At 34.4% G+C, this 68,792-nt stretch overlaps 5 protein-coding genes and 1 long non-coding RNA gene across 9 annotated transcripts; 2 read left to right on the top strand and 4 right to left on the bottom strand.

Annotated features, from left to right (window-relative positions):
- Window positions 1-20,259: 20,259 nt before the first annotated feature.
- On the bottom strand, window positions 20,260-21,273 carry LOC146918161 (uncharacterized). Its single transcript, XM_085717369.1, has 3 exons — window positions 21,131-21,273; window positions 20,917-20,970; window positions 20,260-20,832 (listed from the first exon to the last, which is right to left on the bottom strand). The coding sequence occupies exons 1-3, from the start codon at window positions 21,153-21,155 to the stop codon at window positions 20,453-20,455; spliced, it is 459 nt and encodes a 152-aa protein (XP_085573495.1). The 5' UTR covers window positions 21,156-21,273; the 3' UTR covers window positions 20,260-20,452.
- A 7,329-nt stretch (window positions 21,274-28,602) lies between these two features.
- Window positions 28,603-32,692, bottom strand: LOC146918160 (uncharacterized). Of its 4 annotated transcripts, none has more exons than XR_015016027.1 (4): window positions 29,436-32,684; window positions 29,275-29,347; window positions 29,121-29,209; window positions 28,603-28,994 (listed from the first exon to the last, which is right to left on the bottom strand). XR_015016027.1 is itself a non-coding variant. In XM_085719816.1 (4 exons), exons 1-3 carry the CDS (start codon window positions 29,574-29,576, stop codon window positions 29,141-29,143), a joined length of 273 nt encoding a protein of 90 aa, XP_085575942.1. In that variant the 5' UTR covers window positions 29,577-32,684; the 3' UTR covers window positions 28,603-28,994; window positions 29,121-29,140. The 4 variants fall into 4 exon arrangements, 2 of the variants coding, with proteins under 2 accessions (XP_085575942.1, XP_085575941.1); XM_085719816.1 differs by having other exon boundaries at window positions 29,121-29,199; XR_015016026.1 differs by having other exon boundaries at window positions 29,121-29,316.
- Window positions 32,693-37,260: 4,568 nt separating this feature from the next.
- On the top strand, window positions 37,261-38,385 carry LOC146918159 (putative protein FAR1-RELATED SEQUENCE 10). The gene has a single exon (XM_085722006.1). The coding sequence runs from the start codon at window positions 37,261-37,263 to the stop codon at window positions 38,383-38,385; it is 1,125 nt and encodes a 374-aa protein (XP_085578132.1).
- Window positions 38,386-43,376: 4,991 nt separating this feature from the next.
- On the top strand, window positions 43,377-44,810 carry LOC146918158 (uncharacterized). The gene has a single exon (XM_085722005.1). It carries the CDS (start codon window positions 43,377-43,379, stop codon window positions 44,808-44,810), a length of 1,434 nt encoding a protein of 477 aa, XP_085578131.1.
- Window positions 44,811-57,072: 12,262 nt separating this feature from the next.
- Window positions 57,073-57,720, bottom strand: LOC146918157 (uncharacterized). Its single transcript, XR_015014261.1, has 3 exons — window positions 57,540-57,720; window positions 57,302-57,403; window positions 57,073-57,200 (listed from the first exon to the last, which is right to left on the bottom strand). It is a non-coding gene; the product is annotated as an uncharacterized LOC146918157 (long non-coding RNA).
- A 5,584-nt stretch (window positions 57,721-63,304) lies between these two features.
- Window positions 63,305-63,940, bottom strand: LOC146918156 (uncharacterized). The gene has a single exon (XM_085722004.1). It carries the CDS (start codon window positions 63,938-63,940, stop codon window positions 63,305-63,307), a length of 636 nt encoding a protein of 211 aa, XP_085578130.1.
- Window positions 63,941-68,792: the final 4,852 nt, after the last annotated feature.

Here is a 68,792-nt window from a genome sequence, read left to right as displayed (position 1 = left end):
AATCCATGCAAATTCGAAGCTTTATAAGCCTCCGCTAACATGCCAAGTATAAGCATCACAAAAATCACGTATAACACTTTTGAAAGCGCGGAAAACTATAACCGTTGAAAAATTGTTTAAAGTCTCGCAAAATAGATCTATAATTGAATTATTTAAATTTTTCGAGTGGACCACTACACCACTTTGAGGAAATTTAGATTAACCAAAACCTAAAACAAACACAAAATTGTATAAAATCTCGCAAAATAGACCTAAGTTGCTTAATTTTTTTATTTTACCACCCTGGCCCATGAAGGGCTCCGCCACTGGAGACAGAGGATGTTGCGTTGGATAAGTGGTAAAACTAGATGAGATAGGATTAGAAATAACACCATTATAGAGAGAGAGAGAGAGAGAGAGAGAGAGAGAGAGAGAGAGAGAGAGAGAGAGAGAGAGAGAGAGAGAGAGAGAGAGAGAGAGAGAGAGAGAGAGAGAGTGGAGGTAGCACTTTTAGTAAAAAAGTTGGTAGAAAATAGACTTAAATGGTTTGTGCATGTAGAGAGAGATGACCCGTAGGTGTCATCATAAGAGTAGAGGCGATGGAGGAGAGTCATGTCAAAAGAGGTAAAGGAAAACATAGGAAAATTATAAGAGTAATCATTAGAAAGGATTTAGAGGTCAATGAGTTGGATCTAAATATAATTTATAATAGAACACTATAACGTAATTTGATCCACGTAGTCGACCCCAATTGTTGCGATAATGCTTCCTTGTTGTCCAATTGTAGCGATAATGCTTCCTTGTTGTTGTTGTTGATCGTTTCTAACCAATAAAAGCGAATGTATGAACCTACTTAATGAGATTGTAAATAATTAAAGTTATTAGAAAATAAGAGAAACAACAATATCAAAATAACAATTTTTTTAGAGGAAAAGTAACCAAATTTATTAAACAAATCAAAAAGAGAAGGAAATAATTTTTTAAAGGAAGGGAACGGAAATATTGTACCTAAAGCAATATTGTGTCCGTAAAGATAAATCCAACACATCAATATCCATAGACTGAGAAATACTTGCATAGGAACAAACCTAAATTTAAAAAGTTTAGGCACATTTACACATATTTGTTTTTCTAAAGATAAAATGATTTAATGATGTTGACTCTATGAAGCCCCGATACTTCAAAATAGTTGACGTATCGTATCCCCTGTGTATCCTGCACCGATAACTGCCCGATAAGTATCAGGAAAGTATCCAAAGATTAAATTTAATTTTTTTAAAAAATAATTATCCGATACTTCCTGATACGTATCAGGCAAGTATCCGATAATGGGTGTGGTTATGGTGCATAAGGAGATCCTTATGCACCGTGCATAATTGCTTTCTACATCCAACATAATTGTTTTCTACACCCCAAGTGAAAAGAATTATTTGGGGTCAAGCCCACTATAAAATCTATTTATTTGTGGGCATATTATAATTTTTTTCTTAACAATTTATTTATGCAAAATAGCTTATTCGAAATAGTTTATTTATGCAAAACAACTTATTAGAATATTTTTTTAAAAACCGCTTATTCAAAACAACTTATTTATGCAAAACAACTTATTCCAATTGATTTTAAAAAACAACTTATTCAAAATAGCTTATTTATGCAAAACAGCTTATTCGAAACAACTTATTAGGATCACTTTTATTTAAAACCGCTTATTCAAAACAACTTATTTATGCAAAACAGCTTATTTGTTCAAAACAGCTTATTCAAAACAGCTTATTTATACAAAACAGCTTATTCCGATTTCATTTTAAAAAACAACTTATTCAAAACAACTTATTTATGCAAAACAACATATTTATGCAAAACAACTTATTCAAAACAGCTTATTTATTGAAAACAGCTTATTCGAAACAACTTATTTATACAAAATAGCTTATTTGTTCAAAACAGCTTATTCAAAACAACTTATTTATACAAAACAGCTTATTTGTGCAAAACAGCTTATTCAAAACAGATTATTTATACAAAACAGCTTATTCAGATTTCATTTTAAAAAACAACTTATTCAAACCAACTTATTTATGCAAAACAACATATTTATGCAAAACAACTTATTCAAAACAGCTTATTTATTGAAAACAACTTATTCGAAACAACTTATTTATACAAAATAGCTTATTTGTGCAAAACAGCTAATTCAAAACAACTTATTTATACAAAACAGCTTATTTGTGCAAAACAGCTTATTCAAAACAGATTATTTATACAAAACAGCGTATTTCGATTTCATTTTAAAAAACAACTTATTCAAACCAACTTATTTATGCAAAACAACTTATTCAAAACATTTTATTTATGCAAAACAGCTTATTAGAAACAACTTATTTATACAAAATAGCTTATTTGTGCAAAATAGCTTATTCAAAACAACTTATTTATACAAAACAGCTTATTTGTGCAAAACAACTTATTCAAAACAGCTTATTTATACAAAACACCTTATTTGAAACAACTTATTTATACAAAATAGCTTATTTGTGCAAAACAGCTATTTTGCACAAAATAAGCTGTTTTTAATAAGCTTTTTATGAGTTAGAGAGAGAAATGAGTATGGATTATGAGTTTCTTTACTGGAACGTTGTTTAACATGTTATACACTGAAATTATTACTCAAACCATAATTATGGTTTAATGGTTTTGATAATCATGTATGTGAAACCAAGATAATTGTGTAATGGTTTTTAATGAAACTATTATTGTTAGATGGTTTTGAATAATGATTAAGATGTTATACACTGAAATTCTTACTGAAACCATAGTTATGGTTTAATGGTTTTGATAGTCTTCTATGAGAAACCAAAATAATTGTCTAATGGTTTTGCTATGGCTATGGTTTCTGTGAGTTGGTTTCAAAACCATTTTGCTGTGGAAATGGTTTCTGTGAGTTGTACTCCAAAACCATTTTGCAGTGAAAATGGTTTCCGTGAGTTGTACTCCAAAACCATTTTGTAGTGAAAATGGTTTCCGTGAGTAATGCTAACACCAGATCCGGACCGGATTGATCATAAACAACACAATTCATCACAACATTCTCAATAATTCATCAAATCCGGATTCAAAAAAGAATTAATTAAAAAAAGCAAACAGAGAGAGAGAACGTTGGTCAAGTTAGACGCAAATTGCTGGTTTCCAGTACTTGTTCCAACTTCCATAAAACATTATTAGTTTAACTTCTTTTTCAGTCAATTAAACAAGTTGCATGAATTAGACATGCATCTCTCCCAATTACACTCAGATTGTAGATCCAAATCGACACTGATTCATACTCAGATTGTGAAGTTTAAAGCCTTATGAAAATTACTAAAAGTTTCACTTGAAATGACATTGGGAAATTAACTGGTTCTGTGTAGCAAACTTACATAATATTTAGCTTGCTTAAGTCACCCAATTGTGGAGAGATAGAACCCATTAAACCTTTATTAAAGGACAAATCCCTGCAGTTACATGAATTGACACAAGTTAAATCACAAATACATACTGTGGAAGATTTTTTGTTCATCAGTGTCGATTTGGAGGGAGCCGATTCAAATCCATCTTCACAGAATTGAATTTATACCATTCAAATCATACACACATCAACATAACTTTCATTCACCACAATTTCGAAATCTAACAACAAATAACTCGACCTTCCAACCACAACTTGCGTTTGTGAAATTAACAAGCTCACAACACTGTGATTCGTCCAGGATCAAACAACAACGAATTGGATATTGCCATAACCACAGATCAAAATCACGTGAAGAAACAACAAGAGGAAACTGAATCCAGTGCTTCTTCTAGGAGCAAAACCGAAGTGAAGTTTACTGAGTTTATGTGTTTCTGTGATGGAGAAGGTGTTGAAACTACTAGAAACGGCGTCGTTGACAAAGGAAGGGAGGTCGGAGAAATGCGAAGTGCCGTCGTGTGTGGCAGCGATAGTGAACAAGAAGCTGTTACGACGGAGCACGCGATTACAATACTGTGGAGTGTGTGTTATAAGGATGCACAAGATTATAACACGTGTCCCTGATCTGACGGTTGTGATATGTTTATGCATGGTGCATAAGGAATGACTTATGCACCATAACTTTTGCCTCCGATAATTATCCTGCACCGATATCTGCCCCAATACATCCAATTAATGTTAACTAAAATAACTAAACTCTTGAGTATATTGCTTCTTTTTTGGATCGATATAGTATAACACTAACAATGTTCCTTTTGGATATAATATAGCACTTATGGTGGTCTTTTTGGGATATATTGTGTATGTAACTGACTAATCATTACTCTCTTAATCGTCAATATTATTTATATTTATATTTATGTTGATGTGCTACGAGCCTATGACTGGTTTATGTTTTTGTGTTGATATATTTGTATATTAAAAAAATGGTTATAATTATATTGTACATTTAATTATATAATTTTTTTATTAACGTATCCCAGCCGTATCGTATCTTGATTTTTGAAATTTTCCCGTATCGGCGTATCAGTGCAATATCGTATCTCGTATCCGAGCTTCACAGATGTTGAGTGATGTGATCAATTTCTTTGTCATTTAATTTTTGTCATTGTTGTGTGCATGCCCAAAGAATTATATTTGCATTTGTGACTATGTAAGTCTTTCTCCCATAGACTATAAGTACACTTTGGGTCTATAAAAGATTTATTATCCCTTAAAAAATATACTTATTATAATAATTTTTAGCAAGTTTTAGTATCATGTTATTATTATTCGGGCAAGATTCCGACATACTACAAGTGACTATAAAATGAAAATCATCAAATTAAATCAACTTATAATTTGCAAGAATCACACCTACAAAAACTCCATTACAGAATTTGAGTGCTCAGATGAAATCAAAAGATACTAGACTTTTGGCCAATGTTTTATAGGCATATCTTCCTGTCTGTGGTGTACAAACATTTGATGTGGGGCTTTTGTCTTAGCAATTTTAGTATTAGTTTTTTTTTTTTTTTTTTTTTTTTTTGAGAAATTAGTATTAGTTTTGTTCCATTTCCCAATTTGTTTCTTTAGTTCAGCCAATGAAAGTGTTAGCAATTATTCTCTCAATTGTCATTTTCTATCAGCGTCGTATGTGTCCAATAATGAAGTCTGATTAATGAACCAAAAAATGAAGCCTGATTACGCCCAAAGTTAAGTCCTGACTATTGCACATTAATGATTTTGGTGTATTATTTGTCCTCTTCTCTTTCTTGAACCTTTTACCATGCTTTCATTTTTAGCTACTAATTAACCTACATTGAAACAATTCTGATGCAGACATCAATACCTCTTAAGGCTCTTATATCTTTAAGATGGTGTGTGTGATATAATCATGAGCTACAATATTGCATTTGTTCCATTAAGATATGAATAAGCGAACTAGTAGAAAATTTGGGAGAGAAATAAAATCTTCTTATCATTCGTCATAAGCATAAAGGGTTTCAAGTACATAATATATAATGCTACGTGTAGCATAACAAACTTGCTTAATTTGTGGAACTGAAAAATAATAGAAAGATCAAAGCATTAATTGGTTTGTCTCTTCTCAAGTGTTGGGCAACACCTCATTACTATTTGGCTCGTCCATGACTTGGTTGGGCTTTCACTTAACGGGAATGCATCATTCCCTACCCCTTCAAACTCACTTTGTCCTCAACCAGCGGCGAAGCTAGATAATTTTTTACGAGGGGGCCAAATACATACATATAATTTGTTTAGGCAAAGAAAACTTATATATTTTAAAATATTATATATTAAATTTAAATGTTAAATATGTTTAATCTCTATAAAACTATGCTTCGAGAAGTCAAATATATTCATAATTAAATATTTGCTAAATAGATTAACAATTTCATGTTCAACGTATTGTTCAAAAAAATATATTCTTTTTCAATGTAGACAAATAAGTTATTTGCATTAAACCATCATCTATTATGTTTGACTATTGATAATTTTTATTGCTAAAAATATTTTCTCTATAGTTGTTGTAGAAACCAAAATGTCAAAATAAGACAAATAAGTTTATTAATCAAGTAATAATTTTTTAACCTTTTAATTTATGCTAATTTTTTACAAATGAATCTGTTTGAGGTAGCAAAAAAAAATATATTATTGGGGTAGCTCACCATATTAATATACCTAATGATTCAATAAAAATAAAAATTTTGGGGTAGCCAAAGCTACCCCATCCTTTCAAAGGGATTCGCCCCTGTCCTCAACGTTAAATGATGAAGAAAAAAAAAAGTTTGTAATTGTGTTATGATCCAAATGGAAGGAAAGTCATGTCATCAAAGTGTGGTCACTAAAATTGTTAGAGAGATAGGACATGTGTCACTTGATCCAATAATTAAGGGACCAATGATTGGAAGCAAAGACATGAAGAAAAATGATGTAAGTCTCTCCTCTCTCCCTTTGGTACTCTCTAGTAAAGTAATTTCTTCTATCTTTTCCTTTCTGCTTTATGTACTAAGAACATCAATTTTAATTGAGTTCTAATCTATCAATTTTACATTTGAATTAATAATCAATTGCAATTATCCATTTTATTTCACTCTCAATTTTGAGAATCATTACAAATTGCTCTCAATCCTCCAATGTAAACCTCGTCAAGAGAAACACCTTATCTATTGTACGAGAAAACTAATCTTCTCATAAAAGATGAAACTAGTTGTGAGACGATCCTTTTCTCAAGAATACAACCCCCAAGATCTCATTGTTTGAAATGTAAGGATGCAACATCGGGCAGCAAACAAGTAGCAAAAATTTTCTCTACACACCTTATATATATATGTAACAACCTCAAAAACTAATTGGTGAAGATACTTTGCTCCAAGAGGTGTGTTCCTCGCAGTCCCATAAATGCACAATGTATTTGGAATCAAACTTGCAAAAATTGAAGATACTAAAGCCAACATGTTTGACTTCAATAATGATGACCATACCCAAAGAGGACTTGTAGAACTCTGCATAGTGGAACTTAAATTGTCCATCACTATAGCTCTAAATAATTGTGAATCCAACCCGTAATTACCTTGCACATTAACATCTAGAATGAGATTGTCACTTGTGATAACTATTGATAAGAATTGTATGTTGATTTGAAATCAAGAAACTCTAGAGAAAAAACATTGAATGAGATATTTGTTGAGCCCCTAGTAATGCTATGATACTAGTTTCTTATGGAAAATGGAAGTGTAATGTGCAGGACAAGCAATAATAGCCTTATGATACTCCACTAAAGTGTGGGTTATCACAAAACTTCCACTTATACGAGGTTGAACAGTCATCACATAAATTGTGAAGACAATATGTGTTGCAAATCGAGTGGTACCTAAGATCGATAGTATTAATTTCATCCCACCAAATTGTTCCCCAATATGCAGTTCAAGCTCACCTAACACTGTCTCATCAATAAGATGTTGGAACAAAATGTGTTTAACAATGAACCTTAAAACTTAGGGGTCTATTTTGTAGTTTTTTTTTAGGGGGCCAAAATCGCAACTTTGAGAAAGTTAGGGGGCTAAAACTGCAATTAAGCCTAAAATATAATAAAATTAACTTAATTTTTAAAATAAAACCTTTTATTCCATAAAAAAAATAAAAAAGATCCTTTTATTGTTTTTTTTTTTTGGAAATAAAAACCGTTTATTGTTGCTATTTGTTGTTTTGGTTTTTTAGAGAAAAAACATGGTTAATCTTCCAAAAATATATTGTTATTTTTTGTTTTGATGATTGACGACATGTTGTCATTACATGTTTTTTAGCATTTATTTTGTTGCTTTTGTTATGTCTGGAGTATTTTTAGATAGCCTGGAACCGAAGAAATCAAGAAAATCAATGGTTCTGTCTTGAGAAAATCATTGCACGATGTCATAATAGAATCGTGTCAAAATTTGGAAAAACATGACGCAGTTTTGGGAGTGTCATAAAGGACAGGGGAGTGTCTATAACAAATGATCATGCAATAATAATCATACACATTTGAGGCAAATTTATTACTATGTTCATCCCTAGTGGTAACACCATTTAAAAAAAAAAATATTTATCTCTAAATTTAAGATCACCTTTAAATTTTTATACTTTTTCTAAGTATGACCTTTGTTCCTTCAAAAAAAAAAAGTATGACCTTTATAAAATAAAAGGTTAAGAAGACATTTTAATAATTGTCACATAAATTTATTACTCCAACAACTTTTCTTAAAATTTATGATTTTTGTAAAATGATATTGCAAAATGAGAGTGTAGAGTATTTTAAGTAAAGGTTTTGTTTGTAAATTTTTTTAGTAATATTTTAAAATATTGTCATTATGTAGCAATGTTCCCACCAGAGATTATAAATGAAAAGCATTAAAAATGCATCAACTTAACTTATAACCTCCGATGAAAAACATGCCAAACAATGGCTACTAAAATCAATGGGACAACTCCACCACAATACATGAGTGGGTACTTCGATGTGTGTTTAAGTTATATCTACACTCCTATTTTATAGGAAAATATTCTTCTATATTATTTCAAAATTCCGATGTGGGACTTGTGAACTAGAGTTATTGTATACACGCCTCTTCCTTTTCGGTTTCTCTCCATCAGCTATTACACATGCAAAGCATAAGTTGTTTATCCTTTGGTACTGGATTTAATACTACAAAAAATTGCTCAATTATAATACATGTGCAAATGGCATTCATCATATTTCTTATAACAATATATTAGAACTTTGCAGAAATTGCAAAACCAATCAATGGATAAGAACCAACAACTGCTCAAATTTGAGTGACAAAAGTTTTACATTCACAAAATCTAACTTGTCAAATAATAGCCTCCCTAACACTCTTCAATTGTTCATTTACAACTATAGACTCGTTCAAATTTGTTGAGTCTAATCATGTTAAGTACCATATCATTATGTTGGTTTTTATATTTGTAACTATTTGGAACAGACTGATCTCGGAGTAGCTGTTTCAACACTAGAATGTGACCTGAAAAGAGCTATTGTCAAGTATTGTTATCTTTAAGAAGGAAGAAAAAAGATCTGAGAGAGAATGTTCAAAAATGAATAGTATTGTTTCCTATTTCTTATCTTAGTCTATGTCAGAATGTACATACACTATTTTTGTCTCTACTACCAAATGATGTATGCTCAAAAGAAACTTGATTCAATTTCAATACTAGTGCTCGAAATACGTCCGTTCTCTGATGTTTTGTGAATTTCAGCAGGTGTTCCAACTAAGGTACCAATAAAGCTTTAAGAAGCTTGATTAAACCTTAATGTCACATAATCCAACTTTGTTTTAGCTTCTCTATATACTTTTACACGATACAACCTACTCTGTATATGATCCTTTACATTCCTCGGCCCCCCATTAGACCATACACCAACACCTTGCCATCCAGCGCATTTGATGAGTCCTGGTCCCAACTTATTTGAGATTCTACTATTGCTCCAACATGAGGATACAAAATATCTGACTATTATCTTGTAGTTTTATAATGAACGGTTATGCCAAGTATAAAGCTGGTATATTGTATGTTAAATGAATGCCGTCTTTTTGCAAATTGCTGCTAAGTTCAGATTGATCAATTAATTTTTGCAAAAGCTATCACATGACAGTTGGATATTTAAAAAGTACTTGAAATGAGAAATATTAAGGAGTAAGAGCACCCACATCCATACCACACATATTGGTGGTATAAATGAGTCTCACATAATACATTATATTATTTCACATTTCCCAATTATTTAAACCATTCAACTACATTTTCTAAATATTCATACCATTTCTCCAAAACTCTAAAATGTGTCCCACTTATCTTACAATATACTTTAAATGGGTCCCATAAATTAATTAGTGTTAAATATGTTTTTGGTCCCTATAAATATACCAACTTTTCGTTTTAGTCCCTCTAAAATTTTCCTTCAACTTTTAGTCCTCCAAAAAATTTTCATCTTCAACTTTTCGTTTTAGTCCCTCTAAAATTTTCCTTCACCAACACTCAACAAACGACCCATATAACAGCCCCTAATAGAGACACCAAACAAAAGGGTCCACTGTTGACATGTTATAATACAGTTAAATCTTGGGGACAACAACAATATAAGATTGGGTCCCCAACTATGAGTTAATAAGTGATATAAACTCTTATTTTATAGGTAGATCTTTGCGCCTCTTTTAACACATACTCAATGTGGGACCTTTTTTTTTTTTTGAATAAATGTGGGACTTGTTGTGGTATACTATATCCCATAGTCACATAATTCTTGTAATCAAGGGAGAATTGCGAATTGGTACGTGAGTACCGAATTCGGGTACTTCGGCGTATTGGTACGCACAAACCAGCGAACCAAGTGTACCAAAGCATGGTTACCGCTGATTGGTTGAAAAAAGGTTTAGACTACAAAGTAAATATAAAATGAATCACCATGAGTTGAGGACTGAGTGAGAAGAACATGAACAAAGAGTGGAGAGTGAGAAACTTGGTAGAAGAAATTAGGTAAAAAAAATACTTTTTTTTTATAGCTCACTATATTTATTTAGGTATTATTACTACTACGAACCGGAGCGTACCGAAGCTGTATACCTCTATACGTACCGAATTCTTCTCCTGTTGCGTACCGCGAACCCGTACCCGTACCGCGTACCGGAACAAACCGCGAATTATGTGACTATGCTATATCCCTGAAGAGAAAACCAAGTTTCAAGTCTAAACTCATGAAGAAGAAGAAACTCCAATATCTGAAGGAAATATTAATTCAATTCCAAATCCAACAAGCTGCAGAAAGGTCCATATCTCTCTCACACACATTTATTTCATACACGTTTTCAAATCTGAAGTGGTAGTCACCTGTAATAATTTAGTTGGCTATACCATTTTTTTGTATGACTGTTAGCAGGTATTTTGGCCATTTGGGTGATGGAGTGAGCTGTGTGGGCATTACGTAAAGTGATTAACAATGCCATCACACTAAAAATTAGATACGCATATATATATATATTCTACTATCAACTATGTGTCACCGATGTCAAATTTAAAGCAATTCCTGTGAATTGTCAACATATTCACATATAAATCAGTAATATTAGAAAGCAAAACGAGTAGGTTTCGTACTCTAACCAAAGGGTTTCTAATATCATGACTATTTTCTCAATTCATTCTGCATTCACAGTGATCTTGCTGAGATTTCATCTGCTTCTCCATTGTTGGTAATGTTCTTGAGCTTTTGATTTTTCTGAGGTTTCGTTTCACTGAGGTATATCTCAGCAATGTGATTCACCATTATGTTGCTTTTTCTCAGTAAGGATCTAAATTTAAGCCATATAATAGAATAAAAATGTTGCTTAAATTGCAATGGAAAATTAAAGACATGTTAGTGCTGCATAAAACTTAAAAAACAAACAAAATGATCAGTCAAGCTTAAAGGTTTGTCCATGATATCAAGCATTTTACGACATTTTAGCCTATTTCCATATAGATAATGAATGGTTAAATATTTTTCATTCTTTTTGGTTTTATTGACATTTTTGTTTCAATTTTTAAAGACAATGGATAGTTAAACAATTTCAATTAGACCTTCTTTATGAATTTTTGCATATTATGAATCGGAGGGTCAAAAGGATTAACTGGATAACATCACTGAAATATAAATTTTTACTTCTGTTATTGTCTTGCTGTGGCCGTATTGAATTTTGGAATCTGATTCAGAAGCTTGTCAGACAAATAGGTGAAGTATCATTTGAATTGGAGCTACCTTCGGGCAGTAGCATCCATCATGTATTTCACGTGTCTCAGCTGAAACCATATCACGATGACTCAAATACAAGAGCCCTGCACCTGCCAACACGTGCGGAAGATAATTTACTTATGATTCAGCTTTTAGCAGTTCTGGATTGGAAGGCTAGCTCTAATGGATCACCCAAGTATTCTTAAAAAATTGGAGGATCTTTTATTAAGTGTTACTCCCTCCGTTTCAAAATATTGTAACCATTATTTAAATAGATTCTCTTAAATTAGAATCACTAGTTAGTTGCATTCTAATAACAATTTTCAGGTTGACAAATAGTTATTGATACTCATGATATAAAATTGATGATAATGCAACTATTCTGATTTTACAACTCAAGTTTGTTGATTAAATCTTGATTAACAATGTGTAATGCTAGTAATGAGTGGCTATTACTCGAATATACTTCTTATCTTTATTTCATATTTTCTCTATTAAAAAAATTATTATTTTTCTAGTCTTGTAGAGATCTATATAGGTCCAATCATGATGGAGAATTGTGATCAGGTTAATACTTCGATAAACTACTATAAAATTTCACACATGAATATCTGAAGACATAATGCATTGATCTATTCGCCACCGGAGCCAAAAAGAACTATCGAAATTTATTCTTTTCCATTGATGGTTTTGTTTGTATTTTTCTTGGCGAGCTATACAAAATCATATTTATTTTTGAGTCTACTGTTTTTATAAGGTGTGGTTGGATTTGGGGATTACGGGAATATAGCATAACAATTGTAGTTCTCATCTTGTTCTTTCTCTTGAATAATCCAAGGTAAGAAAGAGACAAAATTGGGTATAAGAATGATTTGACTTGCTTGTCTATGGTCTATTTGGAAGGCTGGGAATGCGAAAAAATTTCACGCTATTAGAGTTTTGAGTACTGATACTATTTCATAACAGATTAAAATGCTTTCCCGGAACTGGATGAGATCAAAATCATAGGGATCTGGATATGCAATATGACATTAGTGGACCAACCCTCTAGCTTGTTTAGGAGCTGGTGTTGAGTCGGAAGTACAGGAGAGGTGATGGAGATATCTCATATCTGGTTCAGGCTGGCATTCTAGTCAGGGATGGTTAAAATCATTACTTCTAAAGTGGGAGTCAGGTAATGCAATGTTTTGAAGGTTTTGGAGTGGTGGTGGTATGAACTACTAACGTTAGGCTAAACTTGCTTAACAATGGCTTGAGAAAGAAAATGAAAGGTTCATCATAGTCATAACATAACACTAATTTTTCGTCGGAGCAGTTGGTGAAGCTCTTCACTTTTCATGATCTTAATACAACTAAAAGGCTCAACATAGTGAAATCCAAGCCATCACCACTTATCTCAATGCTCCCTAACTACTAAAGGCGCTAATTAAAAAAAATACATTATACCAAATTTGGCTAAATAACTAGAAAATCAATCATCCATGTTATTATTGTGTCTATGATATTGGGAATTTTAAATGACTATAAAATCAAAGGCATTAAAAAAATGCATCAATTTAAATCAACTTAAAATTCCCAAGATCATAAACATAACAATAGCTAATGATTTACTACAAGAAAGTTGGGTGCCCAAATTCATATTGGAAGAAGTGGTCTACCTGCAGTTTTATAGGTAGATATTGTTTTGTGTTGTTTCCACACTTACGATGTGGGACTTCTAAACTACACACACGCCTCCTTCTTCTCCCTCTTTCTGTTTATATTTTCTATCTCATGGTATCTTTGCATCAATTGTATGGTTGCCGAAGATCTCATACATGCAAATAACAGCTGGAATCAAGTGGATATTGGTTTAGCTTTAGCTGCATTGAACATTTGCATGGAATCAACGAAGTTGGGGTTGTTGCCTCTTTTCATGGATCGGCCAAGAAACTAAATTTAAATACAAATCATATATGTAGCATATCCTTGAACAATCATACATGTTTTTTGATAGAATTGTTGAAATCAAAATGTAGAGAATATTAAAATCAAACAGAATTCTACTGAAAACATACTAATTTCATACTGAACCTAAACCAAAGGTTACATACGTTATGAATGTTTCAAAGATTCTTTGCATCAATTGATTAGTTGTAGTTGTAAATAGTAAATACTACTTGATTAGGTTGAGTTGAGCACGTAACTATGTTATATAAGAAAGGTTCCCTTTGAAATTGTTGATATATAGTTGTTAAGGTTAGTTTTTTCATGTGAATCATAACAGTTGCAATCATCGGATATTAACATTAAAGTTTTTATTAGATGAGAATAAATAGTTTTATTGGAAGATCATAAGTTTCATTTCAAAAAATTTAAACTAATTTTTAAAAATCAAAAAGTTAGATTTTAAACTTGTACCTCTTTCGACAATGGCCATTTTCCAGCTTTAGTCTACCATTTTCACTTATTTCGTAGATTGTACCATTTTCATTAAGTGTATGTGTATTATTGATTATGACATGTTTGATTGTTTTTAATTATATTTATAATTTATTTTGTCTCAAGAATTTATTTTACTTAAAATTAGAATTTATAACTTTTAATTCTATAATTGATTTTTACACACAAATTCATAGATCAACCTACTTTTATTACATCACTGGACTTTGACTCACTGCTAATCTAAACAAATTTTCAAAATAAATTCATTAAAAATAATTTGTTATCTCCACAAAACTAAACATGCACTAGTTATTGAATTTTAGATCAGACTTAATAAATTCCATTATTTATTTTGCATAGATGGCCGGGAATTTAGTTACTATTGTCTCTAAGAAACTTCATGAAAGCTTCTTCGAAGTTGAAGCCCAACACTGCACTACAGTCACTCCAAATTAAGGAAGGAAACACTCACTCACTCTCTTAACACGATATTGAAGGAACCATTTAGCATCTACTCAAAATCAACAAAACATATTACAATCTCTAACTACTAGAAATAATTTTCGCAACTACTGAACTTTGAAGCTGATTTTGCTGAACTAATAGTCTCCCTCACCATCTTCAATTTTTCATCGCCAGCAGCAACTAAAGAATCATTTGATTTTCATCAGAGGAAAAACAATCTACACCTATGGAGTAGTTCAAATATTCTAAGTCTAAATCCACCGAGTCTAAGCATATTAAGTACCAATCCGATATGTTAGTTTTCTCATTTTATAACTATGTGCCTTTGAAGCACTACACCTTAGACACTAGCATGTCTTAATGTCTTACACGCGTCAGTGTTCGACGTCCAGGAAACATTTGTACAAACTTCTATGAGGGTTAAAGATGTGTCAAAGTAGTGATGATCAACAAAAGGGTTAAAGATATTGAATACAAAAACATCAATACCCATGGGAGTTTCAAGTGACACGAAAACTAAGTGCATTAAGCTTCATTCTATGAAATTTAAAACTTTAGTATGATTCATAATTAACTTAACGTTCTTCTAACGAGTGGCCCAAGGCGTTCCGTAAGGATTCTAAATCAAGAAATTATCACTTAAGAAAATCAAATATGTGTAATATTTGTAAATTTTATACAAAAACTAGACACATTAACAATAATACGCATTTTTTCTTAATGTGTAAAATTAGTCAAAGAAGCTTATAATAAAGAACGAGGGATATAACAAATGATCATTTAATAATCATACACATTTGAGATAAATTTATTACTCAAACAACAGAGAAAGTAATACTTTGTTCGTACCATTTACAAAAACAGTTTTTATATCTAAATATAAAAGAGTAGTGTTATTTGAATATCCTTTTATTTGACAAACCAAATGGACAGCCATGTTTTTACAAAGAAAAGTATATATTGGCACAAAAATTAAAGTAAGAGAAAGTAAAAATATAATGTGAGTATGAGAGAAAAAGTTGTCACAAAAGTTGTAATAAAATGGTTGTACAAATATCATTTCTCAATATAAAATCACCTACAAATTTTTTTGGCTTAATTGCACTTTTGCTCCCTATATTTTGCTAATTGTGCGATTTTGCACCCCATCTTTTTAATTGAGCGATTTTGCACCCTCTCTTTTGCCCCCTTTCTGATTTGATGGCCCCTCTTGTGTTTTAGAGCTGATGTATCCAATTTTGATGACGTGTCTGCAATAAATGATGTCCACGTGTGTAAATTGAATTTTAAAAGAAATTAAAAAATGAAATAAAAAAATGGAATAATGAAAAAGTAAATATCAACTGTTCTGATTGACTTCATGATTTATTTTAATTTAATTAAAAAACAGATCTGAATTTTTTTTTGAGAACCCATCGCAAGTGTCGTCGCCTACCACGCCTCATCGCTCCGTCGTATCGCAGCCATAGTTTTCTTGCCAAACATGGTGTTGTCGTAGCTGTACCGAATCGTCTCCGTCTTGCCGTCGTAGGGTGCAGTAATCTTCTTGTTGTCAATTCATAAGTTAACCCAAAACCAGTGTCATGAATTACGAGACTGTAGACAAAAATCAAAAAAATTGGCAATTGAACTTTGAAACCCTTAACAGCAAACACAACAATCAAAGAAAGATGAAAAAAGTTCGGATAGAGTCGGCAAGCGGTGGCAAGTTAACGGTCGACAAAAACTGCACATGATGGTTTTTGATTCATTATATTAATCAAAACCAATGTCAATGAAGAGAAAAATCAAAATATTGAAGGAATCTGGCGAAGGTCACAGTGACGACGGCGAAGGGCGCGATGTTGAAGATGGAGGACGTGGTTGCTGAACCTCAGGCAAGAAAGGGACGCCAGATGAAGAAGAAATCTTCCTTTCTTTTTTTATGAAATAGAATCTTTTTTAATTGTTGTATAATAAATTCCTTCACACAAAAAAAAAATTTGTGTGATTATTCCAGTTATTTCATTTTTTAATTTTTTTTATTAAATTCAATTTACACAGCTGGGCATTATTTATTGGGTTAAATATATTTTTGGTCCCTATAAATATGTTAATTTTTCGTTTTAGTCCCTCTAAAAATTTTCTTCAACTTTTAGTCCCTATAAAATTTTCAATCACTACTTTTGGTCCCTATTTATAATTTAATTTTTGTATTTTTTAATGAAATTGTGCAGAAATGTATAAAATATTCTAAAAAAATTTCCTAAAAAAAATTAGAATTTTTTAACAAAACAAAAATTAAATATGAATTTTTAACCTTAAAAAATATAAAAATTCATATTAAATTCATGTTTTGTTAAAAAATTCTGAATTTTTTTTGGAGTGATTCTTATAATATTTTGAATTTTTCTGGAAAATTTTATTAAATAATATGAATTCTACATATGAGTTTACTTTAAAAGAGGGACCAAAAGTGAAGATTGAAAATTTTATAGGGACTAAAAGTTGAAGGAAAATTTTAGAGGGATTAAAACGAAAAGTTGACATATTTATAGGGACCAAAAATATATTTAACCCTTATTTATTTGTAGACACCTCAATTAAATTGAACACATCAGCCCTAAAATACAAGAGGGGCCATCAAATCAGAAAGGGGACAAAAGAGAGGGTGCAAAATCACTCAATTGAAAAGATAGGGTGCAAAATCACACAATTGACAAAAGATAGGGGGCAAAAATGCAATTAATTCAATTTTTTTTCTTCTTTTCCTAAGTATACAAATTTTATGATTTTTGTAAAATGATACTACAAAAAGAGAGTCCACAAGATTACTTTTAAGTAAAGGTTTTGTTTGTAATCATTTTAAGTAATGTTTAAATATACTGCCATTATGCGATGCTAACTATTTTTGCAGATTACAAGAAATGAAAAGCATTAAAAATGCATCAAATTTACTTATAATCTCCAAAAACAAGAACACCGAACAATGGCTAGTGATATATCACTAAAATTATAGAAATGGTAAAGTAACTTATTGATGAACTCTTGTTTTATATGTATATCTTCCTATCTTCCGTGTACAAACACTCAATGTGGGACTTTAGTTTTGGCAATGTTAGTATTAGTTTGCTTTCTTTCATAATTCCTTTCTTCAGTTCAGCCAATGTAAGTGTTACAGAAGCTTATGTGAAATACTGTTAAATTTATCTCTCAATAAGTTAATATTAATTAAAGGATTATTTCTCCATATGCAAATACCTAGCACGACATGATATTGAATCCCCACTATGATTGTGTTATCTACTATTTCTTTTCTTTTTGTTTGTGATTATGATAATAATTAGAATTAGTGATTACAATAATGTCGATGTCCCTTTTGTTTGTGAATGTCATTTTTAAACTTTTCTGTGAATTTCTTTTGGAAAGTGACCATGTAAGAAGTTTAATTGAGTAGGTTTGACAAGTTTTGTCTATTCCCTTTAATTTTTTCGATATTATTTTGAACCCTTCATTTTGTTCTGACAATTTATCAAAATGGCACGGCCCTTTGATACAACCAAAGACATAAATCACACAAAGGAGTTGTGGATATTTGGACTAGTTCCGGAGTCATGCTAATTATATATTTAGCATCATGCACGTTTTGTGATATATCATGTTATTTTTCAGTTAATATAGCGATGGATTTGTTGAAAGCTTGGCAGAGTGTGCGATCTGTGGTTTGTCCCTTCGGATCAAACCAGATCGGGAGCAGTATTATACAATGTCGATGCAACAGTTTTTAGCCTATAATAATGTTATGGTTTGGGGACGTGTATTCAAAACGACAACTTTGTGAAAGCTACTTTGGAGAGAGGCATCTGTTTCACCTCAAGAGGCCAAAGCATTGGCACTGTATGACGCTTTATTGTGGATGGGTGAGTTAGGCATCGAAAAAGTTACCGTCGAACTTGATTACAAACTTGTGGTGGACCGCGTCATCGGAAACCTTACCAATTTAGATGAATTTCACACTATTTTAGGCAAATGTAAATCCAGGTTACATTTATTTCAAACCATGTTACTCAAACCTTGCAGTGACGTCAAGGTTTTATGCTAATTCTCAAATTTTGAGTTTAGTCCAACGTGTATTATGGATATTCTTATCTTTTTTTTTTAAAGACCAAATAATATATTAGTAACTCTAAATCAAGTACAAGATATACAATGATTAAAGCAAGAAAAAATACGAACAATCTGCATTTGAAGCACATTGCAGAAAAATCCCCACATATATACATGCACACATGAAAAATCTAACAAATAGGCCTTATAGTACACTGCTCAATTGAAATATGTTGATTTCCCTTTGATTTAATCATACCACAACTAAATATCCAAAAGGCACACCTGATATAGTCATACCTTTGCCAAGCCTTTAATATGAACCAAAGACTGCTAATCTACTCTCACACCTCAACCTTCTTTTGCTAATAATACAAGATTGAAGAAACTTGGAATACCCACCATTCTCGTGCATCATGTTTCGTCAAAGAATAACGATATCAAGGCTTCAAACAAGTATGTAAAAGGTAAAAATCTGGATTCTCAAATGATTGCAGAACAAGGCTTTGTAACTGAAATACCCTTGTATTGATTGAAAATGAGAAACCACATAGAAATTGTTCTTAACTATATTTAATAGAGATGTCACCCACAAACTGATTAGAATTGACCAACCTAACCACTAACTAACAGAAAAACAGAAAAGATAAGTAGAAGAGATGCGAAGAAAAACTAATAAAGGATGAGAAAATATCAATTGATAAAATGCACTACACATCGGCCCTAACTCCTTGTAGTATGCAGAATCTGATAATCTGCGGCTGTTTTGAATCAGAGGACTTTATCAGGAGTTATTGGCTGCTACTTACAACTTGATTCCTTTCCTTTATCTTCTATCATAAATTTCATATGATGTTGTCCCTTTTGATATGCAAATATTAGCACGACATGATATTGAATGCCCACTATGATTGTGTTATCTACTATTTCTTTTCTTTTTGTTTATGATTATAATAAACATTAGAAGTTGTGATTACAATAATGTTGATGTCCCTTTTGTTTGTGAATGTCATTTTTGAACTTTTTTGTGAAATTTTTTTGGAATAGGTTTCACATGTTTTGTCTATTCCCTTTTAAATATTTCAGTGCTTCTCTGAAATCCAATTTGGGACAATCCTTCCCAGTTTTGTAGAAATTTTCTAATGGACACATACAAATAACTTCAGCCACCGCTAGTGTATGTGTCATGTCTAGTGTACATGCAAGTACCTGTGTTTCATAGTCAACTACAAATTCAACCCTCACGATCAACAATATACCACTTTGACACAGACATGTGTCCGATACGGAGACACACCAAATCTGAGGAGTGTTGAATACAAATATAGTAAACTATGAATCAATGTGAAACAGATATTAGGCTACAGATTTTCAGATTTCAATTTGTGGAAAAAGTTAAAGCAAAAACAATATCTAAAGGTCCACCACTTGTTAGGGAATTATCTATGATGCTATAGATTTTTCTGCTTTTGGAGACTCAGGAAGCATATTTGAAGTGGATAAGTAACTTGAAAATTGTATTTAGTTTATCCTGAAGTAAACAACCAAATAACATCTTTAAAATTGATATAGATGCTTACAATGAAGACAAATAAGTCAGATAAATAGCTGTGACTCTGCCTTAGTCGTTCTCTCTTATATTACTAGCTTGTCTTTCAACTGTTGCATTTCTGCTTACATATGAAATGTTTATGAGAGATGAATTCAATAATAAAATAGGTGGTGCTAAATCACTCAAAATAGTCTTCGTGATCATCATCCAAGTGCTCAAAACGAGCACTAAGCATATTTCTTTTGCACAGGCAATGTTCGCGGCCGTCTAACGCTTCAGTGCGATAACAGTTGCGATAACAGTGACATAGGTCTGGCTGCTTCTCAGGTGTCTTCTCAGGTATTTTGACCATGCGTTCAGATGGTGGCGGTTCCAGAGTGAATGAAATTGAAATTTCTTTATTTAAAATACTTCTGTAATCAGATTCAAGAAAATCCGCAATAGTTGTTGTTGCTGTTGTTTTGTGATCATCACTTTGAACATCACTTTGAACAGAGGGCCGAATTCTTTTTCTTTCTATAACATTAACTGCGTTGCCTGATGATGCAATAGTTTCTTCTGCATTCATTCATTCTCCAACAATCAATCAATAAGGAATTTATTTGTAAAACAGGAAGAAAACAACAACAACACATTGATTACCTCGTACACTCGAGGGTTCTCTCTGAAAAACCATAGCTTTCACTTGTGGTGTTCCTGAATCGTCATCAATCAATCAAGAATTAGCAAATGATCGAATTGATGATTTTAAACTACTAAACACAAAGTTAATTCAGAATCACGAACAATTAGGTTAGGTTAGGGTATCAAAAGGGTGTGAATCAATCTATTGGAGAAGATAGCAGGAGTTACTTACCTTGGTTTTCTGAAAGAGGTGCCATCGAACAACAACAGAGGATGGAGAAATTAGGTTAGGAATTGGTAAATTCGCGGCGTTGAACTGAGAATGTGCTATCGATGGAAATTAGGTTAGGACTATATATAGATGGAGAAGCTGAGCGTTCTCCTTTCAATATATATATTTTGATATCCAAAATATATATTTTGTATTAATTTCAAAAATAATTTATTTTATTTTATTTTATTTTAATCCAAAATATATATTTTGAAACAATTTCAAAATCGTACTTTTGATTTTATTTGAATTCATAATATATCAACTAAAACTATTTCAAAATCATATCTTTCATTTTATTTGAGTCCAAAATATATCTTTTGAAACAATTTCAAAACCATATCTTTGAATTTATTTAAATCCAATTTACATAAAATATATATTTTTAAACAATTTCAGTATCATATCTTCAGCAAGAATATTCCAAGGTTTAGATTTCAAAACTAAAATTTCATTTTTTGTTTTGCTAAGAAAATAGTTTATAAACCATTTAACAAAAGGAACATAATCCTGAGTAATAGCAAGATTATTATAATAATCATCTTTAAACTGGGTTAATTCCCAAGAGGCAAACTTTTTAAAGTACCATTTACGAAATTCAGAATATTTCTCGATCATAAATTCATCATTGATGAATTTTCTCCAATCACTTCCTGGAGACAGGTCCATAAAAATTTATTGTTCAGGGAGATGAAAACTCATCTCTGATTCAGTAGGTGATTTCCTATGTTCATTCTGACTATCATTAGTCTGATATATACCATGAGGAATTTTATTCTCACTTATTATTATATGCTCAACCGTTTCTAAATCATCTTTGATTTTAGATGTTGACTCTGAAATAGAAGCTCTAGACAAATTACTAGGCGCAGTATAAAAATCATTTGAAGAATAACTAGAAGATATGTTTCTAGGTATTTTAAAACTTCTCTGAGGAGTGGATTTGATTTCAATGTCTCCTTCAGTAGTTGAATAATCTGATCTATATCTTTATTAAGAATAGGTTCAGGTTCAACTTCATGTGGTAGAGACCATGTTTCAGCAAAATGTATTTCATTCCATTTTATCAACCTATTTGTTGCAATATTAGAGGTTAACAGTACCAGGAAAACTTATTTGTTTTGCATTAGGATTAAGAGTATTAAGGACTTTATAATAAATCCTATAACAAATAGCCATTATTTCACTTCCAGGTTTAAAATTATAACCATGAGTGTGAACATTCAATTGCATAGCATCATATAAATGCTTATCTGTTAAAGATAAATTTAGATTTGGGTCCATGATATATTTTATTTTATTTTAATCCAAAATATATATTTTGAAACAATTTCAAAATCGTACTTTTGATTTTATTTGAAACTTCAGGATAAAACAGAACATAGTTCAGTTTCCCTTTCTTACTCTACACTCAACTTCATAATTTTAATTACAGCATTTGAGCCCCTTTTTCTTATAACTATTCTTTCATCTTGGATGTCTTTCATCTCAAGCTTCGTTTGGAACTTCAGCTGTCTTAGCTGTAGCTTTATCTATCCTCTCTTGACCTTAATTGCGAGTTCAACAACAGTGTTCAACAAAAGCGCATAAGACCTTAATCTTCATGGGTCTCACGTACATTGATTAATAATCTATATAAATAAGTAACAAAGCAAACTATTGGTTAATGGAGCATCAGTGGGTCCTATTGTGCCAGGACGCGGCCTTCGTCAGGGGGATCCCCTCTCACCTTATTTATTCATCATTTGTGCCGAAGGACTCTCCTCCCTTATTCGTGAAGCTGAACGTTGCAATAATATTAGAGGTACTTCGATATGCACAAATGCACCAGTTATTTCTCATCTTCTCTTTGCAGACGATTGTTTTCTTTTCTTTAGAGCTTGTGAAAGAGAGGCTGTTTGTATGAAAAATATTTTGACTACTTATGAAGAAGCTTCGGGGCAAGCCATTAATCTCTAGAAGTCCGAATTATTTTGTAGTCACAATACTCCAGATGATTTAAAGAATCTCATTGCTACTACTCTCGGTGTTCGTCAAGTGCTGGGTACAGGTAAATATCTTGGACTACCTTCTATGATTGGCCGCAGCAAACATGCAACTTTTAAATTTATTAAGGATCGCATTTGGAATAAAATAAACTCCTGGAGTAGTAGATGTCTCTCGCAGGTTGGAAGGGAGGTTCTCATTAAGTCTGTTTTGCAATCTATTCCTTCCTATGTGATGAGTATCTTCCTTCTTCCGGGATCCCTCATAAATGAGATAGAAAAAATGTTAAATTCCTTCTGGTGGGGTCATAATTCAGCAAACTCTCGAGGATTGCACTGGCTATCTTGGGAGCGACTTTCAGTTCCAAAGGTGTTTGGAGGGATGGGAGTTAAGGACCTTAAGGCTTTCAATATGGCTATGATTGGTAAGCAGGCGTGGAAGTTGGTTTCTTCTCCACAGTCTCTAATCACTCGTTTACTCAAAGCTAAACATTTTCCTCGATGTGACTATTTTGGAGCTAGCATAGGCCATAATCCTAGTTATGTTTGGCGTAGTATTTGGAGTGCTAAAGATGTGATTCGGCGTGGTTTTCAGTGGAGTATAGGTACAGGTGAACACATACCAGTTTGGGATCACCCTTGGATCAGTAATGTTGCACGAATTTTACCATCAACTCATCATCACTTGGAGTGGCCTTCCATCACTGTCTCTGACTTGTTGATTACACCCATGAAACAGTGGAATATGGAGCTCATTAATACTTTTTTTGACACTGTTATTGCTAGAAATATTTTTAACACTCCGTTGCTTCCTTCGGTTACTCATGATGTGCCTGTTTGGAAGTTTGGAAAGGGATGGTACTTATTCAGTTAGAAGTGCTTATAAGGACATTCTGAATCATGATGTGGCAGTTGTTCAACACCGTGTGTCGGGTAGCTGGAATTGTATCTGGAGTTTAAAATTGCCCCCGAAAGTTAAGAATTTCCTTTGGCGAACTTGCCGTAATTGCTTGCCCACGAGAATCCGTTTGCAATCTAAAGGTGTTCAGTGTACTGATAGGTGTGCAGTGTGTGATGATTTTGGAGAGGATAGCACTCATTTGTTCTTTATGTGCAGTAAAAGTATGCTTTGTTGGCAACGTATTGGCTTATGGAGCCCTCTGATGGTTGTTTTTGATATTAATGTCAGCTTTCCAACCAATGTGTTTGCTATCCTACAACATTTGGATCAGCAGCAAAAGCAAATTTTCAGTGTGACCCTTTGGAGTATTTGGAAGCATCGAAACAATAAGGTGTGGAACAACATTATTGAAACAGCTCAAGCTATTTGTGCTCGTGCAGGTTCTCTTCTTACTAGCTGGAGGAATGCTCAGAATATCCGACATCCTATCCCTCAGAATCCTGACACCCCGAATGTTTTGAAGTGGATCAAACCAAGTCCCGGCAGGTTTACTTGTAATGTTGATGCGTCCTTCTCTCAAGCTTGGAATCGGGTCGGTATTGGTGTTTGCATTCGTGATGAAGAAGGTCGCTTTGTTTTAGCCAAGACTGAATGGATGACTCCGCTCCTTGATGTGGATTTGGGTGAGGCTTTGGGTTTATTATCAGCAATGTACTGGGTTCGCGATCTGCAACTAGGTATTGTGGACTTTGAGCTTGACTCCAAAACTGTGGTAGACAGTCTTTATGGTAGTAAAAGTGGCGTCTCTAATTTTAGCGCAGTTATTAATGATTGTAGACGTCTGTTAGCTTCTGATTTAGTAACCTCTGATGTTAGGTTCATTCGGAGACAAGCCAACGAAGTCGCTCATAGCTTTGCTAGAGTGGCTTTGCGTCATGCTAGTTTCCATATTCATATTAGGATTCCATCTTGTATCTCTACTATTATTATGAATGAAATGCAATAAGCTTCTTTTTGTCAAAAAAAAAAAAATAGTAACAAAGCAAACAATTTAGATTCAGTTCAATTAGAACATGTATCAACTCGTAGAAATATAACATGATCCATTAAAAATAAGGTGAACGAGGAACTAATTATGTTTTAGAATAATGCAAATTTTTGTTACTCTAATTGAAGTCCAAACCATCACCACTTATCTCAACGCCCCTAACTACTACTGCTTCCATGTTTGTCTTCTTGACTCTTGAGGCATAGAATTGAGGCATGTGTTTGCAACAATCTGAATTGAATTTGAACATTTCAAACAACTCCACAAGTTTGTTATCTAAATGTAACAATGATATTAATATCTAAATGCAACTAATATTTGGAACAATAAATTCAGGTTTAAATTTTTTTAATCTAGGTAAAAAAAAAATAGACGGATGTAGGTAAATATTCTTTCTTAGGACCTGGCTATTTTAACCACCTGAAAAATATTTTTTCTTTAATAAAAAAGTTATTTATGTGAATTGGATTTCAAGAATACTTGCAACTTGACAACTTTGCCAACATCAGCCACTGGAAAAATATTTGTAGATTATGGTGCATTGATTCCTTCTATGCGAGGACTGTCAAAAATTGATTAATTTAATTAAATTAAATTAAAATCATTTTTTTTGGCAGCACCACCATAGAAAATATCAGTATACCAAGTGGACAACACAAAGGAAATGGGCCCAAATAGTTACGATGAATTATAACACAGACGAATATTATTTTATAGTTAACTTGGTGTGTGATGTTTAAGTTTTTATCGATATGGGACTCAAGAGTGTTATAAGGTAAGTGGAACTTTTTTTCTCTCGTTTTTTTTTTCTCCAAGAGGTATGTTCTTTTTCATTCTCAATTCAATTCAATTCAATTCTCTTTTCTTAGTATTATTATTATCTCAATGCTTATATAGGTTCATTCATTCAGTATAGAAACTATAAGCCTTTTCATGATCTCATTAGTTTAAGTCATCGCATTTTATATCAAACCAGATCCAAAGTTTCTATCTGTTTTTTTTTTTTTTTTTTTGGTCTTTGTGCTGAGAATCTATTAGAATGACGATGATGCTTTCTTAGATGCACATGAAACACTATCACATTTACCAAAACCATTTTAAATACATTATGTATTTCCCATTTAACAAAACCGTCTTCAACTTAAGTAACTAGCACAAATAGAGATGGCGTCGTACGAGGAAGAGAATGCAGCAACGGCGGGGATACAAATGCAGTGGCAGCCACCGCAGGGGATATTAACGTCGAATAAGGTAGAGACAACATTGGGGCTATGTCGTAGAAGCCAACATCCTTTTAATATTGGTGATACTCTTAAATAGATATGTATTCAAAAATTCAACAAACATCAAAGACCTAGCAGGAATAGAGGAACTGTCACCACTCATATAGTTGACATTGACAGGAGCTTCTTGGAGCATGTGGTTGAGATATGAAATGCAAGAACTTGTATTTTTTTTTTTTTTTTTGTCCTATGCAGGGTAGGTTTGTCAAAATTCTGACATTACCTTTTGGGCCAAAAATTCATCGTCCGGACTGATGAGAAGAGTCTGAAGTCACTTACGGACAAAACTATTCAAACACCTGAGCAACAAAGGTCGCTTCACAAGTTCTCTGGCTTTGATTTTGTGATTGAATATAAATCCGGCAGAGACAATACAGCATCCAATGCTTTATCTCGATCATTCATGATGACTTTGTCAAACCAGCAATCTCTGTTGCTACAACAAATGCATCAGGCCATTGCTGCTGATGTTAATTTATCTTCTTTAAAGACACAATGCGCAGTTGGTACATAACTTGATCCACATTATCAGACTCAGCATGACTTGTATTTGATTTTAATACCATCAGTAGCTTTCTTTATTGAGAAAAGAGTCCATGTTGCTTGTGAGTAATGTTTATTTTACATCTTTCTGTTTCATCTCCATTTCACTATAAGATGCTTCTACGACATATGAAAGCTACATTAAGCTAAGGTCCGGATAATTGGGTTAAATACGGTGAAGAACAGTGCCAACTACACATTCAATTTTTTCTAACAAATAATATCTTTCCACATTTGAAATTTCAGTTTTTTCTAGTTTTTTTTCCACTTCCACTAAAATTTCAAAATTGAATACTTAATACATTTCATCTTTTTCATTCCTCTCCTTCATTCCTCTTTCATTCTCTCACGTTCTACTTTCTTATTTTTGGAAGAAAAAAAATTATTTAGAGAAAACTCTAGAGTCTAGGCTACCAACTCAGTGAATTTCTAGCCTTACTGTAAGTTATGTTTGTTCGGATAAATACTCGAATATGTAATTGGCATTGGTGTTAACTTTCAAGAAGAAAAACATGATTCCAACAAAAGAATAAAAGGGCAGACATTGGTGGAGAAATGCTCAAGAAGTCCGAGTCACATTGTAATAACAACCAGAACCAGAACAGAATTTGGAACTTATTTCAAACATGTATAGTAGTTCATCAGAAAGAATAGAATGTTTAATCAATGGAAAAAATAAAATTGATATTCATATATTTCAAATTTATGCAAAGACTAAGAAGTCCTGATTGGTGATTAGAGTTATTCATATACACATTTTACAATAATAATAGGAGAATAGTAAAAGCATAGTCCCAAATACAATCTTAGCAGCACCAATTAGTTTGTTTTCAGGTTCCACATCGAAAATGTGTAAACAACACAAAAGGAGATTAATTTACATAATAGAAGCGTATGGTATGAAAATTAGTTCCTAGAAATTGCTATGAAAATGTATAGCAGACAACAGTTAAAAACACAAGTAAAAAGTTTGTATAAAATGTCACTTGCACTGAGACTGTGTGTAATGATCCGAATAAATAAAACCAAGTCATCAAATAAGGGCAGCGAGTTCGTTATAACAATGAGACACGTGGACACGTAAGTGGTGAGGATCAAAGGTGAACATTGAGGAGGGAGCGTAAGAATATATAACTGAATAGTGTACAGATTCTCTAGTCCCTCCCTTTTGTTCTTCTTCTAACTTTTTAATGCATTTCTTGTATTCTCTTTCAGCAAGGACTCTACTAATTGAATAATGCTTCTCAAGGTCAGCCCAAGGGCTAGGTCACTAAATCCCTCGCTTTAGGCCAACGGATAAAAATTCCACATATGCCACTACTCTAACGACTTAACAGAATGAGTCACACATTACCCTCGCACCTAATGCCACTACTCTCCTTCATTTCCCAGCTTAACAGTGCCCCTTGAAACGTTTACTATGATAAACATTCCAAAAATGGGGTCTATTTCCTCATGGTCCCTAACAAAAACACAGTTTCCCTAATTTACCACCAGCTAGGAGTATTTTCAACTACCGCCATTGACGATTGCAGTGGCAGATTTTTTTTTTACAGCCGTGTGGCCAATTTGTGAAGGATAGTGGCACCAGGGCAGATTTTTTGTTAACCTCCATATGTGATTGATAACACCAAAATCCAAAACATGAAAAGAGGAGAGAGAGAGCCCAAATATCAAACCACAAAGGCAAGAAGATCACATTAACTTAATTTCAGATCAGGTTAAGATCTAATACACGGTTTCACCATTCCACAATCATGAATTATGAGACATGAATTTAGCAATGGAAGTAATAAATGACTGTGACATAACAACTTCTAGCCATTCAATGGGAGAAAATACAGACATAATGGTTCGCGGATCAAATTAAAAAAGAAACGAAACTCTAAAGGATTCAAGACAAAGATATGTTCATATGAAACAGTGAGAGATATCATCCCAATTACACAGATAGATAGATAGATAGATAACAAACATGAGTGACATAAATACCATGGTACATAAAGTCATAAACACCCGTCTTTCCAACGCAACCAAAACAAGCATATCCATGGCAGGTAGATTCCTGCAAAAGGAATGCATAATTAAGGGTTATAGGGGCATACCAGCGTGATTACATATAATGCAGCAGCAGCTGCAAAGTATATGTAAGGTAAAATGAAAAGATGGATATGTTGTTATGATTACTAACCATAACCATGGCGGAGTGTATTAGGTTTTAATGACACACTCTTTGACATCAACATCAGGAACTTTATCTTTACACTGAACTACATGAGTCTGGAAAGTTGTTAGATCAAGTTTTCCTCTCTTTGTTGCTTGAAAAGTAATGTAATACTCCATACCAGCAGTTAAATCAGTAGCAGCAGGATGGGTACACTTGACAACTTTATCAAACACAAAAGTTGAAGTTGGACCCTAATTAATAATAATAAATAAGTAAGAATAATTAATTTAGTTAATGAATAAACAAACATACTACAATATTATTAAGTATTGAACCAACCTGCTTATTCAAAGCAACCTTGCAGAGTTTTTCGAGAGTAAGGAGCACATCTTCATCTAAATCGAGGGGTACAATACCGCCAGCAAAATCGCAACCAGGTGGATGGGCGATAGCATCGTAATCCTGCTTTGTGTTGTCCATAATTGTCCCGTGAGCATAGCTCAGTTGGTAGGACAATGCATTATTATATGCATTTGTTGGTTTAGGGTTTTACACTTTCTAATTGGCCAATCCAAAATAAAATATTCACTTCAAATTTTGAGACTTTTTACATTTGCATATTGGTCATTTCAAATGTATAAAAGTTATGAAAATTTTACACTTCTCATAATCGTCCATGAAATTTGATGCATCCATAATTTTCAGACCATACATAATATAAGTCTCATAACCCAAGAACCAAATTTTCACCACTTTTTTCAACAACAACGCCAAAAAAATAAAACAGGAAAATGTTGTGTTTTCTTTAAGAAAAACCTTTTTGTAATAATTGTAAATCGGATGGTCCATTGAGTGTGGAGAATACAGATAAATAACTAATTTTAAATATTAGAAAAAAATAATTCTTCTGTATTTTTGTTACAATGTGTCAACATATATGTTCATACAAATTCAACTGCATCGGAAACTCCTCTATTAGTTGAGCATCTCATAGCAAGCAAAAAAAAAAAAAAAAAAAACTATTTTCTTTAATGCTCAAATAAGTGTTAATGACGACAAAAATGTCTATGAATATCTAATCAATCGCTGAAAATTCAAGGAGTTGAGTTAGATTCTTGATCAGGATCAGCAGAAAATTGACCAAAAATATCATGACTAGATTCCCGGTTTCCCTTTTCTCTGGTCTCCCAATATCCACCAACATAACTACAACCGTAACGCCCCGGATTTTGATCCAAGACATTACGCCTAATTCATTTTTATTTCTCGAAAAACACTGCTGTTTTTTTTATCATCAATAATAAATTCTGAAACTAAATATCCTTCAAAATTACTTTTAAAATTTACAATTCAATCAAAAATCAAATTTCGTCCCCGTTCGCGCTTCAAGCAAAACACCAAAGCATACACCATGTCTTCTTTGTTAACTAAAATGTTGGTGTAAGGAGTCAATTTCCTTATCCAAATTGGTTCATACTCAAAGCACAAGAAACAATGTGATAAAATAGATAGTATCAAAACTTCTCATTAAAAAAGAAATAAGAAAAATACAACCAAGTCATATGCTGTAAGATAAAGTTTACACCCATTTCCTTTACAATAAAAGAATTTAATCAGTTATCAAATCACTGATATATAACAAACTCAAATGATACTATGCTTAAGATGCATGCTCCTAAACATACATGATCCATATATAATCAGCTCGCCACTAAGGCATCACGCAGAAATAACCCGCCACTAAGGCACCACACAGATGCATATGCTAATGCATGATCATGAAAATAATGACTAAATCCCCCCACTTAGGCACAACAATGCAATATGATATTAACCCGCCACTAAGGCACCTCACATAATTTCTTATAAAGACATATCTCATATCACCATGAACATAATCAAAAACAATCTTTTCAATAAAACTCACATTTTCATCTCTTCTTCCTTTCCATAATTAATTAATCAAAAATCTAACGTGTCATTTTCAGCATCACAAAAACATATAAAACATTAAAAAAAAAAATATCATTCAACTTCACATCGTAATACACAATTATCATATGTAACCAAAAAAAAATACACAATTAACATATAAAACACAATTAAGAATAATCACTTTTAGAAAAGATAAAATTTTACCTTGAAAATACATTCTAATTATTTTTCTTTTCAAAAGATAAGAATTGCTACCATTATTTAATAACACGGTCCTAGCACTTGGTATAAACGTATGGGAAAAAGCCCTTACCTTAAGAGCTCTTCTTCCTAGCCAGACTCTAGAACTCACGAGGTACTCACAAAGGAAAAGGAACACATGCTACAAAGAAATTTGAGGATTTAGGGGTGTTCCACGAGAGATTAGAGTAAGAGGGGAAACTTAATTTTCCACCACTGTGATCACTAAAGCAAATAAATTGTCACGGATGGTTTTTATGGTGAAAAGGGAAGGAAGAATGAATGAGGATAATTTGGACCCAATATGAACCAAATGGAATATCATATGACATAAAGGCAATTCATTTGCTTCACAATTGTTTGTACGTGGGACTAGGAGGAAAAAGGTGAGGGCCGACTTTTGGATTGTGTACATGGAATGGAATTGTTACTATTATTTTATTTTCTTTATTTAGAAAGTGGATATAGTAGGGAATCTATACTATATATAAAGGAAACTATCCCTTTCAGCACACTTTTGGGTTGAAATTTTCTTTTCAAAAATACCCTTAATTTTAAATACAAGTAACACATGTAACAAATAGATAAGAATAAATTTAAATATTAAAACAAATGTAACAAACACGATATGAATATATGTATATCTGTTCTTTTTTCTTTATCATTTAAAAAATATAACAAACTAGATGAGTATATTTATACGTACTTTTTCATTATCCCAATTATACCCTTAAACAGTTTTTTCTATAATAAAGATTGTTGTTCGTGTCATTAAAAAAAGCAACAAACATTTATATTTTTACTTTTAATCAAAACTAAAATTTCATTAAAAAAAATACCGTTCATAATTTTGAAATGTTAGCGCAATAAAAAGAGGGGTAAGACGGGCCTACTTAAAATAATTAATGATTTTTAAAATAGTTAGTGATTTTGCTTAAAAAAAACACAACTAGAAAACCAACCATAAAACAAGCCTCACGGCCATAACAGAGAAAAAAAATTATTTTTACCTTCAACAAACACTACATGACTACAAAACTAACATGAACTTGTTAATAATTAAAACCCTTAAATCACTTAATTGATTGAGGTTCAAGATTGATTGTGAGATGTAAAGAAGAAAGAAGTTTTGATAGAAAATGGAAAGGCAAAAGGGATGAGAAGTACAAATATGACCAACTAAATTCTTGAGCTTTTAGTTTGGTTATGTCTCTGATTGTGAATATGTACATAAGATACAAAAATTTTGTAGAAGAGAGAAGAAGAAATAAGAAAGAAGAAGAAAGAAGGAAGAATGAAGAAATATGGATGAAGGGATATGGATGAAGGAAGAAGAGAGAAGAATGAAGAGAGAAGAAATAAGAGAGAAGGAATAGAGAAGAAAGACGTGAGAGAATGAGAGAATGAAGGGAGAATGAGCTACTTGTGGTTGCATACATACACATATATTTATAAAAAAAAAAAAATAATTGGAATATGCATGTGTGTGTGGGAACCATGTGAGGAAGAGGAAGAGGATAAGAAGGAGAAGATATTTTATATCTTAGCAAAGCAATTCATCATCATTAGACTTTACTAGTTACAATTGGTTCTTATAAGAGAAAATTTTCCATGGAAAAAATATTTTTATTGCATAAATCAATCATAAATAATTTTATGAATCTATACAAAAAATTTCGTACAAAACGGAGTTTGTTTTAAAAATTAAGCGCTGTAAAATTTCCGTTTGTGGAAGAGACTGAAAATTAAATTCTTGAGAAATTTTCTGAAAAATTTATCATAAGTCGCTATCGCGACAAAAACTACAAAATATTCGAGTAGCGATAAAAATTCATCGTCGAAGGTATTATTTATTTTTATTTGATCAAAACTAAAATAACCGAGGTAGAATAATATTATATTATTAACATTTATTTATTTTCTAAAATTACGGGTCTTACATTACTACCCCCCTAAAAAGAGTTTCGTCCTCGAAACTTGGTGATACGAATAGTTCTATTAGTCACAAACAACAACAGAACACGTAGTACTACTTAAAAAATTATCTTGGAGGTATTCCTCTCACCTTATCATTCTCCTAAATTCACACACATAATATTTAAAACCACACTTTATGAGCTTATCTTTAGCAATTTTACGCTTAACTAAACAACATTCGCTTTATTTGGGAAATATTTCCACTAATTACTAGACCACTCAGACGCATAAATCCAAACGCTATAGTTTTTAACTCCGTCCTCAAATTAACACAAAGATATTTTCCTTTAAAACCCATAAGGTGATGATCTCATACCATTTTAACTTAATGTATGTGACGTCTATACACACTACACTAACAGGTAACAAAACATGTTCCGTCACACATGACTTAATGAAATGATATCCAATCCACTTCGAGATAAATCTCGATAGATTGTAGGGGTAAACAAATTATATTTAGAAGAAATTGCCTCTCTGACCCACTAAGCTCCTACAAGACTCAAAATCTAGTGATACCTTAACACATACGTGGTACAAGTACTTGGTTGAGTGAAGAAACGATTGACTAAATGAAGCAAAACTTGCTTCACAAAAGGGAAAAAGTTCAGAGTACAACAAAACTCCAAACAAATTTCTCCCACTAAACCTAACTATTGATCAGCTTAGGACAAAAGACTCGAAGATTCTTAGAAATAGCCACCCAAAGCTCTGATACGACAATGTAACGCCCTGTTTTTCAGCACCAAATGTTATGCGTCAGTTTTTTTTTTTTTTTAAAACGAAGACGAAAGAATAAAGTTTAAACCTTTTTTAATCACAAGTTATAGAGTTATATTCACAAAATAAATTAAAGGTTCCTTTTCAAAATGAACGTCAGAGTTATATAGAGCTTTGTCTGGCAACAGAATAATTTACAAGACATAACTACATCCCTACGGAGAGGGAAAATTTCCTAACAAAAGTATTCACTAAAATGAAAAGGAATCCTTACAAAGTGTTTACCTAAAATTAAAAGGACTCCTAAGCTGATCTTAGATTCAAATAAAGTTGGGTATTGGACCCACAACTAACATCAAGCTAAAGGCTTTCTCCCTATCGACTATTCGAATGGTATCGAGTTCATCTCTCGGTGAACGAGATCTACCCTGCGGTTGGGTCGAATCACTAAGACGAAATAGCCCACTCATCCGGGGAGGTGGAATCGTCATCTTCCGCCATGGTAGCTCGGCTCCTTTTGGAATCGTCATAATCTAATGGCGTATAGCCCACACATCCACTGAAAGGGTCACCATTTCCGAAAATAACAAATATACAGGAAACATAAACAGAGCAAACATTATACGTGAATTAGAGATCCCATTCTAATCCACGTACGGAAACAAGTAGAGAAATAATGCTCATAATAAAGATAATTAATACTCGATTCCTAATGCAATGCAGACTCTACATGAGTGTGAAGCCTATCACAGGACATTACATGCATATGATTCCGGAATTTAATACACCTCCGCAGAGGGTTGTGGCAACTCCACATAAGGAGATGAGTATCTACCCATCTATCAGACTCAATGATCCACTACGGGATAAGGTGGTCTTCAACACACCCCGTGCCACCTCTCCGGTGTGCACCTCATGACTCCTCTCTGGTGGCCACATTTACTATGAAATGCATGAGCATACGATTCCCCTTATATGCTAATGCAACAACTTAGATATCTCAATTTTAGCATAAGCATATGTAAATAATTTATCTCATGCATAAAAGCTGCACATATATAATCATTTATTCACCTTGGAAGTTAAGCATCATCAATCACGTATGAAAATACGGAGAAATTATACATACCAATTTATCATATATAAATATATCTAAAAATGGATAGGTGCCCTTACCTCGACTAGCTTTTCATCCAAACGACTATGTCTATTGTCCCTTTAATTTCTTTTAGTCATGAAAGTCCCTCCAAGCAAAGGTTTTTATTTCTCTTCTTACTCACTTCATCAAACTCTCACAATCTCACTTTACTCTCACTCAAACCTCACTTCTCACTTTCTCAAAGTTCACGACAAAGACACAGAGATGGGAAAAGAAACCGAAGCAAAAAGAGAGAGATGATCGGACTTGAGATAAAGCAAGAAAGATAGAACTCAACTAGCTTCTACCCAAAGAGACCACGATGTTGAAGATTTAAGAATAAGCCCAAAAATAAGGTTTTGTTTTTCTATAATTAACTAACAATTCAAAATCACCTTCAATTAAGATGAATTTTTAACTTTGATTAAGGTTGTCTTAATTTAAGCGAGTCTTGAATTATAATAAACCTTTAATGATGTCTCTAAATTTCTACAAACAAAATTCTACAAAGTCTCTTTTATTTTTATGTCCTTTCTCAACTTCGTTAAAGCCGTTAAAATATTAAACGCGCAATATAAAATTATCAACAACGTTATGAATATTATTTCTAAAAGATTAAAGAACATAATGAAACGGTTATTTTTCTAAAACGATGTCTTGAGAAAATAGATCTAGCCGGTATAAAGTTTTATTCTGAAGTTCTTAATCTAAAAATATTATCTTTAGTGTATAACTATCCTTTTTGTTTACTAACTAAATCACTTATTAGACTAAAAGTAGCAACAAAGGTTCAATTTTAAGATTCTCTTTAAATTACCAAACGTAGAAAAATATAGCCATAATTCATGATCTATCTTCATACCAAAAATAAGCTATTTTCTAAAGTCCATGACTATAACTATTATTAATTCACCTAGATTAATTTATCATTTTTGTTTTCTACCAAACAATCCCTTGAAAATTAACTAAATAAAAGAGTCTGAGTATTGGATAGAAAAAGAGGTGGAACAAGTTTAACAAATCATTCTACTTTATTTTCAATACAAGAAAACCATATTAATCAATTTTATTTTATTAAACAAAAACATTTTTTTCTTATAAATAGTTCTTGTGATGATACTAGATTAGATATGAAAAATTAAATAAGATAGTTACATAATTTTCTTATAGCATCGCACCACTTGAGATCAAATAAACGATGAGAGTAAAAATTAAGAGCCAAAGCAATATCAAAATTAAATGAAAGTGGAAACAAGAGAGTAAGGCAAAACTTAACATGATTGTGAAAATAATCTAATGGGTTTTAACATAATTAAACAGGACAAGTAATTTTTATCATTATACTAGTATATATAGCTTTAGATGAGAAAACTACAAATGTTAAAAATTAAGTCAAGTTAACACTAGAAGTTTTGAGAAGCAAGTTGAGGCATATGCTTAATTAAGTCACTAACTATCAAAGATCAGTTTTATAAATTCCAAGAGACTAATATTAAACAAGTTACAAACCACAAGGCTTTGAATCAAGGCAAAACATAATAGAATTTTGCTCTCCACCCAGCACGTTTTGCTCGCACCCTGCAGCCATGCCAATTTTGCCCTTGCGCAAGTTAACTCATGCTGCGCAAGTTAACATGCGCTACGCAAGTTAACATGCGCTACGCAAGTTAACTCACGCTGCGTTAGTTAACTCACGCAGTGTTCCTGTTTTTGAACAAAACCCATCAGTCCGAACTCCAACCACCATTTTCTTTCCCTCCACCTTCAAAAACCCAAAAAGTGCGATTTTTTGGGTCAAAATCATCATCCCAAATCATTGCAAATCGTCAGGAAGCAAGTTTCTACGCTCATCAAGCATCAATTTTCAGGTATTGTACCATCTAAACTCATCTCATTTTGCTGGTTTTCCTGCTTGGTTCGTCTGTTTTTCGTAGGGAGTAGGGCATGGTACGCAAGTTAACTTGCGCATGTTAGCTTGTTGCGCGAGTTAACTGGCGCAAGTGCATTAGTGCTGCGTGACTTAAGTCACGCCACTGTGCATCCATGTTTTTTTGAATTTTTTGCGCCACTTTTGTTCTTGGTTAGCTTGTTCCGCAAGTAATTTATTTTTTTCTTCCTTTGTAATTTTTTTTTATTCAATAGATATTTAGGGAGATGGTTGACAAAGTCGCGGATGATGGCGTTGAACCGAAACCGGCCAAAAAAGAAGGTTCCGGCGATGTCAAACCAAGCTTTAATTTCAAACCATTTAAAGTCCAAATTCCAATTCAAGCTCGAATTGGTAAAATTCAAGAACCTAAACCGGTACCTACCGGTGTTATTTGTGAAGCTCGTGACACCGCCTCATTTTTTACAACAAATGCAAGATGGAGAGAGCGAGAAGAGTTACTTACTTGGGTTCGTGGACAAGGGGTGCAGGCCGGATTTGGTGTTTGTATAGATAAATCCGTTATAAAAAGGTCGTACTTGACGATCCAATGTGAAAGGAGTGGGGTATACAAGCCACCTAAGACAAGGAAGAAACCGAACCTTGAAGGCATTGGCTCAAGGAAATGTAATTGTCCGTTTAGGTTGAAAGGTTTCTTTGATAAAGATACAAATGATTGGTGGCTTGCAATGCTTTGTGGAATGCACAACCATGACTTGGAGGTGGGAAAGTTACAAGGACACTTAATTGCGGGTAGACTTCGTGCGGAGGAGAAGAAAAAAGTTATTGAAATGACAAAGAGCTTGACTGTGCCTCGGAATATTCTCACCAATTTGAAGGAAAACAACAACGAAAGTGTGACAACAATCAAGCAAGCGTACAATGTGAGAACAAGATGGCGCAAGGGGGAAAGAGGTGACATGACGGAGTTGCAATTCTTGATTTCGAAGTTGGTGGAGCATAAGTACGTCTATTACACAAGATGCAATAGTGAGGAAACCACTCTTGAAGACATCTTTTTTGCTCATCCGGAGTCAATTAAATTGCTCAACACCTTTCCGACCGTTTTGGTCATGGACTCTACATACAAAACCAACAACTACCGAATGCCTTTGTTTGAGATAGTTGGTTGCACCTCTACAAGAATGACGTACTCCGTTGGTTTTGACTTTCTTCACTTTGAACTAGAGGATAACTTTGCTTGGGCACTTACAATGTTGAAAGGTCTATTGTACTCAAAAGACAACATGCCTAAGGTGATTGTCACCGATAGGGATGGTGCTTTGATGAAGGCCGTTGGCACAGTTTTCCCTGAGACATACACCATGCTTTGTTATTTTCATATTGGGTAGAATGTAAGGTCCAAGTGCATCACGGATTGTAAAGTGGTGCCAAAGCCTCCTAAGGGTACAAAAACTAGACAAGAAAGAATTGAAGAAGAACAAGATGAAAAATAGCGATGTTGTTGAGAAAGTGGTGAATGCTTGGAGAGAGTTGGTTGAATCTCCCACGGAGGAATCATATGCAATTAATTTGTTGAAATTCAAAGAGGTATGCATGCCATTTCCGGAATTCATTAAATATGTCGAAGAAACGGTTTTGAACCTTAAGGAGAAATTTGTGAGGGCATGGACGGATAAAGTTGATGACAGTGCATCAACATTAGTTTTTAAGTCATATTTAGGTCTTTATTATAGCATTTAGAGAGTCAACTGCAATGAACTCATGGTGAAATCAAGCCAAAACAAAAACAAAAGCTCAAGAGAAGAAACTTCAAGAAACCAAGGAAATTGCCTAAAACTCAAAGCATCGTGCCACGTTTGGTAATGTTCGTGGCACGTTGAAGGAAGCGTGGGACAAAGGATTCAGCACTGGATATTTCGTGGCACGAAGCAACATGCAACGTGCCACGATGGTTGATTTTGTCTGCTGCCACGTAGGATTAATGAAGCATCGTGCCACGACCAGCCCGTAACGTGGCACGATGATGGGCTTTTCTGAAACCCTAATTTTCTTTCTATAAATAGCCAGCTGCTAGCAAGGGTTTTGGTACTGATTATTATTGCGATTTTGAGCACTAAGGACGACAGGAGACCAAGGAACGAGCCCTGAATCTCATACCAACACCCCGTTGGTTAGATTTATGTATGTTTTCTCTTGTTATTACTTATGATTGTTTAGCTATGAGTAGCTAAACCTTTAGTTTGGTTAAGCCATGATGAAACTTTTGTAATATATGATTTTGTAGTTGAACTCTCTCTATAATCAATGCTATTCAGTTTTTATTCAGAATTACTTGTGTTTATTGCTTTTCATGATTATTGTTTTGTATGACTACTAGCCCTAGCTTCTTGCAATCACATGAATTGATCTTAGGAATTGAATGACTACTAGCCCTAGCTTTTAATCCTGAAATAGTAATTTTGTTTAACTCAACACTAGGAACCTAGAGATAGGAAATTGAGGGTTATGATACATGAATTAACGTTCCAATATTGCTTCCGCGATTATTCAATCACGTTAAGAGATTAACAGGGTTATAACTTAGGAAAGGGCTTTGATGCGAGAGATTGATCAAAGTCACTTAGTTAATTTATCGTAAAAACTGAGTAGTAATTGAGAGTAGAGAGAGGTAGACTTTTTCATATAAAGCAATAGTGGATTCACCGGCTTAACCATTCCTCTCAATATAATTTTCTTTCAAACTCTTTCTACTTTAATCAAATCTGATTAAAACCAAATCTTACTGCCTAGGGCAACCAAATACAAACTTTACACATCCTAACGTATAACATACTTGCTATAATTGAAACTAACACAGTCCTTGTGGATCGATATTTATTACTACTTCGATAGTTTTTGGTACACTTGCCAGATATCTATCAAGTTTTTGGCGCCGTTGCCGGGGACTGTTGAATCATTTCAGCTTGGTAATTTCGTTATTATTTAGGATCTCTGTCATTTATATTTTTTGTTTATATATATAAAAAAAATAAAGAAAAAAAAATTATTATTTATGCTCTTCACCTCTATTTCTTTGTGCTTTGCTACTGACGAGTTTATCCAAGTTTTGCAGCTATGATAGACAGGTTACTCCTCTATAACACATAAGAGATTGCTAAGTTGCAGTATGAAAAATATATGCTATCTTTTAAGATCAGAATTTTGGACAACAAAATCTCGAGTTGTGGTCATTATGAGGCGAATCAACCGGGTAGTGATTGTGAAGGGAAGAAAGAGGTGATCAACATCGATTACAATGCTCAACTGCAAAATATTTTAGATGATTTCTTGGTGTCAAATCAAGTTTCATTTGAGAAGTTTGATGTTCAGTGTGGTGATCTTGTTGAGAAAGCACATGAGTCTCAAAGGAAGTTGGTTCAGATGGAGACTGAGTGTCACGAGGTTGTGGTGGAAGAAAATCCCAAAGTGAGGAGTGCTGACATTTTCCGGAAGTCTGAACAAACAGGGGTTAAGGAAATCACTCGTGTGCAAATGGATGCATATCCTTCTCTAAGGTGGGAGAGCTTAAATTCCAAAGGTTTAACTATGAGCGCATGGGAGCATCTACTTATTTGTTACAAATTCATGGAATTCCTTCCAAACAAGAGGAAGAAGAAGGATGATGTGTTCTTTCTGACATATTTGCCACCCTAACAGTGGTTGAAGCGTCAAGCTCAATGACGTAAAAGAAAGCGCTTGGTGGGAGGCAACCCATCCTTTTTATTATGTCTTTATTTTCAGTATTTTATTTCTATTGTTGAGTCAAACAATTTGTCTTTAATTTTCATTCTGGTTTAACTCGGTTATACCCCCCGTTGATGTAATTGTTCTTGCACTTGTTTATTATTGATGAATTTGTTTGTTTTATTGACTTTTTACAGTTTAGTAACAAATACTTGTTCAAGTGGTATTCCAAAAGTTCAAAAGGAGGAGTGACTTGATTTCAAAGGCGAAGTGTACGGCAGTTAAAGATAGGTAGTCACAACTCCCAGATATCATAACTATAAGGTTCATGGCTAAATTTTCTTTTTCAATTTACTTATATAGAGTGTTCCATGCTTTTACATTTCTAGAACTTGCGTTGTTTCTCTACTGTCGATTGATCTTTGTCATTAGCACACTGAGGCAAAAGTGCTTGGTCCTGTGAGCCTTTTTGAAGCCTACCCTGTTTATATTTGAATAATTATCCTTTCTTTAGCCAAATTGAGCCGGTAGGTTTAGATCTTTTTGTTCGGTGACAAACTGCATTACAAACTTAGAGACTTTTAGGACTTGTCCCATATTGTTTTTCTGAGTTAGGCATTGTAGAATGTTGCTAAATATTAAGTTTAGGGTTGCTATTGGAATTTGCAACCAACTAAGTTGGGGGTGGAGGTACTAGAGAACAAAGAAAGAACATTATCATGAAAAATACACTAAAAATTGGTGTATATACACTCAAAAATGGTGTATCAAAAAAAAGAGAAAGAAAAAAAAATATAGAATGAAAAAGGGACAACACATTGAAAATCAGAGTAACTTTAAACTCGATTGTCCCAATAGTTACAAGTATTCTCTAGTACCTTTGCAATAATTGTGTTCCATAAGGTGAATGAATGATGGATTGAATTTTGTGCTTAACTTCCGCAGGAATGCTTAACTCAAATTTTGTGTAGCCTACTTATCCAAATATTATCCCACCTTCACCTAAGCTCCGTTATAACCCTTAAAGACCTCAAAGTGTGCATTGACATTGATTTTGATTGACGTTTAGAAACTTTTCAAGCTTATGGTAATATGTAGATTGCATGTCGACTGTGTGTGAACCCTTTTCATATTGTTGCGTGGAGTTGTGAATTGGTGGTTGCTAACAAGTTAAACTAGCTCATCTTTAGCTAGTAAGGTGTTGAACTTTTGGGTACTATCGCTTGATCAGGTAATTGTTATTTTACTGTCGATTGTCAATATTGCAAGTAGATTCCTTGAGGACAAGGAATGGTTCAAGTTGGGGGTTGTGATGACAGTGCATCAACATTAGTTTTTAAGTCATATTTAGGTCTTTATTATAGCATTTAGAGAGTCAACTGCAATGAACTCATGGTGAAATCAAGCCAAAACAAGAACAAAAGCTCAAGAGAAGAAACTTCAAGAACCCAAGGAAATTGCCTAAAACTCAAAGCATCGTGCCACGTTTGGTAATGTTCGTGGCACGTTGAAGGAAGCGTGGGACAAAGGATTCAACACTGGATATTTCGTGGCACGAAGCAACATGCAACGTGCCACGATGGTTGATTTTGTCTGCTGCCACGTAGGATTAATGAAGCATCGTGTCACGACCAGCCCGTAACGTGGCACGATGATGGGCTTTTCTGAAACCCTAATTTTCTTTCTATAAATAGCCAGCTGCTAGCAAGGGTTTTGGTACTGATTATTATTGCGATTTTGAGCAATAAGGACGACAGGAGACCAAGGAACGAGCCTTGAATCTCATACCAACACCCCGTTGGTTAGATTTATGTATGTTTTCTCTTGTTATTACTTATGATTGTTTAGCTATGAGTAGCTAAACCTTTAGTTTGGTTAAGCCATGATGAAACTTTTGTAATATATGATTTTGTAGTTGAACTCTCTCTATAATCAATGCTATTCAGTTTTTATTCAGAATTACTTGTGTTTATTGCTTTTCATGATTATTGTTTTGTATGACTACTAGCCCTAGCTTCTTGCAATCTCATGAATTGATCTTAGGAATTGAATGACTACTAGCCCTAGCTTTTAATCCTGAAAAAGTAATTCTGTTTAACTCAACACTAGGAACCTAGAGATAGGAAATTGAGGGTTATGATACATGAATTAACGTTCCAATATTGCTTCCGCGGTTAATAACTTAGGGTTATAACTTAGGAAAGGGCTTTGATGCGAGAGATTGATCAAAGTCACTTAGTTAATTTATCGTAAAAACTGAGTAGTAATTGAGAGTAGAGAGAGGTAGACTTTTTCATATAAAGCAATAGTGGATTCACCGGCTTAACCATTCCTCTCAATATAATTTTCTTTCAAACTCTTTCTACTTTAATCAAATCTGATTAAAACCAAATCTTACTGCCTAGGGCAACCAAATACAAACTTTACACATCCTAACGTATAACATACTTGCTATAATTGAAACTAACACAGTCCTTGTGGATCGATATTTATTACTACTTCGATAGTTTTTGGTACACTTGCCAGATATCTATCAAAAGTCTTGCATCTAGGGTGTAGAACCACCAACATAGTTGAATCCGCTCATGGTGTTTTGAAAAAATATTTGAGGAGTAGCGTGGGTGATTTGGCATCATGTTGGGATGAAATCCACAAGATGTTGGCGGTGCAATTTGGTGAAATACAAGGTAGTTTCGGGAGGAACAAAACGGTGTTTGAGCACAAATACAAAAAGATCAAGATGATGAAAGAATTGGAGGGTTATGTTTCTAGAAAAGCATTGAGATTTATCTATGATGAATTGAAACGCTCCAAGACATTCGCATTTGGTGAGGAAGATTGTGGTTGTGTTCAAATGACATCCTACGGGTTACCTTGTGCGTGTATTATTGCCATGAAGAGCAAGCAAAAATTGCCTCTTGTATTGGATGATATATACCCTCATTGGAAAAGGTTGTGTGTACAAGGAGAGAAGATTGATGATGACTTTTCCGTGATGGAGGAGTGGAATGGCATTCAAGAATTTCTCAAGAAAAGCCCTTACAATATGAAGCTCCACATCAAAGAGATGATGCGTCAAATTGCATTTCCGGAAACCACATTTTTGTCTCCGCCTTTGAAAAAGGTGGTAACCAAGGGAGCACCTAAAAGGAAGAGGACTACACTCAAAGTGTCATCAACGGGTCGAATCCCCTCTAGGTGGGAGACCATTGATTCTCAAAATCCGGATAGTCAACCTTCACAACCAAAGAGGTCACTTCCAAAAAGGAAAGGTGCACGCCTTGGCACTTACTCCCGCTCACAAGCTTCATCCTCCAATTCAAAACCGTTTTGGAATATCCCATACATTTCACAAATTCCAAATATCATGAGGCCTTTTGTTGAAGAAATTGTGAATGTTAAAGGGGATGGTCATTGTGGATTCCGGGTGATAGCTAGGCACTTGGGGATGGATGAGGAAGATCATGTATTGATTCGTCATGCACTAATTCAAGAGTTGAGAAATCATAAGAGTGACTACATGCCGATATATGACACGGAGGAGCGTTATAACATAATCTTGAATGGTTTATACCCTCCAAAACGTACAATTGGTGTTGCGCCTCCAGATAAGTGGATGACCACTCCGGATATGGGTCACATTATTGCTTCTTGCTACAAAAGACCCGTTGTTCTATTGACTTTGTCCGAAACGACGGGTGGTGTATGTGAGACATATTTCCCAATCCGAAGTGCTCCTCCACTTAATCCACATTCCAACATCATGTGTCTTTGCTTTATTCCCGATCACTATCTTCATGTGATTTTGAAGGAAGGTTGTCCGTTACCACCAAGTTGTAAGGAGTGGATGAACAACAAGATTGGTGAGGCGGAGAATTGGCATTTTGCATTTTTGGATAGACAAGACGCTTTCAATGAACTCATGTCTAAGGAGCCTAAGCCGCCAAAGAAACCAACAAATGAGCACAATCCAATTGTTTGTGGTGATACTCCCACCCCGCAAAAAAAGGAACAAGAATTTGAATGGACGGAGGACATGGAAGAGGACGGCAATTTAGGAATATCACTAGACCTCTTAGATAGGTTATAATAGGTTAAGAAAGTTATAGGTCGGTTGGTGTTCGTCCTATTTTTTGGTGGTATTACACCCCGACATATTTTTTGGTGGCCGGTTATGTAATTTGTATATTTGTGGCCAATATTATATATATATTAAATGAAATGAATTATTTTTTTGGTGGCCGGTTATGTCACACCAATTATTGCTTGCATTACTTACTTTGTCTCTAATTATTTGTAATTTGGATCGTTTACGTGTCATTAAGTGTGTTTAAATGATTACGGGTCATTACCGGCGAATTTGTGTTAATTGGACTGTTTGGATCGTTATGTATGATTATGTGATTGTGAAAAAAACGATGTTTTGGTGTAATTTTGATGCACCAAGTCGTATTATCCAATAATATTGTTAAACTGACGTAATTAGGTTCAATTACGAGCATTTTAGGGTTTGGACCCAAACTGCATTCAATGCACATCAGTACACCATTTAATGCTGTACTGATATATCACTAGTGCGTGAGTTAACTCGCGCAAGTGTAATACTATGCGTGAGTTAACTCACGCAGTGTTTTTTTTAATACATGCCTATGCGTGAGTTAACTCACGCAGAGTTTTCCACTTGCGCATCTTAACTTACGCAACGTTACTTAACTAACGTATAGTATTACACTTGCGTTAGTTAACATGCGCATGGGCAAAATTGGCATGGCTGCAGGGTGCGAGCAAAACGTGCTGGGTGGAGAGCAAAATTCAACATAATATAGTTCTAAGTCCACAAAGTTATACTTTGTTAGTCATGGTAAAATCAAAGTCCAATATACTTAATAGTATAGCCTTAAGACACTTGACCAAGGAATCAAAGAAACCGTAGGATCTATATGTATATCCTTAACTCATTTCTTAAAACTCATAAACTTATTTCTTTTCTAAAGGATCCATTAATATCTTGATATTATCCAACCAATACTTACACATCCAATATTTATTTTTTTATTTAAAAAAAAATCTTGTTCCCAACAACATAGAGGCTTGAAGATGTTGTTCTAAAAAAGCATAGACTTATTATCTACTTATTTATTTTATTTTTCCTTCTTTATTTAAAATAATTCATGCGTGAGTTCAGAGGAAAGAAATGGTTAAAGACTTCTCTTAATTTTCATTTTCTTTTTTGGTTACAAAAAGTTTAGGTGGATTCGGCTCCGGTCACCACCAGGGTCAGGGCAGGCCTCCGGGCCCAAAGGACACTTACAGAGGTACTTACAGATCACCCACCAACACCGCCCTCACATCGGCAGCGGGAATCGAACACACAACCTTCTGAGGGGAAGTGGCCCGTTCCTTACCAACTGAGCCAATGTGTGTTGGCAATTTTCATTTTGTTGAACGCATCATAAGTTCACCGTTAATGTTTTGTTTCAAAAAAAAAATGAAATTAAAATCTTTTTTTTTTTACTAAGTCAACAATATTATACATAATTAATTGAGGCTTACTTAAAATAATTAATGATTTTGCGTAAAAAAAACACAATTAGAAAACCAACCATAAAACAGGCCTCACGGCCATAACAGAGAAAAAAAATTATTTTTACCTTCAACAAACACTACATGACTACAAAACTAACATGAACTTGTTAATAATTAAAACCCTTAAATCACTTAATTGATTGAGGCTCAAGATTGATTGTGAGATGTAAAGAAGAAAAAAGTTTTGATAGAAAATGGAAAGGCAAAACGGATGAGAAGTACAAATATGACCAACTAAAATTCTTGAGCTTTTAGTTTGGTTATGTCTCTGATTGTGAATATGTACATAAGATACAAAAATTTTGTAGAAGAGAGAAGAAGAAATAAGAAAGAAGAAGAAAGAAGGAAGAATGAAGAAATATGGATGAAGGAAGAAGAGAGAAGAATGAAGAGAGAAGAAATAAGAGAGAAGGAATAGAGAAGAAAGACGTGAGAGAATGAGAGAATGAAGGGAGAATGAGCTACTTGTGGTTGCATACATACACATATATTTATAAAAAAAAATAAAAAAATTGGAATATGCATGTGTGTGTGGGAACCGTGTGAGGAAGAGGAAGAGGATAAGAAGGAGAAGATATTTTATATCTTAGCAAAGCAATTCATCATCATTAGACTTTACTAGTTACAATTGGTTCTTATAAGAGAAAATTTTCCATGGAAAAAATATTTTTATTGCATAAATCAATCATAAATAATTTTATGAATCTATACAAAAATTTTTGTACAAAACGGAGTTTGTTTTAAAAATTAAGCGCTGTAAAATTTCCGTTTGTGGAAGAGACTGAAAATTAAATTCTCGAGAAATTTTCTGAAAAATTTATCATAAGTCGCTATCGCGACAAAAACTACAAAATATTCGAGTAGCGATAAAAATTCATCGTCGAAGGTATTATTTATTTTTATTTGATCAAAACTAAAATAACCGAGGTAGCATAGTATTATATTATTAACATTTATTTATTTTCTAAAATTACGGGTCTTACAATTACTATCAGCCAACAGAGGAATAGAATAACGTTTGAGTGAAGCTACTGCCATTGATCCGAGGTTTGATTTCTTAGACATGTGACTTTCAATTTATGATTACAACTTGAATTGATTTTCTAATTTAGTATGCTTAATGAGTGTTCCGAAGGCACGTGAACAAAACCCTTTCCTTTAGGAGGTACCAAAAACCTAAAAAATATAGCAATATTGCTTTTTCAGAAACAATTAAATTCTAATTATATCAATATTTTCAATAATTTCCCTCAAAAAAAATAAAATCAATATTTTCATGGATCAACTATAGGCTATTCCGCCAACTTCTAAAAAAACATAAAGTTTTTTCAAAAAAAATCATTATGGCTTAGGATCCCTCCAAAATATTTTAAAGGAAGCAAAAGCCTATCAATGTTGGCTTTCAAAAAACATAATCTTTGTTCAAAAATTTGCGAAAAAATCTAATTGATTTTCAGAAAAAAGATTTTTTCGCAAATCTAGGAGAAAACATTATGTCAAAAAACAATATACTAAATGGACAACACAAAGTACTTGGGTCCAAAAAGTTACACTAATATGCGGCATATACGAATATTGTTTTATAGGTAAACTTGGTCTGCATTGTTTAAGTATTTAGCGATGTGGGACTCAAGAGTGCTATAAGGTGGGTATAACTTCTTTCTCCTACTCGCTCAATTCAATTCAATTCTCTTTTCTTAGTATTTTTATCATCTCAATGGTGGGTCCAATTGGATGAAGATGCTTACATTAGGTCCATTCTTTCAGTAGCGAAACTGGAAGCCTTTTCATTATCCCATTAGCCTTTTTATCTCAAAACAGATCCAAAGTTTCTTGTTGTTTATAGGTCTTCGTATGCTGAGAATTTGTATATGTTATTCTTTAACCTTAGATTAAGATCTCTGAGAGGAATTTCAACACCAGTGCACCTCTCATGTATGTGACAATGACAATGGTGTTTTATTAGATGCACATGAAACACTATCACATTTTACAAAATCATTTTAAATGTATTATGTATTTACCATTATCATATTATATGGTCCAAGTCTTCAACTTATGTAACTTGCACAAATAGAGAGACGGTGGCGTAAAAAGAAGGGAATACAACGACAACAAGGTTTAGAATGCAGGAGCATCCCGAAGCAGTGAGTTCAAGGGATATCAAAGACCTAGCAGAAATAGTGAAACTATCAGCATTCATATAGTTGAAGAGACTAAATAAGATGATGGAAAACTACAAGTTGTCAGCACCATTAGAGTAAATTATTTTGAACCATTCAATATCAACATTATACATATCTTGTATGTCAAAATGAAATGCTGTTAATTTTAATGATAAAAGATTTTTTTTGATAGAATGACATTTTTTTGATCACATTATTATATCCTTTAACACAGCCTAGTGAGGTGAAAATGACGTTTTCTATTTCACAAATGTTAGTTAGATAAATTGTGTTTGATTTTGCACGGAAAAGTTGTAAACTCTCTCAAGACAAGTCCCAAGTACAGGTGAAGAAAACTCAATATAACTCTACATTTATAACAACTTTCTAGCTATTTTTTCTTCTCACCATCAGAAGTGGAACTTAGTTGGATATCCACTTTGACGTACACAACCAATCTAATGAATTCACAATTTACATATTTCTAATCTTCTCATTCTCTTCTATGACTTTTTTGAACATATTCATCAATAGCAAATTTCAAAACTTCCACCCACATATACGATTTTACATGAAAATTAAAATTTGGATTTGAAACTTTGATTTTCTCATCAGGCGTGTGTGAAACAACAGGTTCGAGGATTTACCTATAAAATAGGATTGTATATATATCACTCTTTAACAATACATACAGGGACCCATAGTATACTATGTACTGCGGCTGTCTTGTCCCCTACGTTATACTGTTATTGTATCACATATTATGACAGAAGGACTAACATTGGTGTTGGGCTAGCTTGTAATGGTATGACTATATCAGGTTTGTCTTTTGGATATTTAGAAGTGGTACTCTGGCCTCTTGAGGTGAAAGAGGTACCTCTCTCCAAATTAGCTTTGACAAAGTTGTCATTTTTAATACAAGTCCCCAAACCATAACATCATTGTTGGCCGAAAACTGTTGCATCAACATTGTATTTTACTGCTCGGCTTAATTGCAGTTTTGGCCCCCTATGTTTCAAGAAGTTGCGATTTTGGCCCCCTAACTAAATAAACTAAGAAGTCGCCCCCTAAGTATTGACTTTTTTACAGTTTTGGCCCCATGCCAATTTTGACCAAGTCAAAGCTGACGTGGACGCCACGTATGTATTTATTTATTTTTTAATTATTAGTCTGGATGGTGAAGATTGAACTGTGTGTGGGGGGTGCCGTGAGAAGAAGGTCACAGTAAGTCATTGCAGTAGCAGTACTTGAAAAAAAAAAATTAAAAAAAAGTTGGGGGGAGCCATGGCTACTGCCGCTCCCATGAAGATCCGCCCCTGCTCACAGACATAAAAAGAGGATTGATGTTCAATGAAGAATTGTTAGAAATTTGTAATGAACTTATGGTGTTTATGAAAGAAGAGAAACGAAGAAGCACGGGAGAATTTTGTAAAGCCAATGTGTTTCGATTAATACAGAGATGGATTTGTTGAAAGCTTGGCAGAGTGTGCGATCTGTGGTAGGATATGACATGTCTGCAGTTCTTATGTGAGGAGGGCAATTCGGAATAAAACCAGACTGGGTAGGCTTAATTGTAGTTTTGGCCCCCTATGTTTCAAGAAGTTGCAATTTTGGCCCCCTAACTAAATAAACTACAAAGTCGCCCCCTAAGTATTGACTTATTTACAGTTTTGGCCCCCATGCCAATTTTGCCAAGTCAAAGCTGACGTTGACGCCACGTTTGTATTTATTTATTTTTTTAATTATTAGTGTGGATGGTGAAGATTGAACTGTGTGTGGGGGGTGCCGTGAGAAGAAGGTCACAGTAAGTCATTGGAGAAGCAGTACTTGAAAAAAAAATTAAAAAAAAGTTGGGGGGAGCCATGGCTACTGCCGCCCCCATGAAGATCCGCCCCTGCTCACAGACATAAAAAGAGGATTAATGTTCAATGAAGAATTGTTAGAAATTTGTAATGAACTTATGGTGTTTATGAAAGAAGAGAAACGAAAAAGCACGGGAGAATTTTGTAAAGCCAATGTGTTTCGATTAATACAGAGATGGATTTGTTGAAAGCTTGGCAGAGTGTGCGATCTGTGGTAGGATATGACATGTCTGCAGTTCTTATGTGAGGAGGGCAATTCGGAATAAAACCAGACTGGGTAGGCTTAATTGTAGTTTTGGCCCCCTATGTTTCAAGAAGTTGCGATTTTGGCCCCCTAACTAAATAAACTACAAAGTCGCCCCCTAAGTTTTGACTTATTTACAGTTTTGGCCCCCATGCCAATTTTGCCAAGTCAAAGCTGACGTGGACGCCACGTTTGTATTTATTTATTTTTTTTAATTATTAGTGTGGATGGTGAAGATTGAACTGTGTGTGGGGGGTGCCGTGAGAAGAAGGTCACAGTAAGTCATTGCAGTAGCAGTACTTGAAAAAAAAATTAAAAAAAAGTTGGGGGGAGCCATGGCTACTGCCGCTCCCATGAAGATCCGCCCCTGCTCACAGACATAAAAAGAGGATTGATGTTCAATGAAGAATTGTTAGAAATTTGTAATGAACTTATGGTGTTTATGAAAGAAGAGAAACGAAGAAGCACGGGAGAATTTTGTAAAGCCAATGTGTTTCGATTAATACAGAGATGGATTTGTTGAAAGCTTGGCAGAGTGTGCGATCTGTGGTAGGATATGACATGTCTGCAGTTCTTATGTGAGGAGGGCAATTCGGAATAAAACCAGACTGGGTAGGCTTAATTGTAGTTTTGGCCCCCTATGTTTCAAGAAGTTGCGATTTTGGCCCCCTAACTAAATAAACTACAAAGTCGCCCCCTAAGTATTGACTTATTTACAGTTTTGGCCCCCATGCCAATTTTGCCAAGTCAAAGCTGACGTGGACGCCACGTTTGTATTTATTTATTTTTTTAATTATTAGTGTGGATGATGAAGATTGAACTGTGTGTGGGGGGTGCCGTGAGAAGAAGGTCACAGTAAGTCATTGCAGTAGCAGTACTTGAAAAAAAAATTAAAAAAAAAGTTGGGGGGAGCCATGGCTACTGCCGCTCCCATGAAGATCCGCCCCTGCTCACAGACATAAAAAGAGGATTAATGTTCAATGAAGAATTGTTAGAAATTTGTAATGAACTTATGGTGTTTATGAAAGAAGAGAAACGAAAAAGCACGGGAGAATTTTGTAAAGCCAATGTGTTTCGATTAATACAGAGATGGATTTGTTGAAAGCTTGGCAGAGTGTGCGATCTGTGGTAGGATATGACATGTCTGCAGTTCTTATGTGAGGAGGGCAATTCGGAATAAAACCAGACTGGGTAGGCTTAATTGTAGTTTTGGCCCCCTATGTTTCAAGAAGTTGCGATTTTGGCCCCCTAACTAAATAAACTACAAAGTCGCCCCCTAAGTATTGACTTATTTACAGTTTTGGCCCCCATGCCAATTTTGCCAAGTCAAAGCTGACGTGGACGCCACGTTTGTATTTATTTATTTTTTTTAATTATTAGTGTGGATGGTGAAGATTGAACTGTGTGTGGGGGGTGCCGTGAGAAGAAGGTCACAGTAAGTCATTGCAGTAGCAGTACTTGAAAAAAAAATTAAAAAAAAGTTGGGGGGAGCCATGGCTACTGCCGCTCCCATGAAGATCCGCCCCTGCTCACAGACATAAAAAGAGGATTGATGTTCAATGAAGAATTGTTAGAAATTTGTAATGAACTTATGGTGTTTATGAAAGAAGAGAAACGAAGAAGCACGGGAGAATTTTGTAAAGCCAATGTGTTTCGATTAATACAGAGATGGATTTGTTGAAAGCTTGGCAGAGTGTGCGATCTGTGGTAGGATATGACATGTCTGCAGTTCTTATGTGAGGAGGGCAATTCGGAATAAAACCAGACTGGGTAGGCTTAATTGTAGTTTTGGCCCCCTATGTTTCAAGAAGTTGCGATTTTGGCCCCCTAACTAAATAAACTACAAAGTCGCCCCCTAAGTATTGACTTATTTACAGTTTTGGCCCCCATGCCAATTTTGCCAAGTCAAAGCTGACGTGGACGCCACGTTTGTATTTATTTATTTTTTTAATTATTAGTGTGGATGATGAAGATTGAACTGTGTGTGGGGGGTGCCGTGAGAAGAAGGTCACAGTAAGTCATTGCAGTAGCAGTACTTGAAAAAAAAATTAAAAAAAAGTTGGGGGGAGCCATGGCTACTGCCGCTCCCATGAAGATCCGCCCCTGCTCACAGACATAAAAAGAGGATTAATGTTCAATGAAGAATTGTTAGAAATTTGTAATGAACTTATGGTGTTTATGAAAGAAGAGAAACGAAAAAGCACGGGAGAATTTTGTAAAGCCAATGTGTTTCGATTAATACAGAGATGGATTTGTTGAAAGCTTGGCAGAGTGTGCGATCTGTGGTAGGATATGACATGTCTGCAGTTCTTATGTGAGGAGGGCAATTCGGAATAAAACCAGACTGGGTAGGCTTAATTGTAGTTTTGGCCCCCTATGTTTCAAGAAGTTGCGATTTTGGCCCCCTAACTAAATAAACTACAAAGTCGCCCCCTAAGTATTGACTTATTTACAGTTTTGGCCCCCATGCCAATTTTGCCAAGTCAAAGCTGACGTGGACGCCACGTTTGTATTTATTTATTTTTTTAATTATTAGTGTGGATGATGAAGATTGAACTGTGTGTGGGGGGTGCCGTGAGAAGAAGGTCACAGTAAGTCATTGCAGTAGCAGTACTTGAAAAAAAAATTAAAAAAAAGTTGGGGGGAGCCATGGCTACTGCCGCTCCCATGAAGATCCGCCCCTGCTCACAGACATAAAAAGAGGATTAATGTTCAATGAAGAATTGTTAGAAATTTGTAATGAACTTATGGTGTTTATGAAAGAAGAGAAACGAAAAAGCACGGGAGAATTTTGTAAAGCCAATGTGTTTCGATTAATACAGAGATGGATTTGTTGAAAGCTTGGCAGAGTGTGCGATCTGTGGTAGGATATGACATGTCTGCAGTTCTTATGTGAGGAGGGCAATTCGGAATAAAACCAGACTGGGTAGGCTTAATTGTAGTTTTGGCCCCCTATGTTTCAAGAAGTTGCGATTTTGGCTCCCTAACTAAATAAACTACAAAGTCGCCCCCTAAGTATTGACTTATTTACAGTTTTGGCCCCCATGCCAATTTTGCCAAGTCAAAGCTGACGTGGACGCCCTGTTTGTATTTATTTATTTTTTTTAATTATTTGTGTGGATGGTGAAGATTGAATTGTGTGTGGGGGGTGCCGTGAGAAGAAGGTCACAGTAAGTCATTGCAGTAGCAGTACTTGAAAAAAAAAATAAAAAAAAGTTGGGGGGAGCCATGGCTACTGCCGCTCCCATGAAGATCCGCCCCTGCTCACAGACATAAAAAGAGGATTAATGTTCAATGAAGAATTGTTAGAAATTTGTAATGAACTTATGGTGTTTATGAAAGAAGAGAAACGAAAAAGCACGGGAGAATTTTCTAAAGCCAATGTGTTTCGATTAATACAGAGATGGATTTGTTGAAAGCTTGGCAGAGTGTGCAATCTGTGGTAGGATATGACATGTCTGCAGTTCTTATGTGAGGAGGGCAATTCAGAATAAAACCAGACTGGGTAGGCTTAATTGCAGTTTTGGCCCCCTATGTTTCAAGAAGTTGCGATTTTGGCCCCCTAACTAAATAAACTACAAAGTCGCCCCCTAAGTATTGACTTATTCACAGTTTTGGCCCCCATGCCAATTTTGACAAAGTCAAAGCTGACGTGGACGCCACATATGTATTATTTTTTTTCATTATTAGTGTGGATGGTGAAGATTGAACTGTGTGTGGGGGGTGCCGTGAGAAGAAGGTCACAGTAAGTCATTGCAGTAGCAGTAGTTGAAAAAAAAATTAAAAAAAAGTTGGGGGGAGCCATGGCTACTGCCGCTCCCATGAAGATCCGCCCCTGCTCACAGACATAAAAAGAGGATTGATGTTCAATGAAGAATTGTTAGAAATTTGTAATGAACTTATGGTGTTTATGAAAGAAGAGAAACGAAAAAGCACGGGAGAATTTTGTAAAGCCAATGTGTTTCGATTAATACAGAGATGGATTTGTTGAAAGCTTGGCAGAGTGTGCGATCTGTGGTAGGATATGACATGTCTGCAGTTCTTATGTGAGGAGGGCAATTCGGAATAAAACCAGACTGGGTAAGCTTAATTGCAGTTTTGGCCCCCTATGTTTCAAGAAGTTGCGATTTTGGCCCCCTAACTAAATAAACTACAAAGTCGCCCCCTAAGTATTTACTTTTTTACAGTTTTGGCCCCCATGCCAATTTTGACCAAGTCAAAGCTGACGTGGACGTCACGTATTTGTTTATTTATTTAATTAAACAATATATAATTTTTTTTATTTTTTAATTAAAAAATATTTAAAACATAAATAAATAAACACGTGGCATCCACTTCAGCTTTGACTTGGTCAAAATTGGCATGGGGGCAAAACTGCAAAAAAGTCAATTCTTAGGAGGCGGTTTTGTAGTTTATTTCGTTAGGTTGCCATAATCGCAACTTCTTGAAACATAGGGGGCCAAAACTGCAATTAAGCCTACCCAGTCTGGTTTTATTCCAAATTGCCCTCCTCATATAAGAACTGCAGACATGTCATATCCTACCACAGATCGCACACTCTGCCAAGCTTTCAACAAATCCATCTCTATATTAATGAAACACATTGGCTTTACAACATTCTCCCGTGCTTTTTCGTTTCTCTTCTTTCATAAACACCATAAGTTCATTACAAATTTCTAACAATTCTTCATTGAACATCAATCCTCTTTTTATGTCTGTGAGCAGAGGCGAATCTTCATAGGAGCGGGCAGTAGCCATGGCTCCCCCCCATCTTTTTTTTTTTTAATTTTTTTTTCAAGTACTGCTACTGCAATGACTTACTGTGACCTTCTTCTCACGGCACCCCCCACACTAAATCTCAATTTTTCATATCCAACCATACCCAACCATACTGTCGTCAATTCGAATTTCGATTCCTTTCCTTCCTTGAACTCTCTTTCCTTTTAACGTATAAGCTGTCGGCGCTGATTGTTGATGTTGTGATAACGTTGGTTGGCCTTGATTGCAATGTGAAACAACACAAAAGAAGAATCAGAATAACCGAGGATGGAAGCTTCTCGGTTGCTTTTTTCCCTTCTTCTGTTCTCTTCTACTTTCATTAGCATTTAGGAAGCTTCTCGATAGCTATTTTTTCCCTTATACCTTTAATTATTTATCTGTTGTTTTATAACAATTTTTTTTTAAAGAGGAATGCTACTATGTCATAAGTATAAATGAATAGTATTTGACACATATATTAAAAGACTTTCTCTAATTATAAAAAAGAAATTGATAATAAAAAATGATTTAGTATTTTGAGGAAATGTATTTTTATGTGTTTTTGTCCAAACAATGTTCATTTATGTTTTTTGGTTACAAAAAGTTTAGGTGGGTTCGGCTCCGGTCACCACCAGGGTCAGGGCACGCCTCCGGGCCCAAAGGGCACTTATAGAGGTACTTACAGATCACCCACCAACACTGCCCTCACATCGGCAGAGGGAATCGAACACACAACCTTCTGCAAGGAAGTGGCCCGTTCCTTACCAACTGAGCCAACGTGTGTTGGTAATGTTCATTTATGTTTGTGATCATAGAAAAATACTTTACTACTAGGTCATTTTATTAAAAAGTTTTTTAATGTGTTTGCGACCAAACACTGTTCTAATAACAAATAGTTTTTGGAACATAATTTTTTTCCTTACACTCTTTCTTTCTAACATATAAGAGAAGGTTGAAATCAATTCTTAGTTCTTATTTCTAAATCTAGATTTGTAGCACATAAATTCTTGGTTCTTATTCTAAAAATCGTTACATAAATAATATTTATAGTTTGAACTAGGTCATGATTAAAAAAAAAAACTTATAATATTTTAGTTAGTATTTGCCGCTCCCGCTAATTTTTTGGGCAAGATCCGCCAGTGTCTGTGAGATACAATTCAGCTCGCCGTCGTTAACCAAATCAAAGAAGATAGGCCACACTCTTGAAAGTTACAAGTCAGAAATGGCATTGGACTAAGTAACACAACATGTGTTAAAATACCTCAACTTCCTTTTCATTAAATTGTTAGATGTAAATTTTACTTGTAATGTGAGTGACACCTTTATTTGGGATTCATGTAGAGTGGATATAGTTTTGTTTGATATTTTGCGTCAACAAGTTGATTTTTACATTAAATGAGGTCTTATTTTGGATTTGTGTAGATTGGATACAACCGTAGTTTTAAAACTCGGCTCGGTCATCGACTCGGCGGGGGTACTGGGTCACTGGGTCAATGGTCGAACCACTGAGTCGTTGGTCGAACCGCATGACTGAACCGGAACCACTCGGATGACTCGGTTAGATAACTCGGTCCTTAGATTAAATTTATATAGTTATTTAACCAGATTAACTCGGATTGAATCGGTGACTCGGTCACTTTAGAAACTAAAAATAAGAAAGAAATTTTGTAACGTTGGCCTTCTTTCAGCATGAAACAAGCTAGTCTCAATTCCATAAGTAGCAAAAAATTGAAAAAAGTGAAGCAATAAATAAGGAAGGAAACTCACAGCACATAGCTTCTTAGTGCCCTTAATAGCAGTCTTCAAATTCTCCAAAGTTTCCTGATGATACTCAGGATCACACCATGAAAAATCAAAACGAGCCACTACATAAAACAACAACAAAAATCACATAAAATCATTAACTATCCACTAATTAATGATTTAAAACTCCTTAACACAAATTAAGACAAAAACATACCAGAACCAGACATGCCAGCTTTAAGACATCCAGAAATAGTCTCAACAGATCGAGATTTAGGACCCAATGTTCCAAACCAACAATCTTTGTCATTGCAGAAAAAAAACTCTACAAAAACCATCAACAACAACAATTTCAATTAAATCAATTATCACAAAATTAATAAAAAAAAAACACAAAAACAAGATCTATAGATTAGAATTGAAACACTAAGAACAATAAGAAAGAGTAATAGAAAACTAACGGCTTTTGATGGCTCTAGGATGGAAGCCATCCTAATTGGTTCTTCGAGAAGCAAGTGACTGGAAGGCATGTTTGGTTTGTTTGTTAATCAAAACACAGAATCGATTAAGAAGAAGAGTAGTGGTGTGGTGCGTGAAGAAGAGACCAAACAAACGCAACTTGAAAACCCTTTGAATTGAAAATCCAAAACGACGTCGTATCATTTCAGTTAAGTAAAAAAAAAAAAAAAGAAGAACTGGTCTGACCCATGACCCGGCCGAGTCACCGGTTTTTATCGGTTTTGACCGAGTTAACTGCATGGCCGATCCAAAAGTTGGCTCGAACCGGTTTACCCACCGGTTCACGGTCCGACCGGCCGGTCCGAGCCGAGTTTCAAAACTATGGATACAACATTGTTTCGTGTCCCGCACACATACTTAACAACTTTAATACCTTATTAGTTTATGATATCTATGATTGGATACAATGTAAAATAACGTTTGGAGTTCAAAATAAAGGGGGATCAACGTGGTTTAGTGACATAAACAGGAACAAAGGACCGTAAAAACTACTCCCTCCGTCCCTATATCTACCCACTCATTTGACTTTATTTTTGTCCCTAAATCTAAACCCCTTTTCAAATTACTAGATGCATTTATTATTTTTTTCCTAAACATACCCCTAATTAATACTACTAACTTATCTTGAAATTTAAAAAGTCAAATTTAATACTACCTCCGTCCCTATATATAAGACCCTTTTGCTAAAATCACGGGAATTAAGAAAGTGGATATTTATATTAAAGTTGTTTGTAATCACTAAGACAGAGAGATAGTTTATGTTTTCCATATGCTATTTATTGCTGATTGAAGAAAAAGATGTATAATAAATAGGAGCATGTATGTAAAGAAATAATTAATGTAGTTGGAAATAGCAAATGGGTCTTATAAAAAGGGACAAAAAAAATTCTCAAAAGGGTCTTATAATTAGGGACAGAGGTAATACATATACAAACAAAGGACAATATAGTAATATTAACATACAAAACAGACATAATAATTACACTGACAACTTTTCTTAAAAAATGTGAAAAAAGCAAACGGAGATTACATTAAGGAACGAACGGAGTAAATTATCTTTACGAAATGAAGGACAGTAATAAAAGGGAAAAAGATGTTATTTTGAAAATTTTAAGCTGGTTTAATTATATACAGTCATTATGCCCCAGCTGTTGGTGGCGATTACAACGTATTTATTTAAAAACGCAATCACTTGTAATCGCTAGCAACAACAACCGAAAAATGACTTGTTATAAAACATATAAATCTTGGGGACAACAAATGTATGAGATTGTAGCCCCCAGCTATGACTTGATTGGGGACATACACTCTTATTATATAGGTAAACGTTCATGCCTGTTTTAACACATACTCGATGTGGGACTAGTTGTGGCATACTACATGTCTTAAGAGAATAACCAAAGTTAAAACTAAACTCATGCAAAGGTTGCAAGAGATGCAGAAACTCCAATATCTGAAGCAAATACTAATCTAATTCCAAATCAAACAAGTTTCAGGAAGGTCTATCTCTCTCACACACATTTATTTCACTTATATATAGGCATAAGTGTCTCCAAAGTTCTCTCAAGTAAGTGTGTACCTTTGTCCTCTGTTTGCCGGTAGCAATTCATATCTTTTGTGGTACTCTTAAACAGGGAAAAAAAGGGAAATCAATTAAGTAGGAGAATTTGCCACTAAAACCAGTTTGTAATGAACTAATACTCCACCTTCTCGCCAATGGTTTAGAAACATCCCATTATTTGTGACAATAGATTGCAAATTTGTTTCAGTTTTTTGACTTGGTAAATTCCAGTTTGTAATGAACTAATACTCCACTTTGTGATGATGACCCATATGTTCATCATAGCCCACCATAGATTGGCATGGAGGATCTTAAAGTGAGTTCCCTTAAAGACCATAACAGAGGAGTGTCGTGATGGACTTGATTCGGAATGTGATGAACAACATGACATATATAGAGTGAAAAAGAATACATATTATGCATATTAATAATGAAGATGCACTGGTGTAGAAACTGAGCAAGGATGAAATATATACATGTCCCTCGGCCTATAGATTCACTATGGAGTGTTCCGCATAGATTCATCACACCTGCGGATCCATGGAGATTGGACTTTGTTGTGGAGTATGTAAATTGCACACAAGGTTAAAGTATTGCTATGGCGGATAACGAGGGGATGCATCCCAACACGGGAAAAATTGGTTCAGATAGAAGTCATTTGCACATCAAGTTGTCCGTACTGCGATGTTTTTATTGAGGATGACTGGCATTGCTTTCTCGGATGCACAAGGGCATGTGCAGTTTGGGAGAAAAAATATTATGGCATTATGGAAATGGAATTATGAGAAACATTAGAATGGTTTACTGACATATCAGAGGACCAGTGTTAATATATAGAAATGGAATGTCAACATGTAGTTCATAATGTACTATGGGAGTGAGTCCATCAATGAATTTGGTGTCATCATTAACTAATGTAGATCCATTCTCAACACCTGAAAAAAAAATATAAAGCTTGAAAGAACCTTTTTAAAGCCGTCTTTTTCAAGGTGTTCGCCATAGTGACATTTTTTATTGGTCAAGATGCCATTGCACATGTTCTAAGCTAAATATGTATTCAAGTTAGCATCATTTTTTTACAACATTTTTCCTATAACGTAGATTAGAACGTTATTAGTTCGTGATTTAGATACTAATATATTGGATTCTTCTACTTAAACTTCAGAGTTCCAACTTGCTTGTCATGGTTGTACGGCGCTCAGAGCCACCATTGACAGATCACAAAACACATTTCATTGTCTGACATTAGCAATAATAAATTTTCAATTCCATTGTCCGACATTAACAAGAAGTACATTTCATTGATGAACCTATCACTCTTCCAACTTGCTTGTCATAGGTTCATCAAATTTCAAAGCACATTTCATTTCAGAGTCAAAGTTAACAACAATTTCATGTTTAGATCTTGTTTCTCCTACGAAGGTCCCATTGTTATGCCACAGTCATAACGCACCGAAGTTAGATTTTCAATTATATTGACATGCAAGGTTTGGTTATCTTGAAATTTTACATTAGTTGAAGTTTTAACTTTTAAGGGAGATAAGGTTCTCTAGGTATTTGCTCAAAAAAAAAAAAAAAAAGGTTCTCTAGGTAGTCCACTATTTATCATACATAATTTTAAAGTAGATCGTACTGTTTTTTTTTTTTTGACAAAGTAGATCGTACTGTTGTTAGTGTCACAAAATGTTTTTATATATAAATAAGCATATATTAAGGAGCATCACCAAGGGATGAAGGTATGTATTAAATATATATAAATACTCTTGTTCTTCAAAGATGGTAGAGCAAAGGAGAGTGAATTTAATTGATCTACTAGATGTACACATATTTTAATTCTCAATTTAGACTTTTCATAAAAATAAGTATGTATTAAAACCCTTCAATCAATTTTCAATGGGTTTTTCTAAAATGTACATGTTAAAGGAATTAAAAGCAGCAATTTTTTATTGATAAACAACTCTTATTTATTAAAAAATATATACTTGTCAAGTTCTAATACAAAATTACTATTTTGAATCTTTTAACATGTGTAAATTTACATATCATAGAAAAACCATTTTTTAATCGACAATATAAGCTCCTACAAGTATTTAATTTTTAATTAAGTCAATAAAAGTTGTTGTATATAATACATCAACTCTTTTTGTCAAAAAAATATAATACAACAACTCTTATTAACCCAAATATATCTTATAAATATAACAAGAGGAGTATATATCCCATCATTGTGCAGATGAAAACACAGTTAGAAGTTCCAAGTGAGAAGAAATTAAATGCATTAAAAAATGCAGTCACTTATAACTTCCAACTGTGTCACCTCCGGATGGGTAGTGATATATTAAAGGGAACAACCACAATGTAAAACTTGGAGTTCACTCGCATTGTTTTATAGGTAACTTTTTGTGTCTATTAGTTACAGAGTTTCGATGTGGGACTGCTGACTCTAGAATAATGGTATCCATATTCTCGTTTTCTAAAACTGTTTGCTAGAATTTCCACTCTTCTCTTCTAGACTTTGATTTCTTAGATATGTGGCTATTCATTTATGATTACAATTAGAATCCATTTTATAAAATCTTTTCTTAATATCGCCGACCTCACCGTCTAGTGGCATGAGGCAAGAGAATTATTGAGAATGAGAATATTTTTATTAGGATGTTGTAATCTTTATTTGTTTAATAAACTAATCTACAAGACACCATTTAGCAGCTCTCAAATTAAAATAACAAGACACCATAACTATGCTCTTAAAAGTTCTAATCAATAATTTTCTAATTTTTACCCCGGCCTTTGTATGGTTTGCAAAGTCTTATTATGTACATATTACGAAGTCATAAAGCATCTGATCATGAACTCCCTGAAAGATATCACTACACCAAGTTCAGTAACATCGTTGTTGCTTCCGTTAAACTGATCCACAATTTTATTTGCATCTAGCTCTAAATCCACATTTGTAAGTTGTAATATAAATCATTAATCCAGTTAATGGTGTGGAGTAACCCTAACGCCACTCCAAACTCTGTGGAGCATAAGGGGTATGCCAAAACGTTTATGCTAACACAAACCAGCTCTCATCATCCCGAATACACATTTCTACACTGACTTTAGGAAGCGTCCACATTACACTTAAACGTGGTCTTTGGAGTGAGCCCTATTCCTTCCTTCCGTAAGTGTTATAAGAGACTATACACGTCTAGGGTTTGTTAGTTTGAGTTTAATGACACGTTTCTCTAAGTTCATGGCTGCCCTAATCAAGTTGGAGGTCAGGCTAAAATATTACAAAATGGACCCTTGTTTAAATATTAACAGTTTGAAGAAAAAACAAATCTTTCTTTAACGCAACTTATATTAAGCATGACTTTTACCTACATGGAAATAGACATTTATCTAAAAACAATACATAATTGATAGTAAATTTATGAAAAATTTTGTCTGCATGTAGAATTTTTGTTGCAAATCTGAGGCCCTAAGCAAAAAGGCCTCCTTGCACTTGCACAAAATTTTGCTCTCCACCCAGCACGTTTTGCTCGCACCCTGCAGCCATGCGAATTTTGCCCTTGCGCAAGTTAACTAACACAAGTGCATTAAATGCTGTACTGATGTGCATTGAATGCAGCTTGGGTCCAAACCCTAAAATGCTCGTAATTGAACCTAATTACGTCAGTTTAACAATATTATTGGATAATACGACTTTGTGCATCAAAATTACACCAAAACATCGTTTTTTTTCACAATCACATAATCACACATAACGATCCAAACGGTCCAAATTACACAAATTCGCCGGTAATGACCCGTAATCATTTAAACACACTTAATGACACGTAAACTATCCAAATTACAAATAATTAGAGACAAAGTAAGTAATGCAAGCAATAATTGGTGTGACATAACCGGCCACCAAAAAAATAATTCATTTCATTTAATATATATATAATATTAGTTACATATTGGCCACAAATATACAAATTACATAACCGGCCACCAAAAAATATGTCAGGGTGTAATACCCCCAAAAAATAGGACGAACACCAACCGACCTATAACTTTCTTAACCTATTATAACCTATCTAAGAGGTCTAGTGATATTCCTAAATTGCCGTCCTCTTCCATGTCCTCTGTCCATTCAAATTCTTGTTCCTTTTTTTACGGGGTGGGAGTATCACCACAAACAATTGGATTGTGCTCATTTGTTGGTTTCTTTGGCGGCTTAGGCTCCTTAGACATGAGTTCATTGAAAGCGTTTTGTCTATCCAAAAATGCAAAATGCCAATTCTCCGCCTCACCAATCTTGTTGTTCATCCACTCCTTACAACTCGGTGGTAATGGACAACCTTCCTTCAAAATCACATGAAGATAGTGATCGGGAATTAAGCAAAGACACATGATGTTGGAATGTGGATTAAGTGGAGGAGCACTTCGGATTGGGAAATATGTCTGACATACACCACCCGTCGTTTCGGACAAAGTCAATAGAACAACGGGTCTTTTGTAGCAAGAAGCAATAATGTGACCCATATCCGGAGTGGTCATCCACTTATCTGGAGGCGCAACACCAATTGTACATTTTGGTGGGTATAAACCATTCAAGATTATGTTATAACGCTCCTCCGTGTCATATATCGGCATGTAGTCACTCTTATGATTTCTAAACTCTTGAATAAGTGCATGACGAATCAATACATGATCTTCCTCATCCATCCCCAAGTGCCTAGCTATCACCAGGAATCCACAATGACCATCCCCTTTAACATTCACAATTTCTTCAACAAAAGGCCTCATGATATTTGGAATTTGTGAAATGTATGGGATATTCCAAAACGGTTTTGAAGTGGAGGATGAAGCTTGCGAGCGGGACTAAGTGCCAAGGCGTGCACCTTTCCTCTTTGGAAGTGACCTCTTTGGTTGTGAAGGTTGACTATCCGGATTTTGAGAATCAATGGTCTCCCACCTAGAGGGGATTCGACCCGTTGATGACACTTTGAGTGTAGTCCTCTTCCTTTTAGGTGCTCCCTTGGTTACCACCTTTTTCAAAGGCGGAGACAAAAATGTGGTTTCCGGAAATGCAATTTGACACATCATCTCTTTGATGTGGAGCTTCATATTGTAAGGGCTTTTCTTGAGAAGTTCTTGAATGCCATTCCACTCCTCCATCACGGAAAAGTCATCATCAATCTTCTCTCCTTGTACACACAACCTTTTCCAATGAGGGTATATATCATCCAAGACAAGAGGCATTTTTTGCTTGCTCTTCATGGCAATAATACACGCACAAGGTAACCCGTAGGATGTCATTTGAACACAACCACAATCTTCCTCACCAAATGCGAATGTCTTGGAGCGTTTCAATTCATCATAGATAAATCTCAATGCTTTTCTAGAAACATAACCCTCCAATTCTTTCATCATCTTGATCTTTTTTGTATTTGTGCTCAAACACCGTTTTGTTCCCCCCAAAACTACCTTGTATTTCACCAAATTGCACCGCCAACATCTTGTGGATTTCATCCCAACATGATGCCAAATCACTCACGCTACTCCTCAAATATTTTTTCAAAACACCATGAGCGGATTCAACTATGTTGGTGGTTCTACACCCTAGATGCAAGACTTTATCCGTCCATGCCCTCACAAATTTCTCCTTAAGGTTCAAAACCGTTTCTTCGACATATTTAATGAATTCCGGAAATGGAATGCATACCTCTTTGAATTTCAGCAAATTAATTGCATATGATTCCTCCGTGGGAGATTCAACCAACTCTCTCCAAGCATTCACCACTTTCTCAACAACATCGCTATTCTTCATCTTGTTCTTCTTCAATTCTTTCTTGTCTAGTTTTGTACCCTTAGGAGGCTTTGACACCACTTTACAATCCGTGATGCACTTGGACCTTACATTCTTCCCAATATGAAAATAACAAAGCATGGTGTATGTTTCAAGGATAACTGTGCCAACGGCCTTCATCAAAGCACCATCCCTATCGGTGACAATCACCTTAGGCATGTTGTCATTTGAGTACAAGAGACCTTTCAACATCGTAAGTGCCCAAGCAAAGTTATCCTCTAGTTCAAAGTGAAGAAAGGCGAAACCAACGGAATACGTCATTCTTGTAGAGGTGCAACCAACTATCTCAAACAAAGGCATTCGGTAGTTGTTGGTTTTGTATGTAGAATCCATGACCAAAACGGTCGGAAAGGTGTTGAGCAATTTAATTGACTCCGGATGAGCAAAAAAGATGTCTTCAAGAGTGGTTTCCTCACTATTGCATCTTGTGTAATAGACGTACTTATGCTCCACCAACTTCGAAATCAAGAATTGCAACTCCGTCATGTCACCTCTTTCCCCCTTGCGCCATCTTGTTCTCACATTGTACACTTGCTTTATTGTTGTCACACTTTCGTTGTTGTTTTCCTTCAAATTGGTGAGAATATTCCGAGGCACTGTCAAGCTCTTTGTCATTTCAATAACTTTTTTCTTCTCCTCCGCACGAAGTCTACCCGCAATTAGGTGTCCTTGTAACTTTCCCACCTCCAAGTCATGGTTGTGCATTCCACAAAGCATTGCAAGCCACCAATCATTTGTATCTTTATCAAAGAAACCTTTCAACCTAAACGGACAATTACATTTCCTTGAGCCAATGCCTTCAAGGTTCGGTTTCTTTCTTGTCTTAGGTGGCATGTATACCCCACTCCTTTCACATTGCATCGTCAAGTACGGCCTTTTTATAACGGATTTATCTATACAAACACCAAATCCGGCCTTCACCCCTTGTCCGCGAACCCAAGTAAGTAACTCTTCTCGCTCTCTCCATCTTGCATTTGTTGTAAAAAATGAGGCGGTGTCACGAGCTTCACAAATAACACCGGTAGGTACCGGTTTAGGTTCTTAAATTTTACCAATTTGAGCTTGAATTGGAATTTGGACTTTAAATGGTTTGAAATTAAAGCTTGGTTTGACATCGCCGGAACCTTCGCCGGAACCTTCACCGGAACCTTCTTTTTTGGCCGGTTTCGGTTCAACGCCATCATCCGCGACTTTGTGGACCATCTCCCTAAATATCTATTGAATAACAAAAATTACAAAGGAAGAAAAAATAAATTACTTGCGGAACAAGCTAACCAAGAACAAAAGTGGCGCAAAAAAATCAAAAAAACATGGCTGCACAGTGGCGTGACTTAAGTCACGCAGCACTAATGCAGTTGCGCCAGTTAACTCGTGCAGCAAGCTAACCTGCGCAAGTTAACTTGCGTACCATGCCCTACTCCTACTCCCTACGAAAAACAGACGAACCAAGCAGGAGAACCAGCAAAATGAGATGAGTTTAGATGGTACAATACCTGAAAATTGATGCTTGATGAGCGTAGAAACTTGCTTCCTGACAATTTGCAATGATTTGGGATGATGATTTTGACCCAAAAAATCGCACTTTTTGGGTTTTTGAAGGTGGAGGGAAAGAAAATGGTGGTTGGAGTTCAGACTGATGGGTTTTGTTCAAAAACAGGAACATTGCGTGAGTTAACTAACGCAACGTGAGTTAACTTGCGTAGCGCATGTTAACTTGCGCAGCGTGAGTTAACTTGCGCAAGGGCAAAATTGGCATGGATGCAGGGTGCGAGCAAAACGTGCTGGGTGGAGAGCAAAATTCCTTACACATGGCTGACCTTGTCTAAGTTCATTGCGATCGGCTTCTCTAAGTTTCTGATCGTTGAACACCTCTCGTAATGACTAGTAATCGAAATATTTCTTAATGTTAAATTTTTATAATATATACATTATAAAATCACCCTATGAGTTGTGACAAGTATTCATATATTTTAAAATTAATTTATTTAATTTTGTTTTAATTAAAAAATATTGATTTTATTTATGTTATATCAAATTTAATTTTTTTTAAATTATATTTTTTTAGAGGTATTGTAAACTATTTTCTAACTTAGTTTATACAATCCCTCTTAACAAAAATTATTTTTACAATTTTCATGTACTTATCCTTATCCTGTGCATTAAATGTCTCTACATATCTTCAATCCAACACCCTCCTAATTTTTGTAAGGACTTGGTGAACTAAGAAGTGTCTTCCCAACCGGCTTCTCTGCTGCAACCCACAGGTGATGTCGCGTCCCTTGCTTAGAGCACAACACAAGGTTACAATTATGAACAAAGAAAGGAGGTCTATTAGTTTGTTTGTAGGATAGAAATAGTTTTGTCGGTTAATTTTTGTTTAGATGAAGGTTATATCTTTGATATAGGTATTGAATTATTGTATTATTGTAATAAATTCACTACAAGAAATTTTGCTTGTAGTGATTGATATACTCTTTGTATTGAGTTTGTAAGTTTTTGGTGTAATCTTTGCACATTTGCACCTACCATAGTATTTTTCAATTTATTTTTCCTCTTAAAAAAGAATATTTTCAATTTGTTAACTAGAGTTAGTTGACAGATAATAGATTTCAACTTTCTGACTGTATAACTACTGTTGTAAGTAGATTGTAAATATGGTTTAATTTTTTACAATGTTTCCTAATTTTATTTTAGTCTTCCTCTATATTATGACATTCATTTCTAAGCATTTCACAAACATTGAATTTTCTAATTACTAATATAGTGGTCATGAAAATCTTTGTGGTGATCTTAATTCCTAGATTATGCTGAGAAATGATTCATGAGAGAAATATCATGTATATAAGGTTCAATATCTACCCCTTCCTCCTAATGATCCAAATCATGTAAGATCTTCAACTTCACTTTATGATGGATACAATTTCTTCCTAATTAAGTAGCTGCTTTCTTCCACTCTAATGTCAGGTGCCATGGCCATTGTCGATCAGAGAATCAGGCGAATATTGTATGCTTTTCCAAATGTCATATGTGAGTCGAAGAAGCTGAAGAAATTGGTTAACTATTTGTTTAGAAGCCGATGTAGCTTCTTAATATTCAAAAGTGGATGAAGAAGTATTTTAGCTTTGGAGACAATTTATTTATTAGTGAATATTGAATGTTTAGTGATTAAGTATAAGATGTATTCGGATTTTGCTTATGTCCTACTAATAGCCAATCCAATGCTTTTTTTTTGTGTGAATTGAGCAATATTTAGTTGCTACAAGTTCAACATCAGCTCCTTCCTCTACTATCATAGTCTATATCAGAATTTCGTTATGTACCTCTACTATGTCTCTGCTACCAACTGATGTGTAATCAAAAGAAACTTAATTTAATTGGATTGTTATTTATGTTGTTTGATTTGTTTGTGTCTATAACATGCATGTTTGTATCTTATTATTATTGTGCTTTGCAGTTTGGAGCAACTCTTCTCAAAGAATTGAATTCATATTACAACAGTATTCCCGTGTTTGAAAACTTAACCAAACTTCAACTATGTTGGTGTCCTGGTATTATTCATGATTGGAGTGAAAATGTCACCAAGTTGTCCCAAACTTCAAAGTCTTGAAACTAAATTGGTTTGTTTGTCAAATTGATGTACATTACTAGTTTTTAGTTGTCCTTCTCTTCATGTGTTTTTACAAATCCTATTTTTGTCTCGGATTGACAAGCAAATACATCAATATGTATGAAGGAATGGAAATACCCATATGATGTTCCTTAATGTGTTCCATCTAATCCGACAACATG

Source organism: Medicago sativa, chromosome 6 (assembly GCF_051527215.1).
Source record: "Medicago sativa cultivar Bolivia chromosome 6, Bolivia_mono, whole genome shotgun sequence".
Lineage (NCBI taxonomy): Eukaryota > Viridiplantae > Streptophyta > Magnoliopsida > Fabales > Fabaceae > Medicago > Medicago sativa.
Note: the sequence above shows the minus strand (reverse complement) of the source record. Positions and strands in the feature narration are given on the sequence as shown.

Bases quoted from the DNA above. Each gene is read 5' to 3' on its own strand.
- LOC146918161 (XM_085717369.1), bottom strand. From the start codon at position 21,155: ATGGCACCTCTTTCAGAAAACCAAG. The intron at 20,971-21,130 runs GTAAGTAACTCC...ATGACGATTCAG, and splicing joins ACCTCTTTCAGAAAACCAAG to GAACACCACAAGTGAAAGCT. The intron at 20,833-20,916 runs GTAATCAATGTG...GAATGAATGCAG, and splicing joins AGAACCCTCGAGTGTACGAG to AAGAAACTATTGCATCATCA.
- LOC146918160 (XM_085719815.1), bottom strand. From the start codon at position 29,576: ATGGACAACACAAAGCAGGATTACGATGCTATCGCCCATCCACCTGGT. The intron at 29,348-29,435 runs GTTGGTTCAATA...ATTATTAATTAG, and splicing joins AGGTTGCTTTGAATAAGCAG to GGTCCAACTTCAACTTTTGT.
- LOC146918159 (XM_085722006.1), top strand. From the start codon at position 37,261: ATGGTTGACAAAGTCGCGGATGATGGCGTTGAACCGAAACCGGCCAAA.
- LOC146918158 (XM_085722005.1), top strand. From the start codon at position 43,377: ATGTTGGCGGTGCAATTTGGTGAAATACAAGGTAGTTTCGGGAGGAAC.
- LOC146918156 (XM_085722004.1), bottom strand. From the start codon at position 63,940: ATGAGGCCTTTTGTTGAAGAAATTGTGAATGTTAAAGGGGATGGTCAT.